The sequence below is a fragment of the Nilaparvata lugens genome, chromosome 3 (assembly GCF_014356525.2).
Source record: "Nilaparvata lugens isolate BPH chromosome 3, ASM1435652v1, whole genome shotgun sequence".
Classification (NCBI taxonomy): Eukaryota; Metazoa; Arthropoda; class Insecta; order Hemiptera; family Delphacidae; genus Nilaparvata; species Nilaparvata lugens.
Genome location: NC_052506.1, coordinates 88,399,788 through 88,471,876, shown reverse-complemented (window position 1 = coordinate 88,471,876; position 72,089 = coordinate 88,399,788). Strand labels below are relative to the sequence as shown.

At 36.8% G+C, this 72,089-nt stretch overlaps 3 protein-coding genes across 4 annotated transcripts in view; 2 read left to right on the top strand and 1 right to left on the bottom strand.

Annotated features, from left to right (window-relative positions):
• Positions 1-289, top strand: part of LOC120350298 — a 4,556-nt gene extending 4,267 nt beyond the window's left edge. The window contains exon 6 of the mRNA XM_039422939.1: positions 17-289. Within this exon, the coding sequence (XP_039278873.1) occupies positions 17-121 (105 nt within the window). The 3' untranslated portion in view covers positions 122-289. The remainder of the gene's footprint in view (positions 1-16) is intronic.
• Positions 290-31,981: 31,692 nt separating this feature from the next.
• On the bottom strand, positions 31,982-57,651 carry LOC111043332. 2 transcript variants are annotated; one of them, XM_022328248.2, is made up of 8 exons: positions 57,466-57,651; positions 53,492-53,877; positions 47,598-47,934; positions 42,459-42,659; positions 41,842-42,053; positions 40,940-41,094; positions 36,974-37,323; positions 31,982-33,462 (listed from the first exon to the last, which is right to left on the bottom strand). In XM_022328248.2, the coding sequence occupies exons 2-8, from the start codon at positions 53,818-53,820 to the stop codon at positions 33,157-33,159; spliced, it is 1,890 nt and encodes a 629-aa protein (XP_022183940.2). In that variant the 5' UTR covers positions 53,821-53,877; positions 57,466-57,651; the 3' UTR covers positions 31,982-33,156. The 2 variants fall into 2 exon arrangements, with proteins under 2 accessions (XP_022183940.2, XP_022183939.2); XM_022328247.2 differs by having other exon boundaries at positions 57,403-57,646.
• Positions 57,652-58,153: 502 nt separating this feature from the next.
• On the top strand, positions 58,154-71,214 carry LOC111043331 (dnaJ homolog shv). The gene is made up of 5 exons (XM_022328246.2): positions 58,154-58,347; positions 59,985-60,372; positions 61,599-61,741; positions 64,649-65,058; positions 68,866-71,214. Exons 1-5 carry the CDS (start codon positions 58,280-58,282, stop codon positions 68,928-68,930), a joined length of 1,074 nt encoding a protein of 357 aa, XP_022183938.2. The 5' UTR covers positions 58,154-58,279; the 3' UTR covers positions 68,931-71,214.
• The last annotated feature ends 875 nt before the right edge of the window (positions 71,215-72,089 follow it).

Below are 72,089 nucleotides of genomic sequence, written 5' to 3'. Positions count from 1 at the left end.
TCTCTGTTGCCCGCAGGAAAAAGAAGTTGAAGAAGGTATGCTTACCCTGGCCACATTTCTGTCGCCATTGTATTTGACTTTGGCCCCAGAATCATTCAAAAATCAGACACGTTGTATTTGACTTTGGCCCCTGAGTCATTCAAAAATCAGACAAAATTTGAACGCTAGGCGTCAGAATGCCGGCTGGGTTTGAAGCCAGGACGGCCTTTCTCGGGGGTGACCACATGTATTGATTTTTGTGTGCATGCGCATAGAGATGTGAACAATATGAACAACAGCTGCACGATGGTGAGTTGAATGATTGAATGTTGAAGTTTACTCAATATTCAATGATAAGCTAATTAAATATACTCATAAAGGTTGCAGCCTTTCCTAATTTTTAACCTACTTTTTTGAAAATGTGGCCATCAACGTGACTTCTTAGACACTGGCGTTTCATTTTAAGCAAGGCATACTACATTTCATTCAAAATACTAGGCTTAAATTAAAAATATATACGGGTATTATATTGGGATTCTTTCAAAGTTGTACTCTGCTTTTACTGAAAGTGTTTCTTCCTTTTCTACTGTGTCCTACTTTTACTGATTCTCTTTCTCTATCTCTGTTGCCCGCAGGAAAAAGAAGTTGAAGAAGGTATGCTTACCCTGGCCACATTTCTGTCGCCGTTGTATTTGACTTTGGCCCCTGAGTCATTCAAAAATCAGACAAAATTTGAACGTGAGGCGTCAGAATGCCGGCTGGGTTAGAAGCCAGGACGGCCTTTCTTGGGGGTGACCGCATGTATAGACTTTTGAGTGCATGCGCATAGAGATGTGAACAATATGAACAACAGCTGCACGATGGTGAGTTGAATGATTGAATGTTGAAGTTTACTCGATATTTAATGATGAGCTAATTGAATATACTCATAAACCTTGCAGCCTTTCCTAATTTTTAACCTACTTTTTTGAAAATGTGGCCATCAACGTGACTTCTTAGACACTGGCGTTTCATTTTAAGCAAGGCATACTACATTTCATTCAAAATACTAGGCTTAAATTAAAAATATATAGGGGTATTATATTGGGATTCTTTCAAAGTTGTACTCTGCTTTTACTCAAAGTATTTCTTCCTTTTCTACTGTGTCCTACTTTTACTGATTCTCTTTCTCTATCTCTGTTGCCCACAGGAAAAAGAAGTTGAGGACGGTATGCTTACCCTGGCCACATTTCTGTCGCCGTTGTATTTGACTTTGGCCCCTGAGTCATTCAAAAATCAAACAAAATTTGAATGCAAGGCGTCAGAATGCCGGCTGGGTTTGAAGCCAGGAAGGCCTTTCTTGGGGGTGACCGCATGTATTGATTTTTGTGTGCATGCGCATAGAGATGTGAACAATATGAACAACAGCTGCACGATGGTGAGTTGAATGATTGAATGTTGAAGTTTACTCAATATTTAATGATGAGCTAATTGAATATACTCATAAACCTTGCAGCCTTTCCTAATTTTTAACCTACTTTTTTGAAAATGTGGCCATCAACGTGACTTCTTAGACACTGGCATTTCATTTTAAGCAAGGCATACTACATTTCATTCAAAATACTAGGCTTAAATTAAAAATATATAGGGGTATTATATTGGGATTCTTTCAAAGTTGTACTCTGCTTTTACTCAAAGTGTTTCTTCCTTTTCAACTGTATCCTACTTTTACTGATTCTCTTTCTCTATCTCTGTTGCCCACAGGAAAAAGATTTTGAGGAAGGTATGCTTACCCTGGCCACATTTCTGTTGCCTTAGTATTTGACTTTGGCCCCTGAGTCATTCAAAAATCAAACAAAATTTGAACGCAAGGCGTCAGAATGCCGGCTGGGTTTGAAGCCAGGATGGCCTTTCTTGGGGGTGACCGCATGTGTTGATTTTTGTGTGCATGCGCATAGAGTTGTGAACAATATGAACAACAGCAGCACGATGGTGAGTTGAATGATTGAATGTTGAAGTTTACTCAATATTTAAGGTTGAGCTAATTAAATATACTCATAAACCTTGCAGCCTTTCCTAATTTTTAACCTACTTTTTTGAAAATGTGGCCATCAACGTGACTTCTTAGACACTGGCATTTCATTTTAAGCAAGGCATACTACATTTCATTCAAAATACTAGGCTTAAATTAAAAATATATAGGGGTATTATATTGGGATTCTTTCAAAGTTGTACTCTGCTTTTACTCAAAGTGTTTCTTCCTTTTCTACTGTGTCCTACTTTTACTGATTCTCTTTCTCTATCTCTGTTGCCCACAGGAAAAAGAAGTTGAGGAAGGTATGCTTACCCTGGCCACATTTCTGTCGCCGTTGTATTTGACTTTGGCCCCTGAGTCATTCAAAAATCAAACAAAATTTGAACACAAGGCGTCAGAATGCAGGCTGGGTTTGAAGCCAGGATGGCCTTTCTTGGGGGTGACCACATGTGTTGATTTTTGTGTGCATGTGCATAGAGATGTGAACAATATGAACAACAGCTGCACGATAGTGAGTTGAATGATTGAATGTTGAAGTTTACTCGATATTTAATGATGAGCTAATTAAATATACTCATAAAGCTTGCAGCCTTTCCTAATTTTTAACCTACTTTTTTGAAAATGTGGCCATCAACATGACTTCTTAGACACTGGCGTTTCATTTTAAGCAAGGCATACTACATTTCATTTAAAATACTAGGCTTAAATTAAAAATATATTGGGGTATCATATTGGGATTCTTTCAAAGTTGTACTCTGCTTTTACTCAAAGTGTTTCTTCCTTTTCTACAGTGTCCTACTTTTACTGTTTCTCTTTCTCTATCTCTGTTGCCCCCAGGAAAAAGATTTTGAGGAAGGAATGCTTACCCTGGCCACATTTCTGTCGCTGTTGTATTTGACTTTGGCCCCTTAGTCATCAAAAATCAGACAAAATTTGAACGTGAGGCGTCAGAATGCCAGCTGGGTTGGAAGCCAGGACGGCCTTTCTAGGGGGTGACCACATATATTGATTTTTGTGTACATGCGCATAGAGATGTGAACAATATGAACAACAGCTGCACGATGGTGAGTTGAATGATTGAATGTTGAAGTTTACTCAATATTTAAGGTTGAGCTAATTAAATATACTCATAAACCTTGCAGCCTTTCCTAATTTTTAACCTACTTTTTTGAAAATGTGGCCATCAACGTGACTTCTTAGACACTGGCGTTTCATTTCAAGCAAGGCATACTACATTTCATTCAAAATACTAGGCTTAAATTAAAAATATAAAGACGTATTATATAGGGATTCTTTCAAAGTTGTACTCTGCTTTTAATCAAAGTGTTTCATCCTTTTCTACTGTGTCCTACTTTTACTGATTCTCTTTCTCTATCACTGTTACCCACAGGAAAAAGAAGTTGAGGAAGGTTGCTTACCCTGGCCACATTTCTGTCGCCGATGTATTTGACTTTGGCCCCTTAGTCATCAAAAATCAGACAAAATTTGAACGTGAGGCGTCAGAATGCCGGCTGGGTTAGAAGCCAGGACGGCCTTTCTTGGGGGTGACCGCATGTATAGACTTTTGAGTGCATGCGCATAGAGATGTGAACAATATGAACAACAGCTGCACGATGGTGAGTTGAATGATTGAATGTTGAAGTTTACTCAATATTTAAGGTTGAGCTAATTAATTATACTCATAAACCTTGCAGCCTTTCCTAATTTTTAACCTACTTTTTTGAAAATGTGGCCATCAACGTGACTTCTTAGACACTGGCATTTCATTTTAAGCAAGGCATACTACATTTCATTCAAAATACTAGGCTTAAATTAAAAATATATAGGGGTATTATATTGGGATTCTTTCAAAGTTGTACTCTGCTTTTACTCAAAGTGTTTCTTCCTTTTCTACTGTGTCCTACTTTTACTGATTCTCTTTCTCTATCTCTGTTGCTCACAGGAAAAAGAAGTTGAGGAAGGTATGCTTACCCTGGCCACATTTCTGTCGCCGTTGTATTTGACTTTGGCCCCTGAGTCATTCAAAATCAGACATGTTGTATTTGACTTTGGCCCCTGAGTCATTCAAAAATCAGACAAAATTTGAACGTGAGGCGTCAGAATGCCGGCTGGGTTAGAAGCCAGGACGGCCTTTCTCGGGGGTGACCGCATGTATTGATTTTTGTGTGCATGCGCATAGAGATGTGAACAATATGAACAACAGCTGCACAATGGTGAGTTGAATGATTGAATGTTGAAGTTTACTCAATATTTAATGATGAGCTAATTAAATATACTCATAAAGCTTGCAGCCTTTCCTTATTTGTAACCTACTTTTTTGAAAATGTGACCATCAACGTGACTTCTTAGACACTGGCGTTTCATTTTAAGCAAGGCATACTACATTTCATTCAAAATACTAGGCTTAAATTAAAAATATATACGGGTATTATATTGGGATTCTTTCAAAGTTGTACTCTGCTTTTACTCAAAGTGTTTCTTCCTTTTCTACTGTGTCCTACTTTTACTGATTCTCTTTTTCTATCTCTGTTGCCCGCAGGAAAAAGAAGTTGAAGAAGGTATGCTTACCCTGGCCACATTTCTGTCGCCATTGTATTTGACTCTGGCCCCTGAGTCATTAAAAAATCAGACACGTTGTATTTGACTTTGGCCCCTGAGTCATTCAAAAATCAGACAAAATTTGAACGTGAGGCGTCAGAATGCCGGCTGGGTTTGAAGCAAGGACGGCCTTTCTCGGGGGTGACCCCACATGTATTGATTTTTGTGTGCATGCGCATAGAGATGTGAACAATATGAATAACAGCTGCACGATGGTGAGTTGAATGATTGAAGTTGACTCAATATTTAATGATGAGCTAATTAAATATACTCATAAAGGTTGCAGCCTTTCCTAATTTTTAACCTACTTTTTTGAAAATGTGGCCATCAACGTGACTTCTTAGACACTGGCGTTTCATTTTAAGCAAGGCATACTACATTTCATTCAAAATACTAGGCTTAAATTAAAAATATATACGGGTATTATATTGGGAATCTTTCAAAGTTGTACTCTGCTTTTACTGAAAGTATTTCTTCCTTTTCTACTGTGTCCTACTTTTACTGATTCTCTTTCTCTATCTCTGTTGCCCGCAGGAAAAAGAAGTTGAAGAAGGTATGCTTACCCTGGCCACATTTCTGTCGCCATTGTATTTGACTCTGGCCCCTGAGTCATTCAAAAATCAGACAAATTTTGAACGCGAGGCATCAGAATGCCGGCTGGGTTTGAAGCCAGGACGGCCTTTCTCGGGGGTGACCACATGTATTGATTTTTGTGTGCATGCGCATAGAGTTGTGAACAATATGAATAACAGCTGCACGATGGTGAGTTGAATGATTGTAGTTTACTCAATATTTAATGATGAGCTAATTAAATATACTCATAAAGGTTGCAGCCTTTCCTAATTTTTAACCTACTTTTTTGAAAATGTTGCCATCAACGTGACTTCTTAGACACTGGCGTTTCATTTTAAGCAAGGCATACTACATTTCATTCAAAATACTAGGCTTAAATTAAAAATATATAGGGGTATTATATTGGGATTCTTTCAAAGTTGTACTCTGCTTTTACTCAAAGTGTTTCTTCCTTTTCTACTGTGTCCTAATTTTACTGATTCTCTTTCTCTATCTCTGTTGCCCACAGGAAAAAGAAGTTGAGGAAGGTATGCTTACGCTGGCCACATTTCTGTCGCCGTTGTATTTGACTTTGGCCCATGAGTCATTCAAAAAACAGACACGTTGTATTTGACTTTGGCCCCTGAGTCATTCAAAAATCAGACAAAATTTGAACGCGAGGTGTCAGAATGCCGGCTGGGGCTGAAGCCAGGATGGCCTTTCTCGGGGGTGATTGCATGCATTGATTTTTGTGTGCATGTGCATAGAGATGTGAACAATTTGAACAAGAAGCTTTGTCATTGAACAAGTTTGAAAGAATATGACAATTTCTACAGTTCAATGATAATGATAAACAAATTCTACAAAATGAAGTTAGACATGATAAACTGTTCAAGATTAGGCCAGTTGTAGACACCCTTATTGAGAAATTTTCTTCATTTCCAGTTGAAGAGAACTTGGCAGTTGATGAGCAAATGTGTGCTTCTAAGGGTCGACATCAACTTCGCCAATATATGCCAGAAAAGCCACATAAGTAGGGATATAAACTTTTTGTGCTCTGTGGCATGTCTGCCTACTCCTACAATTTGAGATACCGGTACACACAGGAAAAGAAAATGATGCTGCTAACAGACTCTCAAGTGAACCAGATTTAGGCGCAAGTAGCAAGACTGTCATTAGATTATGCAGAACTATCTCTGACAACAAAAATCACAAAGTATTCTTCGAAAATATTATTATACTTCTGTAGGGGCTCTGACATTTCTAAAATCAAGAGGAATACTCAGTTTGGGAACAGCTCGTTCTGATCGAATTCCAAACAGCAAGTTGCAAAATCTGAAAACAGCTGAGATAAATCTTTTCCTTGAGGGACCACATATGGATTAAGTAATGTTGATGGATGTGATGTTTCATCCTTGATGTGCATGTCTACATTTGTTGGAACCAATCCGGTTGAGAAAGTAAAGAGGTTCAGAGCCAAGTTAGAAACCAAAAGCAGAGTCAAAGTCAAAATAGAGCCAAGAAAGAAACAGAACTTGTTCCATGCCACAATGCTATTTTGCATAACAATGGGTGTTTGCATTCAAAATAATTTGAGTTACAACCCATTATGTGATACACCATTTTAAAGGCCTCTTCGAAACGAGAAAGATGACATCAATAGAGATGTTCTATGATACTTTTATAAAAAAATGGTGGCTGATTGAAGTTTTGGTTTTTAAATACATAATTGATAAAGTTCAATCAGCCGCCATTTTTGATAAAGTATCATAGAACATCTTTATTGGTGTCATCTTTTTCGTTTCGAAGAGGCCTTTAAAATGATGTATCACACAATGAGTGTTTGCATTTGATATATTTTAGCTACAACCTCTCATTTCTTTGAAAACTAAAACTTCAATCAGCCGCCATTTTGGAGACAAGTATCATAGAACATTTTTATTGATATTATCATTCTTGTTTTAAAAATGCCTTTAAAATGATGCTCCACACAATGGACGTTTTCATTTAAAATATACCAGTTACAACCCCTAAGTCTCCCCTTAAGAGGGGTTGAAATTCAGTTGTACGTCAAAAGATATAGTATTTGACCAATAACTTATCCTGAAAGTTACATTATTATATCTACAATAGTCTCCAACTTATAAAAGGGTTCCCATACATATCACTCACTCTGTATATAAAGTATATTTAGAAGAATTGTGTTCAGATTTGGACATGACAGAATTTGTTTCAGTACAAGCAGACAAAGCAACAGATGTGTCCTGTACTAGCCAGTTTGTAATAGTGTTTCGATTTATCAAATGTGACAAACCAGTGGAAAGTTTTTTGGCTTTTGCAGATGTTCACGATCACAGTGCAGCGGGACTTTTCTAAGTAGTAAAACAAAAGGTAGAACCCTACAAACTCCAAAATAAGCTCATTGCTCAAGCTTATGATGGTGCAAACACTATGCGTGATAGGGCATCAGGCCTCAGACAGACAGAGAAGCTGTCCAGTAGAGAAGTGCAACATCAGCAAAGAGATAAGATACGAGTGAAAGAATCTGTGCAAGAATATAACGGTACTCCACCTCCCCGAGGTGCGGCTGGAAACCAGCTAGTCGGTAAGTCGTGTGCGAGACGCGCGCATCCTGCAGACACGCGGTAGTGACTAGGAGGGTAAGGAGTACCGACAGGGCCAGATAGGGATGGATGAGAGAGTGAGGAATCAGCACATTGCACCATAGTGCTGGGCAAAGCACATCGTTCGTCGTGGAGTGGAAGCGATTACTCCCAGTACAGTAGAGTGATCAATCAGCACATTGCAGGAAGGGTGCTGGACGGAGTCTAACGTCCGTCGAAGCATTGATCTAGACTGAAGATCGTGCCAAGAAATAGCTGTATTAAAAAGGGGTATTGGGTACTTGTTTGACATTGGCAATTATCGATTCTTTGAGTAGTATACTTCACTAGAAGGCGTTTATCATGAGTGATAGAAGTAAAGCATCTGGCTCCGTCCAAAGGAAATCATTAGAGGAGGAGATAGTGAAGAGCTTAGGCAATAAGCCGTGGGCTGAAGAGGTAGAGGGTACAGGTGAACCGTGGGGGGTGTCACCACTGATACGGAGGCAAATAGAGCTCTCATCATGGAGGCTCAACAAAAGATAAGGAAGAAAAAGTCCCCAAGGGAGAGTTGTCAGTTCTGAGAAAGATCAAGAGTATGAGAAAACACAAGCGCTCCAGATCTGAGTAATAGAAGGGTAACCCTGTTAAGACCATGACACCCAGGAAGCAGCGAAAACCAAAGAGAAGTCCTGTCAGAAAAGAGACAAAATCGAAACCTGATCTAACCTCTTCTGATGATGAGGAGGAAGAAGAGGTTTTTGTTGAAAAAGTACCAGAACGTGGTAAAGACAGCAGCAGCATTGCTGCTAGATATCAAGAGACTCTTGGGAAATTATGCCAGAGTTGGTAATAAAATTGCATCCAAAATGGCATCCAAGTACCTCTCAAAGAGAATCAAGGAGATAAAGGTAAATGTGGTAAAGCTAGGAAACACCTTGGATGATATCTTGGAAGTGGCTTGCAAGGAACAGGAGATACCACGCAGAACATTCGCAGAGGCTGTATAAGTACAGCAAAGACAAGAGACTGTTATGAGGGTCAACTGCTTGAAAGGAAAAGAAACTCAGAAGGAGTTAAGAGCCAAATTTGAGGCCTGTCTGAGCCCAAAGAAGCAGCAACTGAGAGTAAAAAGAGTGAGGGAGGCCAAGGCCAGCGGCCTGGTAGTTGCGGTAGAAGACCAAAGGACTGCGGATTTGATTGAGAAATCAATCCGAGAAAAGAAGCCTGGGCTGAGAGTAGAGAAGTAGATTAAAAGGAAGCCACGAATCATCTTCGATGTTCCAGTTGAGGATGGCGAAGATATTGTATTGGAAGACATCAGAGCTCAAAACACAAAGCTCTCAAAAGGAAATGTCAAAGGAACTTCAGAGGAAATGTCAGAGTTCTCTTCAAAACTGGGCATAATTCCCAAGGTAAAAATAGCATTATATTTTTAAAAAATTCTACTTTATTATAATATAATAGCATAATTGAAGAATAGTCAACGTTTCATTTATTATTTACCCAGAAATAACTATACATGTGTGTCCCAACCTGAAATACTACTGGGACATATATGTCCCACTATATATATATATTTTTTTAAGGTCATAAAAATAGTAAACATAGGAAAAAATCTTAAAAAATTATTCCCATCATAACTTGATGTACCGTAGGTAATCGAATGATATACAAAATTAGAGAAAAAAATTGGTATTGAAAGGGTAACATGCGACGCCATTAAGGGTGTGGTTATGGTGGCGGGTGAATATACACACCCGCGAACAATGTCAATGACCAAACTTCGATGGTCTAAAGGTATCTGCATGAAATGCATTTGGCCCGAGTTCTGCAGCTATGCCACGTATAAAAAGATGATACACATTTCCGGTGGAGAAGGACTTGATGAAAACTGGTGTAGAGCTTCCCTTGTTAGGTTAACAACTCTTTCCTTATAGATTCTATTAGATTGAACATAACTTATCATACACAAGATGAACATATGTGTTTTTCAAGTTCTGTTCAATCTAATAGAATCTATAAGGACAGAAAAATAAAATTTTTGTTAACAACTTAGGTGGAAAAATATCACAATGGTAAAAAAAATGGTGTGAGTGTACCACACCAGATTTTTTCGCAATAAGATTAGTGATTGGCTTATTTGTTTCAGGCTGTGCCAGTGGTGTTCTTCTTCATGAAGAGGAGAACAGAGGACAGCTACCGGCGCGTGCGGAGTCACATGCGAGAAAACTTCCTAACTTGGAATTTGAAAACGATCACCACCAACTTCAAAATCCGACTGGTGAATGCCGTTAGGGCAGTATTCCCAGATGCGCGGCATATAGGATGCTGGTTCCACTTTTGTAAAATGAGTGCTGATTAAATTGTTAATATCAGTAGGATACCGAGCTTCATTCAGAACCTAGCAGTTGGGTGTTTTTCACAATACAAGAAGTATTGTGGCCAGAGGTGGATGACATTTCTTCGAGTCGACTGGAGCCTCCAAAGTTCTCCTATGCAAATGACCAGCTTTGAGTTTGGACCTAAATTGAAGTTTTCAGCTGACATTGAGTAATTAGTAGGCCTTCTGTCATCAAAACTGACTTATATAGTTATCTATATATGCTGTATCTCATTGATGACAACAGAAATTCTATAATCAAGTAATTACTTATCATGTCAATTAATGTGTTAACTAATTTTTTTCTCAATAAACTGGAACATTATGTGCTTTTATATGTTTGCATTTTACTATCAATCCCTCAAAATCCTTCAAGTGGTAAGCTGGGTCAAGTCTCCCAGGGTACTTGGTCAAGTCTCCCTATGGTTAGGGACACTTGACCCTTTTGCAGAGTTTTACTAAATAATTTGTAGCAATTATATGGGTAAGTAAAACTAGTTGATATTTATTGATTATATGTATTAGGTACTAAACTAGAGATTTCTGTTATTAAAACTTTTTATTTTGAAAAAAAATTTAATTAAAAACTGAAAATTGGGTCGTCTCCCAACTTCACCCTATAGCTTCCTTATAGGTGCTCAATAAGAAATGTTTTTGGGATATTCAAACTTCAAGGGTTGTTTTGAAGGGATTGAAATTCGGCTCCAAGCATTAACAAGTGGTATTGGTAAATCGAAGCTACCTCGACCGGATGTTACAATAATAATTTTGGTGGCCCCAGCCTCCTCAGGGGGGCAAATCTTAAAAAACAAGTTCTTAGTGGGTGCCTTAAGATTACCATAAATACGTGTTTGATATAATAATATAGTTAACACTGAATGAAGACAGGCTCCATAACCAGGAATACTATGAGATTCCAGGTCCAGTAAGCCATTAATTTCGAGTACCTAGTTCAATCACTTCCATTATGAGAAAATCAAATTTGTAGTTGCATAAAACGCTGAACAATTACATTATTGATGAAACAAAACTAAATGCATGAATATGATCATTGGCACAAAGTACAAACAGTAAGTTATAGGTACCAATAACAGCTATTGATAAGTGCACGATAATTGAAAGGTTTCCACTAATTACCCTTGTCCTAATAATTATCCTAGTTATTTATTGACTTGAACTTTAAATTCATTATTTAGTTTGAAAAATTTTATTTTACTCTAAGAATTTATTTTGTTTTACAAAGTGGTCCAAAAAATGTATCCACTGATTAAAAGTCCTTAACTTGCAAACTAATTGATGGATTTGTCTTATTGAGATTATTACTTTATTCTAGGACGACACTTCGACTCATCGAGGCTAAAGCATTCGGGAGCCTGCAGAGGACGGATCGTGGCAATCGCTAGAGGATCCGAGACAGGAGTGGCCCCGAGAACAACTCGGGCACAATCCGATCAGGGCTATGGAGATTGGTTCCGCAAGAGGTGACACTAATCAATTTCTTAGCGCTGATTGCACATTGTGTAGATAATATTATAGACTTGAGCCTCCGACAAAACGAAATCTATCAACCAAATGTGGACATTCTTGGACCGAATGCAGAAATAGATTGCATGTTGCCGGTGGCCGCGGAGAAAATGGCCAAGAAGGAAATGGTCGTGGCAGAGGAGGTTGTTGCCCCTCTAAGGCCAGCTGTCAGACGCCAAAGGCCAGCTCAGCAGTGGCCAGTTGCTGAACAGCAGCCCCCTCCACGTCTAAACGCGTGTGTATATGTCTCGTTGAGGAATCAACGCACATTTCCATTCTCTGTGCTCATGTATATATGTGCGCTGCATGCGCAAATCAAAATTGGCTGCAAAATATAAACCTGCCCGGCTGCCCTCTATGTAATCAGATGAGCACATTTCCGGTGGAGGATTTGAAACAAAGATATGTTTCTATTCCGTAAATCAAACCTCGATCTACGTTATTCCAGAAATAGGTTTAAAAATATTAGAATGGATCCTAATGTTTGCCGGAGACAATACTTTTACCTAGATAATAAACTAATCAAAAAATTCGAGATTACCTTACGGAGCATATTCATCGAAATTCTGTTAAATTGCTTAAAAAAAGAACTATTGAATGGATAATTACCAGTAACATCGAATATATACTTTTTGGCATGATCCTCATAGGAGGGGACCTTAATGCAAAGTCACCTCTGTGGTTTGGTTCGGTTGTGGATCCGAGAGGAATGGAGGTTGAAACGTTCATAATTGCGAAAGATTTGAAATTCTTAATCAACCTGGACATCACCTATAGAGGAAATGTTGATCTGAGAAGAAATTTTGAAGGAACAAATATTGACCTTACTTTGTTCAAAAACATGAATGAGTTTGACATGAAATGGAATGTCACTGAAGAGGGCAGCAGTGATCATCGATTGATTATCATCAGCATTGAAATGCATGGACAGAGACCACAGAACGGCGTTAGGCCTGAAAAACGGGTTAACACACAAAATGCTGCCTGGACTCGTTTATCAAGAGAGATTGCCCATCAAATGGAGGAGCTACAACTGGATGTTCAGATAGATGTTACTGTGACAAATTTCATGAATTGTCTAACTTTGGAATGTGAGCAAGTGCTGGGAAGGAGTTTCAAAACATAAATCCACAAGATGGTGGAATAATGAACTCACCGATATGAAAAGAGCTGTAAGAAGGAAACATAGACTGTTACAGTCAATTCCTGACCCAGAGAGGAGAGCTTGGTTGAATACAAAGCCATGGAGAGAGAATATTTTTCTAAGATAAGAGAAAGTAAAAGGGCATCATGGAGAGCTATTGTTCAGGAGTAAAATGAGTGCTGATTAAATTGTTAATATCAGTAGGATACTGAGCTTCATTTGGAACCTAGCAGTTAGGTGTTTTTCACAATACAAGAAGTATTGTTGTCAGTTGTACCTTGAAATCTATATGGGATAGAGCGTTCTACCTGATTTCAGATTGTAGAGCACAAAAATACGCCCAGAGGGATTTTGAATTGTTCATCTAAATGGTAGCTAACGGAAGAAATTGTTCACTACATGTTATCCTAAACCATAGACGACAGAATAATTGTGACAAAGTTCATTAATTAAATTGTTGACAATGACAAAGAGTTTTCACTTGACATGACTCCAAAAATTGTAGGTAACATTAATCGTAACTCATTTTTTAGTCGATTTGGCAGTACATGTTGGCTGAAGGCCTCACGGCTTCAATACGGGCTGACTTCGAAGTCAAAAAAGTAGTAAAGATGTTCATGGCTCTTCCACACTTGCCAACACCTGAGAGAAACACCAAGCACCTAAAGCTCCCAAGCAAAACATAGACATGTGTCATCGATTGCCAACTAATAAAGAATACAAATTTCATTTTTTATACTCAATAAAACTTTATTTTTTCAAGTTGTAAACTTTTCCACACTTGCCAACACACCGAGGGCCTCCTCATGATGACGGGTCCCTCCTTATGACATTGCTGATGGCCTGAATGCCATCAGCAATTACATGGACGAGGGAAACCTTGATCCACGATTGCAAAACGCAGTCGCTAGGTGAGGAGGTATGGGTGGGAGTGATTGGAGTGGAAAGCCTGTCAACATTCCAGGCGCCTCGAAGAACAAATAATCATCTAGAAAGTTTCCACTCAAGGATGCTGGCCGCCTTTGGTGTCAACTTGGACATCTGGAGCTTCATAAGTGAGTAACTGCAATAATAAACTACTATTAAATAATATATATTTAAAGTGTATCCACTTTACAAAAAAAGTATCCACTGATTAAAAGTCCATAACTTGCAAACTAATTGATGGATTTGTCTTATTGAGATTATTACTTTATTCTAGGACGACACTTCGACTCATCAAGGCTAAAGTATTCGGGAGCCTGCAGAGGACGGATCGTGGCAATCGCCAGAGGATCCGAGACAGGAGTGGCCCCGAGAACAACTCGGGCACAATCCGATCAGGGCTACGGAGATTGGTTCGGCAAGAGGTGACACTAATCAATTTCTTAGCGCTGCTTGCACATTGTGTAGATAATATTATAGACATGAGTCTCCGACAAAACGACATCAATCAACTAAATGCGGACATTCTTGTACCAAATGCAGAAATAGATTGCATGTTGACGGTGGCCGCGGAAGAAATGGTCGTGGCAGAGGAGGTTATTGCCCCTCTAAGGCCAGCTGTCAGACGCCAAAGGCCAGCTCAGCAGCGGCCAGTTGCTGAACAGCAGCCCCCTCCACGTCTAAACGCGTGTTTATATGTCTCGTTGAGGAATCAACGCACTTTTCCATTCTCTGTGCTCATGTATATATGTGCGCTGCATGAGCAAATCAAAATTGGCTGCAAAATATAAACCTGCCCGGCTGCCCCCTATGTAATCAGATGAGCACATTTCCGGTGGAGGATTTGAAACAAAGATATGTTTCTATTCCGTAAATCAAACCTCGATCTACGTTATTCCAGAAATAGGTTTAAAAATATTAGAATGGATCCTAATGTTTGCCGGAGACAATACTTTTACCTAGATAATAAACTAATCAAAAAATTCGAGATTACCTTACGGAGCATATTCATCGAAATTCTGTTAAATTGCTTAAAAAAAAGAACTATTGAATGGATAATTACCAGTAACATCGAGTATATACTTTTTGGCATGATCCTCGTAGGAGGGGACCTTAATGCAAAGTCACCTCTGTGGTTTGGTTCGGTTGTGGATCCGAGAGGAAGGAGGTTGAAACGTTCATAATTGCGAAGGAACTTGAAATTCTTAAGGCTACACGGAAAGCAAAAAAAAAAAAATTTTTGGTGATTTTTGAATTTTACCGCCATTGGATAGTTCATGTTTTTCTGCATTCATTGATGTGCGATATTGCATGTTTTGATGTTAAATTATATTTGGAATACTGTTTTGAAAAATAGTCTACACGTCTCATTTCTCCAATTTTTGTGATGATGGTGAAGCCTGAATAAAATTTGTTGTAACTTTTGAACGAATTGAACGATTTTTATCAATTTTGCGTTGTTCTTTAGCTCTTTAGGTTGGCTACATTGTTAGCCAGAAGAGATAGCAAAAACATGCTTTGTAAACGTGGAGTATAGGTTATGTTATTGTTATGTTCGTTCGCGCATACAAGTTGGTATTTTTTCCATGAAAGTTGGAGCAATTGTTAAAATATTTATTTAGTGCAACTAAACTGAACTTTCTCTCTAATAATCAATAAATGAACTTGTATTATGCCTCGTTATAGCAATCGAATCACCAAAAAACAAAATCGTAAAGGAATTGGTGGACGTGGTAGAGTGAAGAATGTGGATGTAAATATTAGTGAAACAAGAGACTCAAACCCATCATCAACAAGCTCTGAAAAAAAATTATCCGGTTCTAACTTTGATAAATATGAAGGTAATAACAGTGAAGTTCATGAAATTATCAATTTACATATATTGTCACAAACATTATTCAAACATTCTGAGTGTAAATACTGTAAAAAAGTGGATTAGAAATTAGAAGTACATTTAGTGGAGTAGGTCTTGCTTCACAGCTTGAAATTTATTGTGTGCATTGTACATTCAATGAAAAGTTTTACAGCTCTTCAGAAGTAGAAATAGACAATGATAGTTTTCGTGGAACTCTTTATGATGTGAACATTAGATTTGTGTATGGCCTAAGGTCTATTGGCAAAGGTCAGAGAGCTGGTCAGTTATTGTGTGGTGTCCTAAATCTACCTCAGCCTCCTACTAAATTTGGCAGAAAAGAGGATATCAATCCAAGAATGGCGTTGTAACATGTACAAGTGTGGATAGAGGTAAAGTGATTGATGTTTCTGTGCTCTCCAAATATTGTGTATGTAAAAATAAGGACAATCATGACAAATGAACAACAAGCAGTTGATAGGAGAGATAAATGGAATAGAAATATTACAACATTTTTTTGGCTTCAAAATTTTCTAAAATAACTTAATTTATTCAAAGTGCAGTGATATTAAGTGCAATATTTGACTATAATTTGGTATTTTAATCATTCTGAATTCAAAATTTCCAGCTCATATATATTTTTGGGCAGTACTTTGAACTTTAACTTTCCTCATAGCATAAATTTGTGTTTTATTGGACGAGGTGAACATAACCTTAATTTTGACATTATTTTTCAACAAAATTTGGAATAAGAGACGTTTTGGACGTTGGTCTGTGTTTCTATCCAATTAAGTGAATTGTAATATCTAGAATAAATAAATAAATAAATCATGCACTAAAAACTATGATGGCTTAAGTGGGGGCATGGCAGAAGTTGGAGTGAAAGAAATTTTTCAGAGGTCAGTTGAGAAGTACAATGTTCGATACATAAACTATTTAGGTGATGGTGATAGCAAAAGTTATATTTCAGTGGTAGCAGATAAACCTTATGGCGATACAGTAGTGAATAAGCTGGAATGTGTTGGACATATACAGAAAAGAATGCGGGCACGCCTAAGGAGATTGAAAAATCAAATGAAAGGAGTGAAGCTTTCAGATGGTTTACCATTGAGTGGTAGGAACAGACTGACAGACACTTGCATCGATCAATTACAAACTTATTACGGTTTAGCAATAAGACGTAATACTCACGATTACAAATCTAAGCAGAAAGCTGTGTGGGCTAATTTTTTTCACCGAAAGTCAACTGATGAGAATCCTATGCATGAGATGTGTCCTGATGGTGAAGATTCTTGGTGTTGGTACAAAAAAGCAATTGCAACAAATCAGCATTTCAACCACATGAACAGTCTTCCAGAAGCTGTGATGGATAAAATCAAACCTATTTATAGGGAACTGAGTCAACCCGATCTATTGAAAAAATGTTTACATGGTGGCACCCAAAATGTGAACGAAAGTGTGAATAATGTAATTTGGAATCGCATTACTAAAAATACATTTGTGTCCTATAAAAACTTTGAAGCTTGGTGTATTGGATGCTGTAGCATGCTTCAACAAGGGGAACATTATAAAGTGTGAAGTGCTAAATGAAATTGGTGTTCAATGCGGCGAAAGGATGATTGAAACTATGAAGAAGATTGACAATGAACGGATACGAGATGCAAAAAATTCAATCAGCGAGTATGAACGGGCATCAAGAAGGCAGAAAAGGAAGCAAACTGATGAAGAATTTGGAGAAGAACCTGCATATGACCTAGGAATGTACTGAATTATGAGTGAGTAGTGATCAGTATCAATGTATTTCATTAAAACTGCAAATAATACCAGTTTTTTTAGTTTTTGTTCATTTCTCAGAAATTGATTTTTTTGTGCATAAGGTACATTTTCTCAAAAACCATTCAAACGATTCCTTTGAAACTTGGACACATCATGAACATTGCCAAGATACACAATCATGAGTTTTTTGAATAACCTAAATTGAATAATAAAAATTATTTTTGGCTTAAAAACTAATTTTCAAAATGTTGATCATAAAAAATGTTTTTTCTTAAAAACTGTTGGATATTTTCTGTTCTAAAAACTCATGATTGTGTACAACATACCTATTGAGATTGTGTGAAAATTTGAAGCAAAAATATCCAGTAGTTTTTGAGAAAATGTTCCTTATGTTAACATGGAGTAAGATAGGGATTCCGTGTCATGGACATCTGGACATCTCAGTACCTATAGAGAAAATGTTGATCTGAGAAGAAATTTTGAAAGAACAAATATTGAACTTACTTTGTTCAAAAACATGAATGAGTTTGACATGAAATGGAATGTCACTGAAGAGGGCAGCAGTGATCATCGATTGATTATCATCAGCATTGAAATGCATGGACAGAGACCACAGAACGGCGTTAGGCCTGAAAAACGGGTTAACACACAAAATGCTGCCTGGACTCGTTTATCAAGAGAGATTGCCCATCAAATGGAGGAGCTACAACTGGATGTTCAGATAGATGTTACTGTGACAAATTTCATTAATTGTCTAACTTTGGAATGTGAGCAAGTGCTGGGAAGGAGTTTCAAAACATAAATCCACAAGATGGTGGAATAATGAACTCACCGATATGAAAAGAGCTGTAAGAAGGAAACATAGACTGTTACAGTCAATTCCTGACCCAGAGAGGAGAGCTTGGTTGAATACAAAGCCATGGAGAGAGAATATTTTTCTAAGATAAGAGAAAGTAAAAGGGCATCATGGAAAGCTATTGTTCAGGAGTCAAACGAAGACCCCTGGGGCCTGGCATATAGGATTGTAATGGGAAAGATCAAGACCAATCTACCATTGGAAGCTATGAGATTTGAAAATGGTATTGAGATAGAGCCTAGATTTGTCGTTTCCAGGCTGTTAAATCATCTTATGCCTGATGATGAGATGGAAAACGGAGACTGGAACATCATTCTCCTATGGAACCAGTCTTCGTTTTCCAACTATTATTTAAATTATAGTTATTTGAAAATCTAGGAGATGGCTTGGCTATTGAAGAAGATGAAATAAGAACCAATCGCCAGAGGATCCGAGATAGGAGTGGCCCCGAGAACAACTCGGGCACAATCCGATCAGGGCTACAGAGATTGGTTCGGCAAGAGGTGACACTAATCAATTTCTTAGCGCTGCTTGCACATTGTGTAAATAATATTATAGACATGAGTCTCCGACAAAACGACATCAATCAACCAAATGCGGACATTCTTGGACCGAATGCAGAAATAGATTGCATGTTGCCGGTGGCCGCGGAGAAAATGGCCAACAAGGAAATGGTCGTGGCAGAGAAGGTTGTTGCCCCTCTAAGGCCAGCTGCCAGATGCCAAAGGCCAGCTCAGCAGTGGCCAGTTGCTGAACAGCAGCCCCCTCCACGTCTAAACGCGTGTGTCATATGTCTCGTTGAGGAATCAACGCACATTTCCCTTCCCTGTGCTCATGTATATATGTGCGCTGCATGCGCAAATCAAAACTGGTTGCAAAATATAAACCTGCCCCGCTGCCCTCTGTGTAATCAGATGAGCACATTTTCGGTGGAGAAGGATTTGATGAAAACTGGTGTTGAGCTTCCCTTGTTGGATTGCTAACTTTTACTTTAGCTGATGTTGTATGTAGACTCAAATCAGGCATACGACGTCGATTGCTGTAGACTCAAATCAGACATACGACGTCGATCGCCCTTCTGGCAGTTAAAAATAATATACCGAGCGCCGTTAACCCTGAAGACTTGTTTTGATTGACTGTCCGTCAATTATATATTAAAAATATAATAATTTTCATTAGAAATAATAAAGATATGTTTCTATTCCGTGAATCAAACCTCAATTTACGACCTTCCAGAAAGAGGTTTGAAAATATAAGAATGGATCTTAATGTTTGCCGAAGACAATACTTTTACCTATCTAATAAATTAATAAAATTCCAGATTACCTTATGGAGCATATTCATCGAAATTCCGTTACATTGCTTAAAAAAAGAACTATTTAATTACAAGTAGAATCGAGGACATACTTTTTGAGTGACTCTTATCTTTGTTTCAATATTATGTTCGCCATCTCTCTTTCTATCTCTTTTCATTCTTTCTCTTCTTCTTCTTTCTCTCTTTCTTTCACCCTTATTACACTTATTCATCATCTTCTTTTATTAATATTATATTATATAATTTCTTATTTCATCTTTTGTAAAAAGACTCATATTGAATTTGTATTAGCAACTCTCACCTGCGCACAGGATTTTCCTTGCAGGTGATTGGTTTCTTATATTTTTGCTGAGAGTTTTGTTTGTTGTACATTTATTGTCGTTGAAGAACCAATAAAGAATTTTTTATTTGATTTGATTGATGTTCTGTCCAACTCACACCGCAATATTGCACGCATGTGAAAGTGCCTCTAGGGCACACAATGTAGGCATGAACTGCATGTTGCCACCTCCACAGTTAAAGTGCACAAGGTTTCCGATTCGCACCACGCCTGGAGAGTTATGTGCCTGAACTTGCTTCACGTCGTTAGCATACTACTGAAAATATCAATTCGGTTGCGCCCTAAGAATGGCGCCACATATGGCCCATCCAGCAGAAATGCTGATGACTCACGCTATCAAATACTTGAATTTCGAGTTCTTCAAGAATTTTCAATCCATCAAATTTTACACTCCGCTCAGACCAGGCTACAAAGTAGGTGACCCTGTTGTTGCTGACTTAGAGCAAATACACTACACACCAGAAGGGATTATTTTCTATAAACTTCAGCATACTTCAGAGGAATGGCTCACGTTGAGCAGAAGAAAACGTGCATCACTGCAAACAATTGCTAACATTGATAATTTGTACAAGAAGAGGAAAATAAAAAAGGAGAAGTATTTACATCTACAAGATCTTAAAAGAAACATTAGAGATGGACTTTCATCCATTTTATGACAGCCTACCTTTGGAGGACAATATTTAAATTTAAACTTCATGTTTTTTGATATCATATATATCAAAAATTATATATGTATGTATTATATATGTTAAAATAATAATGCAAAATGAAGAGAATAAATGTGATTGTATTACTTTTAACAAAATGGTTTCTTAATCAGTCCAACGAGAATTGTGTATCTCCACAATTGCCTACCACTTTCAAGACGAAACTTGTGTTTCGAATAATATTTTGATAGAATTATTTTCATGCTAATTTCTCCAACTAAACAGTTTTCTGGAGCACTTTTAATCACTAAATGACAATAATTGGATAATAAACTATTAAACTGATGATCTGAATAAGTTTTTTTGCACCCCAGAAAAATCATCCAATCTGGAGTTACACATTTTTCAGGTTTCTCTGACGATAATTAATTGTTGGTACATGTAAACAGGGCTTTGCAACAAGCCTGTTGCGCCCAGCTGATTCAATAACCGCGAGGCAGGTGATGACGAGGTTCATGAGCTTCATGAGCTGAGTGACACAACCTCTGTAACATCAACCGCCTCTACCATGACAGCCGCCCCCTCATCAACCGCTCACAGCTCTAGTGAAGATGATGACGAAGTGGAGTTGGCAAAGCCCTTAGGTGATAATGTCCAGTGTCATGATGATGTTAAAAATGCCGAATCCACCAGCTATGCCAAAGTCACCCAAAATGATGAGTCGTTTTTAAGAGCCAGAGCGGTTACATACCTGAGGAGTATGAATATAACATGTGCTGAAAAAGTTCGACTGTTTGGGCTAAGTATATGCGCAAGGATATCACTGTTTTGGAACGCAGATCTACTTGTCTATTTCAAAGCATATGATCAAAAAATAGCGACTGATTTTGGAGGTCTGAAGGTCCCATCAGAAGAGTTTAGAGCAGTTATTGACATATAATGTCTAACTATCCTTGAGCAAATAATAGATCATGTGATTAATATCTAAGCAGTGTGTCAAGGAAATTTTTTTGATATGTGTGTGGTCGCAGTGGATGAAGGTTTTCCAAATCGGTTTTTAACTCAAACAATTTTGCGTGGATAAACTGATTCATATAAAACTCAACCATGAGTTGAAAATGAGAATAAGCTTCCTGCCAAAAATGGGTTAGGTATCCACAATGATCAAAATATTCCTCATCCCTCCCACTTCTTGAAAAAATAGATCACAATTTAAAAATACCACCCAACTAGCACATCCACCGAGCCCCCTGCCCTATCATCCGTACCAATTCCTCCACCTTCACTCCCTACCATATTCAGCCTTCACACAAGAGTCAGTTTCTTCAGTCTGACGAAGAGTCAAAACGATCCTAACTACTAGAAGTGTTTTTTCTACTTCGAAGGTATTTTTTTAACCAATGTTAAATTAATAGAGAAAAAGAATTGATGTACAGCACAGTAGGGTGATTCATGTAAGTACGGTGCAGAAACCCAATCTTTCCACTTTGGTGGAAAGATTAACCAGATGTTAATAACTCAAATAACACTTATTCAGTTTTATAATTATTAAAACAATGTTACTGAACCATGTTCTCCAGCACAAAAGTTTTGGTACCATCTCAGAAAGTTTGCGACATGACCCATCAGCTGTTTGTGCTCATTTGGGGCCTGTGATTTGATTTGAAATTGAAATTTATTCACAACACATTTGATCAAAGAAAGACATTGTACCAAACTTGAAGAAAGTCCATTTTTTGCGATGGACCAGCCACACAGTACAAAAACAAGTCAATGTTTCATCTATTTGGTAATCATATTTTTAAGGGGACTGAAGGACGAAAAATTGAAAAATTTGGTCATTTTCGGTTTTTTGTCTAATATTGTAGTTTGAAATTCCCTCTTTCCAATGCCACTTGAATCAGATCGCTACAAGCAATAGGCGATGTTTTATAAATGTTTTAGTGAACAGATGTAGCAAGCTATTTCACTGAAAATATTCAATTTGAACTCCTCCTGTTTGTTCTGAATATTTTTACAGCTGGCATTCGGTAGATTGATCTGATTTTCATAGATTGATTTTTTCTGTTAAATGTCAGCTGTGATAGTGTTTTTAGAGACAATCATAACCTCTAATATTATCATGGTATATGATATTTTATTGCTGTAAACAAATGAAAAGTAATAGTGTTATATCGGTCAGATCTCAATACTTCACACATTATTTGTAGTCACTTTTTCATTGTTTTTTTTATTAGAGAATATCTATAATAATGGGTCGTATGAAAAAAGTTTTCAAAAAACGTAAAGGAGGATTCAATTATCAAGCAAAACCTTCAACTGACAACAGAAACATTTCATCAAGTACCAGTGCCCAACCTAGTGCAGATAATGATGTTCCACTTGTTTCAACTTCTCTAGAGAAACTGCGTACTTCTATAGAAAATTATGACAATCTCTCAAGCACTTGTGAATATATTATTGTAGACTTTAGTGAAGTGTTTTCTCATTTTCAAAGTGTAGCAGTATGCAAAATTTGTCAACATGGCCTGTCATACAAGAAAACCCAAACTATTGGACTTGCTGCAAAAATTACAATATTTTGTCCATCCTGTGAAGCAAACTCTACTAAGTTTTATAATTGTAAGCAGACAATGGTTGAGAAAGATGAAGAAATAAAAACATTTTTTGATTTGAACCTTAGATTGGTGGATAGTTTTCGGTCAATAGGTAAGGGAAGGACCTCAGCTAAAGTTGTTTGTGGGATAATGAATATTCCACCACCTCCAGATAATTATAGGCAACATGAAATTCATCTTTGTAATGTGATGCAAACTTTATCAAATGAGTCAATGAAGAAAGCAGTAGAAGAAGTTGTAGATAAATCAGAAAGTAGGGATATTTGTGTTGCTGTTCATGGATCGTGGCAAAAGAGGGGACACACATCTCTGAATGGTGTAGTAACAGTGACTTCAGTGGATACAGGGAAAGTGCTAGATGTGGCAATCATGTCAAAACACTGTTTGTGCCCAGAAAAATCTCAGAATATCCATCGTGATAACTGCACAGCTAACTATTCTGGAACTAGTGGAGGTATGGAAGTGGCTGGTGCTTTGCAGCTATTTCACCGGTCACAAGAACTCTATAATGTGAGGTACATGAAATACTTGGGTGATGGTGATTCTGCAGCATTCCAATCTGTTGCTAATTCCGTACCTTATGGTGATGATCGTATTCAAAAACTTGAATGTGTAGGTCACGTCCAGAAACGGATGGGTGCTCGGTTGAGGACACTAAAAACAGTTCACAAGGCGCAAAAGAAAAAACTCTCTGATGGGAAACCAATTGGTGGGAAAAATAGACTCACAGATGCTGCAATCCAGAAGTTACAGCTACATTACGGTCTGGCAATTAGAAGGAAGACCTCTAGTGTTGCAGCAATGAGGAAAGCAATATGGGCTGAATTCTATCATGTTCGCTCTAGCAATGATGAACCCCTTCACCAACTGTGTGATGATTCATGGTGCAAGTATAAGGAAGCAGTAGCCACTGAGAAAGAATATGATCATAGTAAGCATTTCCACCTGCAGAAAATAATTATGGATGAAATTAAACCAATTTTCAAAGGTCTTACTGAAAGCTGTTTGCTGGAGAAGTGTTTGTCAGGGAAAACTCAAAATGTGTGTGAGAGCTTGAACAATCTAATATGGGCTATAATTCCAAAAAGAACTTTTGTAACACTAAAAACACTGCAGTATGGTATTTATAATGCCGTCCTCAAGTTCAACGATGGAAACATGTGTAAGATTGCTGCTTTCCAAACAATGAACCTGGATCCTGGGAGGAATACTCTGGAAGCCATGAAGAAATTGGATCAAGCGCGTGTGAAGGATAGTGAAAGGGCCATTCAGGAAATTGAAAAAAAGATAAGGCAGAAGAGAAGTTTGACAAGGAGAAGACAAGAAGATGAGTATGAGCAGCAGGAGAGTCAAGCAGGACCCTCATACAGCAGTGGTCAACATTGAAATGGTGAGTGGAATCAGGCTTCAGTTTCAAAAAATTTTCAAACGCGTTTTTCTCAAAACTACATTTTTCAACATAAAGGTACACTTTTCTCATGAACCAGATGAGATAGACTCTTATTTTTTTTAAATGAAAGGTATATCCTTTTTACATATTTTGAATGTACAACTTTTCTGAATTACAATTACTTTTTGACAAAAAAATTTTTTTACCAAAAAATGACATATTTTTTAAAAAATCATAAAAAATTTATCTGTCTGCCAAATCAAAAGTTACACATTCAAAATATGTAAAAAGGATGCACCTTTCATTAAAAAAAAAATAGGAGTCTATCTCATCTGGTTCATGAGAAAAGTGTACCAATGTTAACATTGTGTTAGATAGGAACCTTCAGTCCCCTTAAAAACTTGATGTGGAAGAAGTAGTGTGGAAAAGGAGCAGCTGATGGTATTGGGGGAAACATCAAAAGATGTTTAGTCGCCAGAGGAGAAGACATTGCCAACTTTCAGCAGTTTGAACTGCTTTGAAAATGAATGCTGGAGATTCAAATGATGAGCATTTTGAACGTTATCAAGCAGCCTATAATGCCATGAAAGTTGATCGGGAAAAGGCCAAAAGTTCAGAGAATGTGGCATACATGACAATGGACTTGCAACAGACAATGCCATTGCCCAAGCTGAGCACATCAAAAGCTTTTTACAGCCCGTCAGGAATAGCATGAACTCTAAGTTCAAGATGCGCAGTAGCCCGAGAGAGAATTTTAGTGGTGGGGGAAGCATTTGACTCAGTCACAACTTGACCTCCGTACGGTGCACATCGCTCCGGTTAAAATTTCGCGTGCCGTTCCATAAACATTTTCCGAGTTTTATATTGCATTAGTTCATTATTTTATTGTAGTTTTTATATTTTCATTAATTTTTATTTTAAACTGTTAGCTAAGATAAAATATGCATGATGGATGATGGTGTTAAGAAGAAAATAGGAGGCAGAAAAGTTATTCACAGCCAAACACGAGAAGTTGTTGCTAATGTTTATCGTTTTATGAAAAAAGAAGCTGAAACAGAAGTGCCCATAAATTTTAAGAAAGTCCATGAGCGAGTTGCAGAGGCAACTGGAATATCTCAAAGTTCCTTGAAACGAATATTAAAGGAAGAGAAACAGTGCAATGATGTAGGGACCTCTTTCAGTACCCCCAACAAAGTGAGACAACGAAAAGACTACAAATGCAGCTTAGACAGTTTCGACCTGGGCATAGTTAGGAGGACTGTAAATGAGTTCCACAAGCAGCATGAAGAAAGACCGATTTTAAGGGGAGTAGGTGGGCACTTTCCAAGATTTTAAAAAGTTAGGGTTTCGGTGGAGGAAGACATCAAATAATAGGAATAGAATAGAATAGAATAGAAATGAACTTTATTCAACAAAACGATTCGAACAGTTCTCAATGTAGAAAACAAAGAAACAAATTGGAATAATAATAAACAGTAAATCAGAAGTAAACAGTTCATTAGGCTTGGCATTTTGCCGTCAGCCGAAGTTGAGCCGAACTTGATAAATATAATACTCAACTCTTGAGACAAAGAAATGGGATATCTAAAGGGATATAAGGTATTTTGGGATTATGCAATTAAGGAGTCTCGAATGGGCAGAGCAAAAAAGGGACGACTTTTATGCTATAAAGAGACCTGTGATGATATTAATATGAAAAATATAAATGATACATTAATTTTAGAGATCATAAGAAATGATAGAAAAACTTACATACTACCGATTTATCTCAGTGGAGGGTCCGAGAATGAATGGAATAGGGAATATAATTGTCTATGGGATTATTTATCTGAATGGGATGATACTAGTAATTTAATTATAATGGGAGATCTAAACGGTAGGGTGGGTGATTTGCAAGTGATCCCACAACATGTTATTTACGAAGATACTAGAATAAATTGTACTAGAGTTACCAAGGACATGACAAGTAATCGTAAAGGGGAGAAGATAATAGAATTATGCGATGAGTTCAACTTAGCTATTATGAATGGCAGGATTGAGGGTGACGCGCATGGAGAATTCACATATATCAGTAACAGAGGTACAACAGTAATTGATTTGTGCTGTGTTTCATTAGAGTGTCTAGATATTGTTGAAAATTTTTGCGTAATCAATGAATGTTTCTCAGATCATATGCCCATTTGCGTAAAGCTGAAACGAACAGAGATTGAACGCGATTCTGTAGACCCCATGCTGCCGAAATTGAAATGGAAACGATTAGACGATTATCAGTTTGCTTCAAAATTATCAGAAAGAGCTAGTCGATTAAGTCATATAGGCCTACCTCAGAATTTAGATAACGCTATGGCTGTACTGAATGAGCTTATCATCAATTCGGCAAGCGATAAATTGATACCTAATCACAATAAGAATATGTTTAGGAAGCAAAGCTGGTTTGATAGAGATTGTGAAAAATGTAGATTAAAAATGTTTTCCCTTTTAAGATTGTTTAGAAAAACCAGCTCTGAAGTAGTAAGACACAATTATTTGAGCGCGACCAAAGAATACAAAGAACTATGTAAGGAAAAGAGAAAATTATTCTTGAGAGAAATAGAGCTCAAATTAAGATCAATAAGGGACTCGAAAAGTTTTGGGAACTGATAAAGAATTTTAGAGGTGTACAGCCATTGAATGTGTCATGTATCACGTCTGAAAATTGGGTGAGACACTTTCAACAACTGTACTCGCTAGCAAGAAGAGACACAACTGATTATGCAGCACCACTAGTAGAGGATTGTCATCTGGATAGAGCTATTGAGATGGACGAGGTACACTCAGTTTTGAACAAACTACGTGATAATAAAGCCCCAGGAGATGACAGGATACCAGGAGAATTTTATAAAAAGTCACCACTTGAATATAGAGAGCTACTATTGCAGTTTTTCAATAATATTTTTTCGAGTGAGACCGTGCCTGCGGCTTTCACAAGTTCGATCATATTCCCTCTGCATAAAAAAGGCGATAATTCAGTTGTTTCTAACTTCCGCGCTATAAGTTTCGTTAACTCAGCTGCTAAAATATTTGTAGGAATATTACTGAAAAGAATAGAGGAATGGATAGAAAGCCGAGGCGTATTGGAGGAGAATCAGGCGGGATTTCGAAGAGGATATTCAACAGTAGATAACGTGTTTACTCTTTACAGTATAATAAGTTATAGGTTGAACATTGAGAAAAGAAAAACCTATTGTTTCTTCATTGACTTCAAATCCGCATTTGATTGTGTGAATAGAGAAGCCCTATTCTACAAGCTTCATAATTTGGGACTCTCAAATAAATGCATACAGTTGATAAAAAGTCTCTACAACAATACAAATGCTGCAGTATGGTGTAAAGGAGGAAAAACAGAAAGTTTCAACATTGAGAACGGATTAAAACAGGGCTGCTTGGCCTCACCTTTGTTGTTTCTGATTTTCGTGCATGACATATGTGAGAGTATCGGTGGAGGCCTATCTATAGATGGTTTCAAAATAAACGCTCTTCTATACGCAGACGATATAGTAATTTTTTCAGATAACCCAGTAATGTTACAGAGAATGATCAATAATTTGAGAAGATATTGTATGCGATGGAATCTAGAATTGAATATGACCAAATCAAAAATAATGGTGTTTAGGAGAGGAGGAAGACTGAGGAGAGATGAGAGGTGGTATTATGGAGAGGAAAGACTGGAGGTGGTGAAGGAATATAAATATCTGGGAGTTACTTTCACACCTGCTCTATCGATGCGTCCACATTTTAAAAACGATACAGGCTATAGTAAAGCGACTTTATTACGTGTGGACTTTGTGATTTTCATCTTTATTTCTTTCATCACTTTTTCTTCAAATAACGTCTCCGAGTTCTAATTCTTTTTTTTTTTGGTGCTTTTTCTTGAGTTTTGAGACTTGTGTTTTTTTTTGTTTCCAAACTTTGTCAACGTCATCATTGACTGCTCTTCTTTAGTATCACTCATCACCACTTCTTATCTTCCTCCCTATCTACGTCTTCGAATTTTCTCAACGACCACTTTTTTTTTATAAAAAAAAAAAAATGCCGTCTTTCCGGGCCTGCTTCACGGATCAGGTGTTACGGGAGATGGAGCGGCTGTCGCTGACCGAGAAGGCAAGGTTCACGCCTTTCCAGGCGCTGCGCACTCGACATGCGAACCGTACCCCCGAAGGACTCCGGGACGTGCTGAGGAACTTAAAGAGAGACACTCTCCTCGGGTTTCCTCTGATTCGGGGGGGAGGTATTGCCCTGGCAGTAGTGAACCGGAAGGAGGCTACTACCACCATCTTGGACCCCGGTCACAAGACTTCGGCAGACGATTATGAGGCCATCCACGCCATCATGGCCAAGTTTTGCCAGGTGAAGAGACTACGCCGCATCACTGGATGGGACGTGCAGTGTTTCCAACACAACCGGGAAGGCCTCACCCGATGGCAATCGGAGCGCATCATCGGCCAACAGCTGCTCCGGCTCCTCCAGCAGCGAACTCCGCCGGTAGATAGCTTGGTAGAGGCTGCCTCCCGGGAGCTGTTTGAGGAGTTCCCTGCTCTGCGGACGAGCCGCGACCGCAACATCGTAGTCACGGTGACCCAGCCCGCTCCCCAACCTCTTTCTAGTCCGGTTCGGGTCGAGACTCCACAGCCATCAACCTCTACCATCGCTGATACCCCCATGGAGGTCCCAGAGGTCCCCACGGAGGATGAAGACGCCTTGCTCGAGGGAGGAGGCGGGGGCTTCTCAATCTCACCCGCATACGGGACCTCTGAGGAGGCCGTCCGCCCCGCGACCCCTCCTTTCGCCGTAACAACGACTGCGACCCCGACTCCCCCTACCACAGTTTGGGTACGAGAGAGGGGACTCACTGAGGCTTGGGGAGCAGCCTCCATGGAACCCCACGAACATCCAGGAAGTTCCAGCTGCTTTCCTGTTACCAGCAGCCAGCCATTGTCACCCCCCCGTCCCGCCGCTTCCGTCCGCCCTGACGAATCCGAGGTCCTCGAACTTTCCTCTGAGGACGAAGAGGAAGACTCCTCGTTACCGCCGGCAGTTCGCCTATCTACCACCGACTGCGGACGAGGCCTTGCCCTCATCACGATTGGAGATCGGCCTACAGTGAGGAAGGTCACCCACCAATCCTTCCGCCCCGGAAGGCGCCCTCGCGCCGGCCGTCCGAGGATCCGAGTGCGCCTCCCTGACGGGCAACGGGCTTGGGTCAAGCCGTAGGTGAGTAGTCACGGAAGTTAGGCAGTGTGAGAACACGGCCATGCAGGGCGAAAGCCCGGCACATGCAGTGCGCAAGCACGGCGAAGCAAGGCAGTGTGAAAACACGGCCATGCAGGGCGAAAGCCCGGCACATGCAGTGCGCAAGCACGGCGAAGCAAGGCAGTGTGAGAACACGGCCATGCAGGGCGAAAGCCCGGCACATGCAGTGCGCAAGCACGGCGAAGCAAGGCAGTGTGAGAACACGGCCATGCAGGGCGAAAGCCCGGCACATGCAGTGCGCAAGCACGGCGAAGCAAGGCAGTGTGAGAACACGGCCATGCAGGGCGAAAGCCCGGCACATGCAGTGCGAAAGCACGGCCCCTCTTTCCTAAAAGAGGGAAACATTTCTCCAAAGCACTCAAAACCCTGTTTCAACCCCCTACCCGAACGAGGGCGGTTGACGGACGCCCCACCAAGACTCCCGTTCCCTGCCGCGGCCCTCCCCAGTCGCCGACTGAGTTTAGCCGGCCCAGAGCGACACTGGGAACTCTGATAGAGAAAGGTGTGGGCAATAATCTACTCAGAAGATTGGCTCAAAACGAAAATTTAAAATAATAGGAATATATTGGTAGAGAGATATGATATTCGAGAGTTGAGATTGAAATATTTGAGGAAGCTAGTGGAATATCAAGAAGCAGAGCGGCCCATAATTTATATGGACGAAACTTATGTACATTCGACTCACTCAAAACCTCTTGCATGGACTGACACAACGAATAATGAAGGTTTGAAAACTCCCATCAGTAAGGGTCAACGTCTTATCATAGTGCACGCTGGTGGAGAAGATGGGTTTGTGAATAATGCCTTATTAACTTTCAGGTCAGGAAAGAAAACAGGAGATTATCATGATGACATGAATTTTGAAAATTATGAAAAATGGGTCACAACACAACTGATCCCAAATTTAAAGCCAAATTCTGTCGTTGTAATAGATAATGCACCCTATCACAGTCAGTGTGTGTTTTTTTCACGTCGAAAAGTCGCGGCAGTGAAAATGCAGCGTTTGATCGAGCAGCGTTATTCGTGAAGCTCTGTGTCAAACTTGGCAAGAACGGCCAGGAAACGTTCCAGTTGCAGGCTTACAAAGAAGACACAATGTCCCGGGCCATGGTTTTTGTGTGGCACAAGCGCTTCAAAGAGGGCCGCGAACACGTCCAAGACGATGCCCGTTCTGGAAGGCCTTCAACTTTGCGGAACGACGACAATCTGGCCAGAGTGACCGACGTCTGAGCATCAGACTCATTGCGGACAGAGTGAATTCAAACTACGTTACCGTGTTTCAAATGGTTTCTGAAGAACTGGCGATGAGGAAGATTTGTGCCAAGCTTGTGCCGAAAGTTCTCACGGACGATCAGAAGCAGCGGCGCATGACAGTTGCGCAGGAAATGCTCGAACGATTGCAAACCGAACCAAACCATTTTGAGAAAGTGGTCACCGGGGATGAGACCTGGGTCTTCGAGTACGACCCGGAGACAAAAAGGCAAAGCTCGGAGTGGCACACCAGGCAATCACCGAAACCGAAAAAAGCCCACATGACCAAATCGCGTGTGAAAGGAATTTTGGTCAAATTGAAACAAATCTTCGCAGACATCAGAATATTTACACTACAGAAGAGTATAGGGATATCATTGTGATATCTACTGTTCCACTAGATACCTAGAGACGATCCATTTAGCCCTAAGCATAATTTATATTAATATAATTACAATTGAAGTATTTTTTCTTACTAAATTTTTTTATGAACTGAAGAATTACCTTCTCAAATGATCTCCAGACTACGATGTGCTAGATTTGAGAATCATTAAGGGCAGTAAAAATATAATAATCGTAAGGCTTTTGTTTGTGGAGGAGGTCCAACCTCGCCTGATCAATGGGCCTCACAATTGTTATGTTTCAGCCGGGACCACCAGTTCAAGGAGTGACCAGGCTGAAAACGGTTGGTCAAAGCCGGGTTTGATTCCGGGGAAATGGATGTTAATAAAAGAAAATAAAAATCGATAGATTGAGAATCTTCTAGTTCAAGATGGAAATGATAGAGTACCTACCTACAGGAGGAACAGTCCCTAAAGTTTCTTTGATGAACTAAGCTCATATGATAACAGCTATGTCCTTAAAAAAAAACAGTCAGAACCGATTAAATTATAATGGCATTCTGAAGACAGGCCATCAATCACTTAGCAAAAGAGGAACCTTGATCTCTGAGCAAATATAATACCATTCTAAGCATTACGGTATACCACAACTTTTATAGAGCTGAGGTCGTTATTTACAAAAAATGAACGATTGATTTTTAGTTTATATAAAACTTTAATGAAAAATCTATAGAGTATGAGTAATAATTATGGTACATATAATGAAAACAGATTATTTTATGATATCTAATTGTGGTAAAACAATTTTTAGTTTTCATTTTTGTATTATAGTGTGAGGGTAAGAGAAAATAACATTTTATCAAGGATATTTCCACCAGTTGATTCAAGACTATCACGAATCACTATCACAAATTTATAAAAAAATATTTTCTGTTCATAGATTATTACTTTTCCAATTTGAATATTGCTGAATTATACTTTAATATCAATGTAATTTAATACAGCATTAAATAATATCGAATAAAGTCAGTTGAAGATGTAAAACTTCACACTGAGTTTCCCACAAATAAACTTTCTTTAATTGGTTAGGGTACCAGCCTATCTAGTTCATTGAACAGGAGAAGGTTAGCTTTCGAGTACAGAAATGATTGACATTATTCAATCAAATAGAATGAAATTCTATGTGACTTTTCATTGTAACACATTTTGGTACTGTAACATATTTTGATACAAAAAATCTGAATTTGAATTAAATTGTATGATGTACTTGTAGAGGAGACAGAATGGGGCTACCTATTGTCTCCATAAATGAATAATAGATGTCCAGTATGTCATATAAATTCATCCAATTTACTAAAATAGTTCTATTTTGAAGATAGTTTAGCTTTTTTTAAACTAGAATCATTAACCATAATACTGCAATTTCATTCTCTTTCTGAATGGGACATAAAATGACTAGTGAGGGAAAATGTTACGTAGAAGTAATAAAGAAATTGTCCTCTGGTCAATTGACCAGTGCAAATTCCAATTTATGAATGATGCGGAGATTGGAATTTACATGTTTTTTCTCAAAAGATCCTCATGCTTCATTCGCCAATAGAAACATGATAATAATGATCTCCTATAAATTTTTAAAAAATCATGTGGCACTATGAAGAATAGTTTCTTCAACTTTTTAGCCCCTTTCTAGGGTGGTTACTTTGTACATGAATATGCTTTATGTGGTAGAGTGAATGGAATTTTACTATACTTCCTGTGAGTTAGTCAGCGGTAGAGGCATCATCCAAGTCTTGTAGTGATGATCCATACTGCGTGGCGAATTGCAGCGTCAGCTTATCCAGCTCACCAAAGAAGAGAGTGTCGTTGATGATCTTCTCCGCAACCAACCGCTGATGTTTGGTCATGATCCTCAGCTTGCTGGCCACATTTTTGCCGAACTTCTCACAGGCATCGACTTCGGCGGCAGGTTGTTCAGTGCATGGCTTCTTGTTGTTCTGCGGTGACGGCGAACCATCGTCGTTCAATAATAAACGTCTTTTCAGACCACTCAGTCCGCCACGTGTTTTCTGAAACAACAAAACATAATTTGATCATCAAGTCCTGAATGAAAAAAAATGATATTTCAAAGATGGAACACTTAAAAATTTTGAAGTCACGGGAAAGTAGTATTCCACATTTGAGTAGGATTTCCGGTTTTACATCCTTCAATTATTTTTTCATAATGTGCCCTGCATTGTATGGCCTCTGCAGGGATTATTTCAGCTCGCTTATTTTTAATGGAAGAATATGTGCATAGCCACCTCTAATAAAAGGCCCTGGCCTACGATATTGCAACATCGCAGTGTAGGCCTAGAATCGAATACATGATTGGTGAAAAAGATCAGCTGGTATTTTTTTTATCTTTTTCACCAATCATGTATTCGATTCTGGGCCTACACTGCGACTTTGCAATATTGTAGGCCACGACCTTGTATTAGAGGTGGCTATGATATGTGTCAACCATGTCTATAATCAATTTGATTACGAATAATTTGAAAAATTTGATTAAAAATTAATAATTTGAAAATGAACGTTATTTGTTTGGGATCTTTATTCCCAACTATGTTTGAAATTGAATCTTACCAGAGTACATAAAAGCATTGCCATAAATTAATACCGCATTATAATTAAATTCAATTATTGTTCAAACACACAATAAAAATAAAAAATCTGGTGTGGCGCACTTATACAACTTTCCTTGCCGTTATGAGAATTGATCACCTGATGCTAGTGTTCACGCGCATCTCAAGTCTACTTATAAACAACGATCTGAGCCAGCTGGTGACAGGACAATAACGCTGGAGACATACGAGGTCTGCTATCTCTTCATAGTGAATCATTTAATAGAATCAACAGTTGCCAACAGTTTGCAATTGGATTATCACATTAATTGTAGAGATTTTCAAGCTCAATCTTTTCCACTTGAGATTTTTTGTTTGAATTGTATCAGAAGCCTGATAATTGGGAATCCAAAATCAAACTTTGCATAGATGGAGCGAAGCTCCTGAAATTTTTACAGATATGGGACTATGGGACAGATGTGGCAGTTGATAGAGCTTATTAATGACTATTCTAGGTATGAATTTGATCAAAATCGTTGGAGCCTTTTTCGAGAAAATCGCGAAAAATCCTGTTTTTGACAACATTTTCGTTATTTTAGCCGCCATTTTGAATTGCATTTGCAAAAATACAGTAAATGACGAATACAAAATTACAAGCTTCATCGTGGGGTGTGCTGAATAGAATTAAATGAGTAAAATTATCCATCCAACTATGGTTTCCCATCTAATGTCGCTTCCACATTCTTGCCAAGTGCATACAAATGAAAACGAGCGCGAGAGTGTGGATGACTACTACGTCACCGCTCGCCTTCACTTTGACCATACAGCGAACTGCTTGGCAAGCAACTTGGCGAGAGAGTGGCGCTGGCATAATAGGAAGGTAGTTACTTACAAAAATAAGAGGTTAAGAATGGAAGGGGAGAAGAAAATAAGTAGAAAAGTATGTGGGCAGTCTGCTCTACATGCTATTTTACAACTTACAAAAGCCATTATTTCCAGCAAATAAAATTATTCAACAGGCTGCTGCTAGAAATTAGAGCGCTTCCAGTTGGTCGTTTCAAGATGCTAGTTAGCAAGTGGATTACATCTAAGTCCTTCTATACGGTGCAAGAGTTTTATGAATGTGATATTGTTATCAATGTCTAGCAGAGTAGAGTTTGTATGTATCTGGTTCATAAAATAAGCTATATTGTGATAATGTTACACTTATGGTACAATGTTGAGTGTTTTAGTCAGTTTTGTCTGTTGCTTTTTTGTATGACTGTATTCGGTTGGTTCAGTTATTGGTTGTATTGTCACTTTTCAACTTTTATTGTATTGTTATTTCCGCCAGTGTTATGATTTTGTTACTATTATTGTATTGTTTGTATTGTGACTTTTGCCTATTACTGCATTGTATATGTTTATTGGCAATAAAAGATATAAATCTTAACTGATTGAGGCTCTGATGAATGAAAATTGATTCTTTCAAAGTTGATTGTATAGTTTGTTAGTTGAATGACATTGGATTAAATTTTACTGACTAGAAATTATCCTATTTGTGGGCGTGACAAACGATATACTGGAACTTAACAAAAGGTTTTCAGCAAAGAATTAATTTCTTGCAGTAAACCAGTAGAAATGAGCAAAAATATTATTTATTAATGAAAAGTTATTTGCCGATGATTCATGTTTAAATTTCCACCCATTCACAGAAGACAACGCACGAATTTCTTGTCAAATCAGCCATGAATCTGTATTTCTGGATTGGAAACAGTTTGGTCTGTCAAAGCCTGATGTTTCCAAACCAGTATGTATGCACATAGAAGATAAGAGTAAAAGTATCCTCCTTTCAACGTTATTTGATTTTTCATAAAATGTTTCGACCATTAATGTAATTTTTGTCATACTTGCTCAATTGCAGCTGTTGCAACTGCAACTGTAGCTGCATGCATTAAATCAAGCCGGTAAACAGCTGTTTGCAGAACAAGAAAACATGTGATTTTCATTACAGCATACTATACTGTAAAGAGATCATAATATTATATTATGTTCTCTTTACAGTCGAGTATGTTGGGACTCTACTGAGTCCTAATAACATCTGAGTAATTAATATACTAACTCAAATAATTTAAGAACTCATTTAAGGAGTATCAAGTTATAAGAACTCATCTGAAATCTTACAATTTAGGCCTTTATTATTTTATTTGAGCTCGAAGGGTCTGTCTGTTATTAACTAGGCGCTACGGGCTAGGTAATGTTTATAGAATGCAGTAGCTCGAGCAGCAGCAGGTAATGGTTTCTGTTTCTCAGCAATATTATTCTTTCTCAGATAAGTATGAAAAAATATTGTACGTAACTTGTACGGTAACGTATTTACCGCATTCGTATGATAATTCTGCCCTCAACTACGTTTCGGGCTGAAACAATCATACTTAAGCGGTAAATTATCGTTACCGGACTTGTTGCGTAAAGTAATATTTCAAGTGAGAAAACATCATGAAATTAATAGCCGAAACATGTAAAAAGCATCCACATAGTATTCACTTTCTTGGTAAGGGCTACTCGTATCTACATAACAATTAAAAATCAAAGTACCCTGTTTTCAACTTAATTTTATTGCTCACAACATGTTCCGACTATTAATGTGATTTAAAGTGAGATTAAGAATTTTTCGAGTATTAAAGTGAGATTACATTATGATATTCATAGTCGAAACATGTTATGAGCAATAAAATAACGTTGAAAACCGGGTACATTGATGTTATATTTGTAGAAAAGAGTAGTCTTTACCAATGAAGTGAATACTGTATTATGGTATGCTTTCAAGTTAATAAAAGACTATTCTAAATTAACTAAATGAATTTACCACCTGGAAAATATTCTTTCAACGAAATTTCTATATTACTTAAGTTCTAATATTGCAGAACAGTGTAATGAATATAAAATGAATTCATGAAATCATAAATTTCTTTAGTGAATAACCATATAAACTTACCGTACGACCTGTTGCAGTCACTTCATTCTTATTCTCCTTCTTAGTCGTCACAATTTCTTGATCACTATTATCAGGACAATAATCATCATCATTATCATTATCATTGCAGCCGTCGTCTTCATCATCGCTGCCGGTCTCGGCCACTGGCTGCAGATGCATTGTGCACTTAGAGGACACGTCCGACAGAAACTGCGATACTGAGATGACGCTCGATTTCAGTTTCAACACAGACGTCCGGATTTTCGAGTCAAGCAGCAGCCACTTTATCCTCCGATATTGCCGCACCATTGGGTCTGTGTTCAGCTGCATGAAATCACTCACAGACTGTCGCGCGATACTCACCAGATTCCCTGAAAGACAAACAACATTGAATTCGGTTATAAATAACTCCAATCAACTCTGAAAAATGAGCAAGTTGAAGTTCAAACTCATTAATTTATCGTGTCATTGTCGAAAGGCTTCAAACACAATTTTTGAGTCAAGGTTCTTGTGTCTTTTTTATTCATTTATACCTGTCATTAATAATTATAAAATAACATCAGTTACACAAACGTAATGCAAACAATATGCATTAATAATTTATAACTATGCAAAATTCAACATTCCTATCATTGACATTCGTATTATATTTCTGTAACAGCAAAAATAACAACAAAGAAAGAAGAAAATACAAAGCTCTCAAACACTTAGGCTAGGCGCACACCAGTTAGTCAAGACAAGACAAGACATGATCAGACTCGTTTAGTCACAATACTTCACTTAGCTGCTCATGAAGACATGTCTAATTGCAATGACTAATCAGTGTGAGTTGCGTCATAAGCAACTATGTCAAGTATTGTGTCTGATCATGTGTCTTGTCTTACTGGTATGCGGCTAGCCTGATACAGTCAACAATTCTCAAAAGAAAAAGTAGCTCTATCTTACTATAGCTTGCCAACTATATGGATATTGATTTCTGTTTCAATCATCTGTGCTGAATAGTGAGTTGTGTTTTTTCTGGCTCTAAATTTTGTTAAATTACTCAAAAAAGTTTCAATTAGGCCTAATGGTGATTTGAGTGTGATATTTTTGTTTTTTATTCTGTTTTCAACCGTCAAAATTTAAAAATCTTTGTTTTCGTTGTTTTTGAGTGAAAATGAACTAAATTTTAGTAAAGTAAAATCATAACCCTATTTTGGACTTTTAAAATGTTATTTAAATTTTGGAGAGAAATAGTACAAGGAGTATCCTTAGTTTTTCTCTCCCAATCAGTGTTTCTTTGTAAAAAATATAAATAAATAAATAAAATATTCATTAATAAGCCAGTCCTTGGTCCTCTTTTTGAATAGGCCAAGTGACTGCGCTTCTTTCAACTGGGTTGGCAATGAATTGTAAACCTTCCTACTCATGTGCTCAGTAATCAGCTTATAAAATCGTGTTCGGTGATGCTCAACTCTTACAACATTACTCGAACTAGTGAAGTGATTGTGAATGTGGGAGCCTGTGGTCCAACTGTCATGTGACTTGTAAGCAAAGATAGCCAAGTGATAAATATAGAGTAGGAACTGTCATGATTCTTGATATTTTAAAGATAGATCGACAAGAAAATCTAGCTTTCTAAACATGATTCTTCGATGTTGTTTGTGAGAGAGTAGTTATCCTGACAGATTAGATGAGCACTGTGCTCTTGGTTATCCCTCTGAAAGGTTGACTGCGTGAGACGCGCTCTGCTGACAGAATTAAAAGCTTAACAATAATTTCTCGGTGGTTCGAGAACAGATATTCATCTGTTATGATCCCCTCCCCATTACCAGACAGCAAGTAAGCGGTTTTGTATTAACCTAGCATTAATTTTAATGAGAATGTAAAAGATACTCAAAGTAATTATAATACAGTTTCAATCTTCACAGTAGATGTAACAAGAATACAACATCTAACATATCTTGTAATATTATACCATAGAGAAACAATAACATAAGTAGATATCCCATGGTATAGGGCGATAATGTCGCAACTTTTACTGTTATCTCAAACCGATAGTTCATGTAATTCTTTCGCGTGAAGTTGTGTGACACTGGTAGTCTCTCATATTGCTCCGTTCATACACTCTCACCCCAACAAAACAGTAAAATTCGACAATAATCAACAGTAATCGGTTTGAGATAACAGTAAAAGTTGCGACATAAACGCCCTATACCATGGGATATCTACTTATGCTATTGTTTCTCTATGATTATACATACTAATTAAAAGAGAAAGTACACCTTGTGGATGAAAAACATTAATCAAACCTGCACTTTTATAATATGAAAATACTTCAAAAGCTGTTCTTTCTCCTTCAGTAATATATAGCTTGATATCAAATACATGGAAACACAACTTCCGGAATATCTCCTAATAGAATGGAAGGTTTCATCAATGTTTTTAATGTATCAAGTTTATATTTCTCTCTATTAATATGGCTATATTGATCCTATAGGCTTATGAACCAAATTACGATAAACCAAAATATGAGTTGACAATGTTAAGTCACATTCCCACTACACTGATGTCACGGTCCTCAGTTCATTGTTCATTTCAAACCGAAACTTGTTCGGATAAAAGGAAGTGAAAGCATGAATTATACACCGAAAATATTATTACACCAAAAATATTTCCACGATTGAAAGAAATATTTGAATTTATTTATTTAAAGTTAGCACATTAATTTTGATAATTAATGTTAAGCACATAATTTATTCAATTAATCCAGGCAGGGTGCCATAGCCTGCTTTAGAATACGTGGAAGAACGGCTTCCGAAATATCTCCAAATAGAATTTAAGGTTTCATTAATGATTTTCATGTATCAAGTGTATTTTTCTCTCAATATAGCTAGTATAGTATACGCTCATTATAGCGTATATACAAGGTGCGGCAGGAACGATTAAGCAGTTTGTTTCCATTGTCACATCAGCTGTGATAAAGTTACAAATTTCCACATGGTCTGTTTTTGTTTCTTAGTTAACCCCATTTCAGTAGCCAACATGATTTGGACCGGTGCTCATCGTGGTTTTGCCGTTCGCGCTTATTATGAGAACAATAAATCTGTGATCGCTACACAACGAGCTTTTCGACGACAGTTCAACATTCCACGCAACAACGCCGTTCCGAATGCAAACACAATTCGGTCATGGATTCGGCAGATGGAGGAAACTGGTAGTACAGTGAATTCCCAACGTTATGTTTGCAACTTTCTGCAACCCAAATTAGAAGAGATGGTTGAAGAACACGGGCTGGCGGATTTGTGGTTCCAACAAGATGGAGCTACTGCTCACACAGCTCGAATTTCACTAGACGTTTTGAGAGAGATGTTTCCGGGACGCCTAGTCTCTTTGAGAGGTGATGTTGGGTGGCCTGCGCGGTCACCAGATCTGAGCATTTGCGACTTTTTTCTTTGGGGATATCTGAAGGAAAGGGTTTTCAAAGGCCGCCCTCACACTCTAGCAATGTTGAAACAGCGGATTATTGACGAAGTGAATGCCATTCCCCGCGATATGTGTGCAAGAGCTGCTGAAAACTTCAGAGATCGCCTTCAACAATGTATTGATGCTAACGGTCGCCATCTTCAGGACATAATTTTCAAAAACTAAGTAATATAAAATGGTATATTGAACCGCTTCAGAAAATAAAAACATGTTTCCATTATATATCCTGAGTCACTTTTTATTACTCCTAAAAAATGCTTAATCGTAGCTGCCGCACCCTGTATAATACGAGTATTGTCCCTGTCGGATTATGTGTTGGCACATAAATTAATGCTGGCACATTGTTTCAAGTTTAGCTTCAACTTTCAGGATCAAGAACGATCGATCGACTCGTAACGAAGTTGAGAGTGAGAGCAGGTAACAAGTCCAACTGAGCCACTCAGCGTTAAGTAGGCGAGGATGCAATTTTCACAGCGAAGATAAATGCGTGACTGCGTAATATCAAGTGATTGTTGCACTTACTTTGGAAAGTCCAAATGTTGGGACTAGACTGTTTGCCAAGAGGAAGGAGAAGTCGCCTATGCAATTGCTCATGGCAGTCTCCGGTCCTCTCCTGTTGTCCGTGCACCGAAAACTGATCGACGCCCACTTCACCAATCCAGTGCGTCCTCACATACCTACAGTTCAATTAAAAATAATTTGCTAGTTACACACTGCAATTGAAATATAAAATATACAGAGAATAGCATGGACATTAGCAATAGAATATCAAGTTAATACGCCCACAGCATGATATCGGATGGACACTTTGAACTGACGGTCCCGACTGAAGTATGATAGTCTGAGGCCCAAAAAGAGCATGGTATCGGATGGGCACGTTGAACTGTCGGTCCAGGCTGAAGCATGACATTCGTAAGGCCCAAAAATGATATATATTCAGGCGAGGTGGGGACTGCCCACCAACAAGAGCCATACGAATTCACTTCACGATATATATACAACACATTATACATCTCTCATTCGAATATTATGGTCAACAAATAGTTTTATTTCAGTCCTCATGAATTGTATGAGTGTATTTCATAGACATTCTATGAAGGTAACTGAAAACAGAAATAATGTGTCCTTGTGCTTCTCAACTTAATACAACTTGTGAATTTGTCGTTGCTCATAAAATGTTTTGTTTATTGGCAATAGAATTCTATTCATTTTATTTATTAATTCAACGGACATCCGAGAAACAGGAATAAAACTCTCGTCCCTAAAAATTATTATATGATTGATAATTATTAAACGAAAATCAAAAGTTAATAATTAGCATCTGATAATTATTATTATATAATAATAAGTATTCATTCTATGAATGATATGATCAAATTCAAATTCGTTCAAGAATGGCTGAAGAGACAAAAGAGACAAAATACCTGAAGAATTTTTTTATTTTGGCGTTTTCATTGGATGGAATTTTTTCGAGGTCTTGGGTATGAAAGAATTTCTCCACGCATTTTAATCCGTCTTCGACCTTCTCAGGTGGCAAATGGGCAAGTGCTACTGTCATATAAGCCACCTTATTGAAACCCATGTTGGCTTTGAATAATTGTAGCAACCCAAGTTTCTGCATCTTCTGCAATATACTCTGAAATAATGTAGAAGAACATAAGATATTGAACATAAGATTATTGAACATAACATATACTCTGAAATAATGTAGAAGAACATAAGATATTGAATTAACATGTCATATTTCATTGGTGTAATTTTTTATAGATTAAAATCAATCAACTCACCAAAAATTAAATTTTCAATATTGAAATAACATGAGGACTGATTTGTTATTCACTTGTTACAAGAGAGTGGCAATACAACTGGACTGAATGTTAAAACTTGGAGATTTACCATTAGCATTATGTAACCATATTAGTATTATGGAAGGAAATATATGAAGAAATCTGGTACGCTAACATCTTTTATTATGAGATAAATAAATCAGCATAAACAGTTTGATAAAAATAATGAAAAAGTAGGCTAAAACAATGCATACCTGTCCATAATGATAGAAACTTCCAATAAATTTGGTCAACGGAAATGATTTTGAAACAGCATCTTTCAATACAGGATTGAATGCATCACCAATGAAATGCTTCGGCGACAGATCAGGCAAATTCTCTTTCAAATGTGCGAAAATCTGGTCATACAAGGAACCGCTTCCCTTTGTCATTAGGCAAAAAACAACTGGAAACGCCTGCAAAACATTTAGAACAAACATTTCAAAATCGTAAAGCAATATTTCTGTTTCATGGACTTAACTATACAGGATATACTTAATGTACAGGAGCTTAGAAATGTATATTTTGCATAATTATGTACAGTCAATGTTGCAGTGGGGAATAATTGCGTGGGGGGGGGGGGGAAGAATGCTATAAAACTGTTCTTAAGCCTTTAAACGTTTCTCAAAATTCTATCTTGAGGGTCGCATTGCAGAGAGGTCCCAGATGTCACACTAAAGAATTATATGAGGACTTTGAAGTGTTCAACGTAAGGCAGCTATTTGTAAGGTCTGCCTTAATTTACATGCACTCTCACCATAACCAAATTTTTAACAATACAATAAGATCATAGATACCCCACCAGAGCATCACATAAAAACAATATACAGACTCCAAGATTAAATAAAACATAGTCAACAACTAATATTCACTACCTGTCACACATGATACTTAGAAACATACCGGACTATCTCAAAGCATTTAAAAATTACAGATCACGCTGCCAGTATAAGCGACTTGTTGTCACGCCAGTATAAGCGACATTATTAATAAATTATAAAAATAGGTATTATTACAAGCAGATTGTCTAATTTTCTTGCAATTGATCTATCTTTTCTTCCTTCTCAAATTTAAATTGATTTTTTTATATAATTAATCCTAAAAATATATTAAATATAATTTATTTTTATTTCATTTACCGTATGTATCTTATACTTATAGCCCAATATTTTTTATTGTAACACAGCTAATCTTAAGAACTGCTCCCACACACGGACGTAATATTCTATGTGGGTTCTAATATTCATTTTATAATTGTAATTGTGTTGTTAAAATTGTATGATACGTGAATAAAATAAAATTGAAAATTGTTGGAAAGTGGTTGATTATAAGTGACCAAGAGGAGTCTGAACGCATGCTTCTCTCTGTATATAGGTAGAGAATGTGAAACTTGGTAATCTTGTCTGTGGTCCTTCGGAATCCAAGTCCCATAGTGTTTTTTTGTAGTCAGTGTTGTTTACTGTTATAATATTAAATGTTTTTGATTAGAATCGTCCATCGTCATCACCATCATTCATTTTAGGTTTTGAAAAATTCTTTATAACTTAGTATTTAATTGCATTGCTATAGTGTATCTATCTTTTTAGTTTTACTAATTTTTTAGTCATATTAATATTATAACTGGCTGTTTCTGCAGTCAATTATTTGTTTTCTTTCTATAATATCAACATTTATTCATATCATAGTTTTTAATCTGTATTTTTCTCAAATTTAGTTCAATATAATATTAATTTTCGTAACTTAGTTCATAACTTACATATCCATAACTTTTCACACTTTTCATAACTTTTAAATTCAGCGAATTACGCCATGCCCTCACAAACACAGGCTTAAGCCTACATGTGAGACTCTCACAACATAAGGGGATATATAAATGTATTGTAACTGTACTGTATTATTTGTAAATTGTGAGAATAAATTGATTTGATTTCAAAGAGCACTAAATACAGTTCACCGCGAGCCTCAAGATCTACTACTACTACTCATTGACTCTACGGCCCTTGAAGAGCCTTGGCCTCCTCCACAAGCCTTTTCCATGCATCTCTGTCCTGTGCTCGCTGCCTCCACCTTCTCACGCCCAAGGATTGAAGGTCTGCCTCCACGTCGTCCAACCATCTCTTGCGTGGTCGGCCACGCTTTCTTTGTCCCCCTGGTTGCTGATACAGAGACATACGCGCTGTACGGGTTTCTGGCATACGTTCAACATGGCCCAACCAACGAATACGTGCTCTTCTAATTTCAGTAACAATGCTCGGTTGCCCATACAGATTATAGAGCTCATCATTTTTTCTGAGTCGCCACCTATCAGCCTCTAACACTGGCCCATAAATTCTTCTCAGGATTTTTCTCTCCCATCGATTCAACAGCATCTTATCACAACTTGTCAACACCCATGTTTCACAAGCATACATCACCACTGGTCGCAGAACTGTCCTATAAATTTCAATTTTACTGCTCCAGCTTAACAGCCTTGATCTAAGGATTGTCTGTAGGCTGAAGTATGCCCTATTTCCAGCTTTCAATCTCTCTTTGATTTCCATTTGATTTTCATTTTTGTTAGTGATCAGGGATCCAAGATAATTAAAACATTCTACTTTTTTAAAACGATGTCCTTCCAGTGCGAGCTCTTCAGGTATCCTTCTCTGGTCTCTAGCCATCCTCATGTACACAGTCTTACTTCCATTGACTGCCAAACCTGCTTTTTTTTACTCTTCCTCCAATTTTCTAAAACTTTCAATCAGATCCTCCTCCCTTCGGGCTAAGATGTCTACATCATCTGCGTATGCTAGCCACTGTGCCATTCTAGTAAGCAGTGTACCTCCAGCATTTAAACCTATATTTCTGACTGCTCTTTCCAAGACAAGGTTAAACAGAGTGCCTGACAGAGTATCTCCCTGTCTCAGACCCCTCTCAATGCCGAACTCTCGAGAACTTTGACCAGCGATACTAACTTTGCTTTTGGTTCCTGTCAATGTCATGCTCACAAGGTGCACCAACTTATGTGGAATCTCCAGTATGCAGAGTGTTTCTAGCATATACGTCCTGTCTACACTATCATATGCTTGCTTGTAGTCTATGAATAACTGGTGGACAGGAATATTGAATTCATAGCATTTCTGCAGTATTGTTCTGATAGTGAATATGTGAGCCTCAAGATCACAGTGGTCCTTTATGACAAGATGAGGCAGCATAGTGTAATTTCTTCGAATACGTGATATTCAGTTAAAGCAGTGTTGTAGCAGAGCGATAAGGGTCTATAGTGAGATTCATGTCATAACGTCAGCACATGATTAACATTGGTTTGCTATCCTTGTATTTCATTGGACAAAGCAAAAGCACTATCCTTTTCTAACTGTACACCGTTTGTACACTAGGCGGGAATAAGTATGAACGACCCTGATATTCAATCTCTGTTATTACAATTTATTAATGCATTATGAAAAAGATGTATCTATTGAAAAGACGCAAAAGTTAATATATAATATGATATATAGGGATAAGTTGAATCTTAGCTATCTTGAAGGTGGTGGAAAAAGAGATTATGTCGTTCTATTATCATTTCCACTGACTTGATAACAAAAATCTCACTATAGTTCAAGTGAGTAGCCAATGTGTCACAGCATATATTACTTAGTTCACAATGAATGACTTTGAAAGGAACACCTCTTAAAACACCTCATCTCATTCTGGAGCAATTTGAATGTAAATTTAACGTCTGCTGTGCTTGAAAGAGATATAACAAATTCCAGATCTCGGTATACTAAGGGCCGGTTTCCGAGCTCGGGATTTAGCTGAAAAGTTCTAGACTTTAACTGGCTTTAAACTCTGGAGTCAGAAAATTGGCTTTCCGAGTCAGAGCGTTAATGTAGTCAAGGATTCAAGCAGACCCTGGAGTTTAGAAATCACGTTGGACCCTGGAGTTTGCAATTTCGATTTCTGAGTGAAAGGTTTAACTCTAGTCCAGGACTTGAATTAGATTCTCACCTCTTTCCGAGACAAGGATTTATAAAAAATCGTTAAGTCCAGAACTTGAAACAGCGTGATTTTAAACCCTCAACTGAGGTAGGTTTTAAAATTAAGTTCTGGACTTAAACTGAGCAAACACATCTCATTATTGTTTTGGAGTAAATTAATAGCCAAATAGTCTAAATGTCTTGGAATACGTAAATTATTTATCTAAATTGATAATTTATAGTTTGCAAGTTAAAATAAGGTTCCACCATCAGAATTATGAGTAAAAAACTAACCTAATTCTACGACTGTGACATAACCTAAAATGAATGTTATTAATCAATCTTATATTCAACATATTAATAATACAACAATAATAAATTATTCCAGTTTTTCTCAAACCAAATATCAATAGCCTACTGAAATTTATATTCCAGAATCACTCGCAAGGATCAATGATCAAAACGAATAACGTTTTAAATTCGTTAAAATAAAACTTGAAAAATTATACAATTTTCAATTGTATAATCAAAACGATTTGTTTTTTTAGCATAACATAAAATGAAATGTTTATTCATTCATGTTTCAAAATGTTAGATTTTGCTTTGAATAGGCCTACAAATAAATCGAGACGTATTTTCAAAAAGTTTGGAGAGCATGCTCATTTGAATAAGTCCGCTTCAATTAGCTGTCTCCTATTGCCAAAATAACAACAATATAATATTGTGAATTTCCCTCATGTCTCCTGGACTCAAATAAGTCGAGAACTTAATAGACCCCGGAGTTTAGGAGATAAACCCGTGACTCAGAAAGTCGATTTAGACCCGAGCGCTTATTTTAGTCCTGGACTCTGTAAGTCCAGAGCTTATAGATCCCGAGCTCAGAAACCGGCCCTGAATGACTGTATCATAAATTTGAAAATTACAGCGATATTCCCAAGTGAGGATTCAATTAAGCTATATTTTGATTTGACTGAGCAATGACTTTATTTATTCTGAAGCAACGTCTATAAATACTGATACCATTTCATAATTCATTTGAGAATAGATTATAAGTACGGTTTTCAGTATAAAGATAGATGCATAGCTTGGTGAAAAATACAAAAACAATTGGACTTTTATCGTGTCAACCGATTTCCAAGTTTCTCTATGAATATAATTGAGCTCTAACGAAAGAAATGTATACTATGTAAAACTGTGAGTAGCAAAATGAATTTCAAATGAAAATGTTGAAATGAAGATGTTCTTTGATATTTTGCACAGAGGAAACCCCTGAAATGTAGCGCTGCCAGCAAAATTAACAAATGAAGCCATGTGATCTGACCAATTTCACAAACTAATTTCTTTGTAACGTGTAAAAATTGATGAAGTTGACTGTTAGTTTTTGGTTAGAATGGTACTTACGAATCCTTCATGAACGGCCATCAAACTCAACAGCCGTTCGAATTTAGGAGCCTTAGGTACACACGTGAACGAAGCATCAAGATATAGGTCAGTGGCTTCTGTGAACGGGGTCGACAACGGCTTAACCATGAAGATGACAGCAATATCTTCTCCGTCTTCTACCACTCCGCTCAGATAGGTTTGTTCATAGACATCGTTGAACCGTTCTGAATCGTCAAGTGCCAAGACAAAGGCGTCCACTGATTCAGGTTCCGGAGGGTTTCCTTCCTTATTTCTGGCCCTGAACATATTACTCTCTATCCCTTCCCATGAAAGGAAAGAAGCCACTTCTTCGTCACTGAAAAAAATAAATAAATTTGTTACATAAATTACAAATGATTAATCTTACTATAGTGAGGTCCACGTTGTAATGGCAGTGAAGAAAGATAGGAGAAAAACGTTGCCAAGTCTCTCCATTTTGCCACTGACTGTACACAGCTGTTACTCAATTCATCCCATTAAATTTAATCTAATAATAATTATCATTTCCTTGATAAAATAATCAATTTAATGTCAAATTGATCAAGAAAATATATTTTTCCTACAGATACCTTGAAAAGTGACCATTTCTGCACTGATTGCAGGCCGCAAAGAATCACTTTTCCGCACTAGTGCGCAAAGTATTACTTTGCGTACTCCAGATTTGCAGCATGACAACGCAAAATAGTTAGTAGGTTATATGGAGCACCAGTGCAGGAAAATCAAAATTAAGTTGGTAACACTGACTGTGGTATAGTGACGTCCACGTTATAATGGCAGTGGAGAACGGCGTTGCCGCCTTGCCATTATGTGCCTTGATTATAGTCATTTCAATGCTTACATAAGATAAACCCCCTTCAAGAGTCAGATAAATTTTCAATTGAATTACTAATCATTATAATTTAATTATTATTATTCAATTTTAAATAAATCAAGGGTTTTATTAATAATAAAATTGCACAGAAAAACATTTGATGGATTTCAGGGAATTTTACCCATAATTACCCACTTTTCATATTCAATGGTAACTGTAGGAAAAATTTAATGTGAAATACATGCGCAAAGTTCGTGCATGTTTCGCGCAAAGTTCGTGCAATTATTCCGCACTCGCCTACGGCTTGTGCGTAAACGTTTCTTTCGGTGCAGCAAACTGCCACTTTGCGCACTAGTTGCACAAATAACTATTTTCATAATTTGATTCAAAAATTTGCTTTCATGACAGATCAGATTTTTATTCAAACCTGAAATGGCGGCTAATTTAAAAAGCTGTGATACAACAATCTGAATTTCAAAGCAGCATAAATTGAGTTATTTGGTAGGTATTCTATTCCAATTTCTTTTAAAAATAATAGAAAAATAGAAATCCTATTTAAAAATGAGTAATTTCAATGGATTAATTCTGAAATAACTTTTCAATATTATTTATACCGGTACGAGTAGGTCTAACCAGTGGAATCTGGAGAGCTGGACGAAAATGATGTCACTGTGTTTCTGGGAGGTGCGAATGATATTGCCTGCAACGAAAGGAAGGAATTTCACGTATCTCTTCGACAGAAACTGCGAGACCTACAGAATCGACGAGCGGCAAACGTAATTGTTTTCTCGGTACCACACAGACACGATCTACCCAGCTGGTCTGCCGTTAATAAAGAAATTCAAAAGGCGAATAAAGAGAACTTTAATGTATGTAAATATTTTAAGAATGTGACATTTGTGAACATTACAAACATAGGTAGAAGGTTTCACACCTCTCATGGCCTTCACTTGAGCTCGTTAGGGAAAAAATATGTGTGTGGCAGAATTGTTGATGTAGTACATAAGCTTGCTTCTAAGCAGGGTAAAATGTGTGAATCGTGTCCGGTGCAATACCAGTTTGATTCTTTTTTAGAGGTGGACCCAACAACTACCAATCAAACCCTGATAGATTGATAGACCCAATGCTTAGTTTAGAACTTGATAAAAATAATGTAGCTGGATCTTTCAAAATGAATATTCAAGCTGGAGGTAGCGTTCTGTCTCATGGTGATGTTGGTGTACAGAAAAAAAGTAATAATACTCGAAATACTGCAGAATTTAAAGTGGGATATCTCAATATTCAGGGTATCAGAGGGAAACATGTAGTTTTGAACGAGTTTGCTAATGATAATATGTTTGATGATAATATGTTTGAATGAACACTGGTGCCAGGAAGACGAAATTCATTTCCATAAAAATTAGATGATTTCCAACTTCTGAATAGCTTCCACAGGAAACAACATATTCATGGTGGTGTGGCAATTTATATTAATAAAACATTGGTGGATAAATGTAGCAGATTAGATTTAGTTTCTTTTTGTAGTGAGCTCCACTTTGAGGCAGCAGCTGTCTATTTAAGAGAATTAAAAATTGTTGTAATAACTCTTTATCGATCACCCAACGGTGATCAACAAATATTTTTAGAAAAACTAGAAGATATGTTCCATTTTTTCCTAAATCCTAGATGGAAAAATCACAGTATAATTGTAGGTGGAGATACTAATGCGGCTTTTGATGTTACGAGAGACACACGCACTTCTAAAGAATTAAAAAATCTGTTAAGACAATTCAATTATAATTTTACAAACTGTAAGGCAACTAGAAAGGATGCCTGTCTTGACAATATATTTACAAATGTAGATAGGAATATAATTTGCTCGGATGTAACTTCTTTTGCTTTTTCGGATCATGACTCAGTTTGGTTGAAAATGAATAGAGCTAGCTCAATGTTACCAAGCAGTGAGTGTGGAGAGCCCAAGTTTGTCATCACAAGACCAATGACAAAAAATAAATTTCTCAATTTTAAAAATGCTCTCAAAAGTTATGACTGGAAAAGGTTGCTCAATAATAATAAACATTGCTCAGCTGATGTAGTCTTTGATAAATTTTTCAATGTTGTATTGAATCTATTCGAATCTAATATTCCTATGCATAAGTCCAAAGTCAATTCTCGTGTGCGTAATGTTAAAAATAATAATGCATGGTATACTACTCAACTTGCAGCTATGAAAAATGAATTAGAATTGCATTCCTATATGTATAGAATTTATGGAACAGATGAGTTGAAATCTAGGTTCTTGACATCCAGAAGAAATTATAAGTTCGCTGTAAATAATGCTAAGAAAGAGCATAACTTGTTAAATATTCAATCTTCAAACAATAAATGTAAGGCAGCATGGAATGTAATAAATTCTGTTGCCAACAGTAAACATAAGGAGTCCATAAGAATATCTCCAGATGAATTTAATAATTTCTGTATACAATCTGTTAGTGAAATATGTGATAGTATTATAAGGCCTAGTGAGACGGCAATAGAGCTTTTAACTCGGTATGGTAACAATCAAACTCGACAGGAAAATCTCATCTTCAAAGAGGTTAGCCAAGAAACAATTTTGAATATAGTTAAAAATTTGAAATCTTCAGACAGTTTGGATATCTATGGTCTCTCTAGTAATATGCTTAAAAATATTATTGATTGTTTAGCGTTTCCTCTTACTTATTGCATAAACAGGTGTTTGATTGAAGGTGTATTTCCAAGAGTACTAAAATTGTCGAGAGTAGTTCCTATCTATAAAAAGGGAGACAAAAATAGTGCATCTAGTTACCGTCCAATATCCCTCACTCCGATTTTATCGAAAGTCTTAGAATCTATTATCCATAGCCAAGTCTGTAATTACTTAAAAGAACATAATATACTCTCAGATGCACAGTTTGGATTCAGAAAGGGTAAATCAACTATCCATGCAATTGATGACATAATGAAGCAGGTGCTTAGGGCTTTTGAAGAGAGAAATTATGCTCAGGCTACCCTATGTGACCTCAGTCGAGCATTCGATTGCGTGGATCATGATGTGCTTCTGAGTAAGCTGGTTTATTATGGGATTATTGAAAGAAAGGTTGGGAACATTTTCGAGTCATTCCTTAGCGACCGCAGACAAATAGTATGCATTGGCAAAGAAAAATCTCAGACAAATGAAATAAAGCGTGGCGTGCCACAGGGGTCAGTTTTGGGGCCTTTATTGTTTATTTTAATGATAAATGATTTGCCACTCTGTGTGAATACCCATTCCATACTGTATGCGGACGATGCAACATTTTTCAATGTTTGCACAAACTTTAATGACCTTCAAGCTGTTGCTGAGAACACCTTATCACAAGTTTCAATTTGGTTCAGAGCTAATGGTTTTTTGCTAAACGAGAGTAAGACCCAAGAAAATCTTTTTAGTTTGAGAAAATCACCTGTGGAGAACAATTTGGATACTGGTAGTGTAAAATTTTTGGGTATTTTTGTTGATGGCAAATTGACATGGGAGCCACATATCAGATATGTCAGTGTTAAACTGTCCAGAGTTGTCTACTTATTGAGAAACTTGATGAACTACGTCCCCAAGTCATATGTGAGGTCTGCATATTTTGCGTTCTTCCAGAGTATTATTTCATATGGGCTTCTATTCTGGGGAAATAGCGCACACGTGCAGGATCTTCTATTAATTCAGAAAAAAGTTATCAGGATTATTACAAACTCTGACAGATTGGCTCACTGCAAACCATTATTTGTTGAAACAAGAATATTGACCATAATAAACCTTTACATATTTACTGTTCTCATATACACAAAAAACAACCTGTCTAAACATCATCTAAGAAGTAATATACACTCTCATAATACTAGGAGAAATAGACATATCGATGCACCTTTCTGTAGACTGGGTAAGTCACAGAATAGTTATGTTTTAATTGGAGTGAAAATGTTTAATAAATTGCCACATGATCTAATAGATGCACCATTCCAAGTGTTCAGGAATAAGGTATATAGTTGGTTGATTAAAAACCCATTTTATTCAGTAAATTAATTTATACACGTACTGTGACGAGATATTTCGGCAGGTAGGTATACCATCTTTGAAACCAAATAGTTCATCTTCAGTACCCGCAACACAGAACAGCAAGCTTAGATAAAGGGTCACATTATAGCGGACTAAGAGCTTGTAACTGTCTTCCTACTGAAATAAAATGTATTGAAAGCTCAGAAAGGTTTAAAAATGCAATAAAAGCTAAATTGATCGATGCATCTCCGTACAGTTTAGAGGAAAGCTTCAACTGTTGGCGCGTGTAGGCATTTTTTTGCAATCATATTTATAACTCCTTTGTATGTTCTAATTTCATTTTTTCCTCTTTATTATTACTTTTTCGAGTACTATACTCAATATTTTTGACGTGTCATATACTGCTAAGCTTTGTTTGATTCTGTAGTGTTATATGACGAAAATTAAACTAAGCTAAACTAAACTTCCTGGTTGACAACCTGTGACAAACAGCGGGCCTGATGAAAGATATCGTTGTCACAGTAAGTGAATAAATTCATCTATTGAAGAAATTGACTTCTAGTCGTTCTTTTTAATAACAAAAAAGTGATTTAATAATAAGCTGTTCGTGATGGAAAACAACATTGAAGAATATATGGAGATAAAGCCATGTATATACCGTAGACTACCAAACACACATCAAAGGTGTTTCTTGAGCAACACGCACTCAACCCACTCTGTAAAAACGTCATTAATTACATATCTCTAAGAATCTTGAGTGTAATAACTGAAAATTTAAAACAAATTCTTAGTAGATTGCTTGACCATTAATAATATGAAACCTGATATGGTAGTAAGTACAATTTCAAAACGTCATTAATTGCATATCTCAAAAGATTTTAAGAGGAGTTACTGAAAATTGAAAACAAATTCTTAGATTGTTCGACCATTAATAATATGAAACCTGGTTATGGTAGTAAGTACAATTTCAAATTCTAAAGGAATGTAATTGGACAGAAGTAAAAAAATTAATCAAGCTATAGTAGATGAGCTCACCTCTTCGCCATTTCTTCATTGAAGATTTGTCTGAGATTTGTATCTTCGTCTCGACACCTCTGCATGATTCTTTTCTTCAACTCGATCACTTCCAACAAACGTTTATTGGGCTGACAATTATGAGGTGCCTTATGGACGATGCACTTATCATTGTCGACACTGTTTGGGTTCAAAAGATCAGCCGTTCCTGGACAAGAAGAGTTGTGACAAAATAGCGCCCATTTAGCGTAGGATCGATTCTGCTTGACTCTGTAGAAGAAGCCGTTTCCATCTGAGTACAGTTGTCCCTCTCGTTGGCTCATGCCGCCTACCACTGGTTTCTTATCCATTTCTAGCCTCTCATGGGCGTGAAGGATCGCCTCCTTCCGTTTAAATTGACACCAGTTCTGAAAAATACATAAATTTGTTAACTAAGATGTTTCTGTACTATTCACATGCACTCAACTGTTTAACCACAATCGTATGTGTTGTTCTAGCTGATGAATAGATTCTCTAAATGCATACAAGGTCAAAAAATACATGATTAAAAAGGGTCCATACGTGAAAGCAATCTATAGTCCGACAGATATTACTTTTAACATGAAGGGGAAACCGATTTCTCCTTCCACAGTTTTAGCATGGACAGAGTTGTGGAGAGGAGTAAGCTTACTGCGCACAATTGGATGCTAACACAAAATGAATGCTGTTAGGTAGTGGGAGTGATTAGTGAAGGAAAGAGCATCGGGCCTCACTGTCTTCGAGAAAGAGTCGTGTAAAAAGTAACATTTTTCGGACTTTAGTTGTAGTTTTCTTCAGTTGTGTGATGTGTGACTATAATAGCGTTACTCTTGCATTCACTCTACCTATATATTATAGTCATCTATTGAAAACTCAATGTAACCTCTGTATATTATAACATACTTGAGGGTACTAACCAACGAAGTCTGTCCGGTCGGGTAGAAAAAGAATAGCATTGGTTATGAGAGTGTTTACTCATTGATAAAATGCACAGTACAATAAGTAACTTAGGGATTACGTTGAGGGTTATAATTTATCTCTAGAAACCGATTTCGAGGGTGAATGGAAACTATCTGAAACGGTAGGTCTGGTCACAATCTAGGTCTATAGACTATAGCTTCGTGGTGAATCGCAGCAGGCTGCAGTGGACCTACTCTTCTACGACAGGTTCAAACTATCCCACTCAGTAGAAGTCTGTATCCATGCTCTGGGACGGGTGAAAACTACAATATTCAACCAAATTACATGGATACTAATTTTTATTGGATTTAAAAATTCTAAGCAAAAAAAATATTGACTCCGGCTGGGATTGAACCGACAACCTTTTATTTCGTATTTTAGCATGCAGTAGATTTTCAAGTAAATCTGGTCACAATCTAGGTCTGTAGACTATAGCTTCGTGGTGAATCGCAGCAGGCTGCAGTGGACCTACTTACTCTTCTACGTCAGGTTCAAACTATCCCACTCAGTAGAAGTCTGTACCTATCCATGCTCTGGGACGGGTGAAAACTACAATATTCAACCAAATTACATGGATACTAATTTTTATTGGATTTAAAAATTCTAAGCAAAAAAAATATTGACTCCGGCTGGGATTGAACCGACAACCTGCAGCGATTCACCACGAAGCTATAGTCTATAGACCTAGATTGTGACCAATTTTCAAGTAAATCGGGACTTGGAAGGTGAGACTATGATCACATTAGATGCACATTTGCAAAAGTAAATGGGTGGCGTACGCGTGCAGACAGTTTAAACAAAATTTGGAAAGAGACATGGAAACACGTTGTGACTTGTATGTTGCTGCTCACACTCAACGCCAACAAGTGCAAGCTTGCTATAACCTATAGCTTGGTGGCTTACGTTGCTTGCATCTGCTAGTGGCGATCAGTGTGAGCAGCGACAAATAAGTCATATTCAGTTTTTATAGCTATTTCCAAATTTTGTTTCTATTTCAAAATAAAATTACTTGCGCAAATGTGCATCCAATGTTTATCATAGCCTAAGAAACGTTATGTTGAGAGTTCTCTACATAATTTATACTTACACTATACTTGACTTCTAAAAGTGCTAGACTAAAAAATAATAATTCTTATTATTAGAACTGTGCTCGCAGAATAGTAAGGTTATAGGTTAGAGTTGGCGGGCTGAAATGCTACATTAAATAACAAGATAGTGAGCACATAAAAGTTAGGTTAGGTTTTTCATTTAAAATTAGAAGTTTCTAAATTAAAGAATGCGCTAATTGTTGTTTCATCTACATGAAAACAAATTCCAGAGGAACAACAGATAAAGGCCATTCCACACAGCACGTGGCGTGCGTGGCTGGACGCACGCTAGCTACTTTTCAAAACATCGCTTCCCAGCTAATCAAATGAAGCAATTCACATAGCAGCCACGGCCACGCGGCAACGTTTGCTATACTAGCCACGCGTGGCTACCGTTCTCTCTCTGAGAGATCTTTTCAAACGTGTCCGGCCACGTTTTTGTCCGAGCATGCGCAGAATGTGTACTAGACGTATACTATCGTATAGAACGTATACTATCATTGTCAGCCTCAAGGTCGCGCATTAAATGATGGAATTCGCGATAGGTCTTCCTTTTTTTATTGATTGGATGTACCCACTGGTCCCGTGCTGTCACCGAATACAATAAAATCTGCTCATTATCATTACTACTGCTGCTGTTGGAGTCATCAAACCAAGGTAAGCCACAAGAAAATCCAGATTCACACCACGAGACCGTCGGAGTTGACATCTTCCTGCATACTGACGGGAAACGTGGCCGGTATAGCATCGCAACAGTCGTGGCGGTGTGAATTGGCATGTGGCTAGCGTGGCGTGCGTCCAGCCACGCACGCCACGTGCTGTGTGGAATGGCCTTAAGTTTGTTATCAATTTTTACCCCCTTTACTCTAATTGTTATCAAATTTTTGACCAAATTAATTTCTATGTTTCAAGTCAATCGGCCTTTGTCTGTTGTTTGTATCTGCAGTTATGGACCGATTTGGATAAATTTTGGTATACAATAAGTACTTTAGAACAAGGCGCAGAAACGTAGGCTATATATTTAAAATTTTTAAATTCATCCCCGTTTCAAGATGGCGGCCCTTTTTTCGGAAATTTTACCTTGAAATTCAATCTAGCTTTACTTTATCGGATCAGGTTCAAATTGGGCTCATTCTTCTCAGCGCTTCAAATCGGTATTATTTCATGTATCACATGTTCAAAATTTTTGGAATTAGAATTTTTTGTTCAAGTCCCAATCCAAGTTTTGGAATTTTTATCTTTTCAAACTCTTCATTAAAAATGAAAAACTCGACCAAAGCTTTGTCAATATAACAGGATTTAAGTTAACCTTTGAATATAACCTAACACTGGGATGTAGCCTACCATACTGAATAAGTTCTCTCTTATTAAACAAATTAGGCTCTTGGCATATTTTACACATATGTAAAATCAAATTGCATTTTTCTGAAGTATTTGCCTTATTGGCATTGACCGTCAGTGTGCTCAGTCAGTGAAGAAAATTGTTGCTCTGGGGTGTTGTACACACCAGTGTATGCAATTTTTCAAGTTCAGCATACTATTTACCTGTTAACCTGTTGTTGAATTTTTGTTGATTTGACTTCTCTCTAAAAATTTACTTCATTTTAGGTTGTTCAAATTGTGAGTTTTTGAATAGCACATAAAATAATAGACTTGTCTTTTCACTTCAATTTACTTGGCAACAAGGCGTCATTTGGTAGCGAAGCTGTGCAGATAAAAGACAAAGTATTATTCCTGTCTAAGTTTAATAACTTTAAAATGAAACTTTTTGCTCATCTCCAATTTTTAATGGAAAAACAATTAAATAAACTTAATTATAGCCTATAAGTTTTCTTGTTTTCAATGTAAAAAAGCTACATTACTCACCAATCACCGGAAGACGAACTAACGGTTGCAAATGCAAACGTTTTAGTTTAAAGATTCACTTACCAAAAATTATAATAAATTACTGAATTAAAACAGTATTAGAATGCAACCAAAACGGTTGAAAGCAACACGCTTCTGTAGTTGAAAATTTTCAAACTTTCAGATCAAAAAATGCAAAGATGGCACACCGTTATTGCAATTAATGCACCATTCGCTATGCAAGAGAAAGTGAATAAGCGTTGAGCGATCTAAGGAATGAACGTTGTTGCAATGGAGCGAATATCGAGAATGTCTCATGACGTCATTACAAACATCATGGCAGACACAAAATTTATTTAGACTACAAACTTAAACAGTGAATATTCTGTATAATATTGTAAATAACTGAGATATATAAAATACAATATGATAAATTATATGAATGGATTCAAAATAAAATGTAAGCTCAATACAGACATTTTATTATTGTATCAATATTTCTGACTGAAGCTAACGTTGTTCTATGACGTCATAAGCAGTATTTTGGTTTGTTGGATTCTTCGTCTATCTCATGATTAGACATGTTGAGTTCACCAAAGACTTGCGAATTTTAAATTTGTTTTTTGTTGATGAATCAAAAATAAAATTTGGTTTTTACTCACTAATAAATCATTATACAATTTTTTATCAATACCTAAATTGTATTTTTCAAAGCGGACAAGAGTATTGATGCTATTGGCAGTGAACTTTCTAACCAATAACAGAATACCACATTGCTCAGATGCTCACTGTTGTGGATTTGTGGCAAATTCTTATGTAGTCGTCTGCTACAATTTAAATTTATATTCGGTTCATAATTAGTTACATTAGATTTGATGTGTTCTGTAAGCATTGAACTATGAAGTTTTTAAACTATTATTTCTTGTTATTATCTTTCACTTCACTTTTAGATTTTGTAGTTTCCCGGTAAGTGCTTGAAATTCTTAATTGATCTTGTTTGTAGGTTAAGTTTACTATTGTAGCTGTATCCTACCTATTTTATGAATTCCTTTGTATATTTATTTTTATTTATTTGTTCAGAACTTAGAAAAAATTGACCTATATGAAGCATGAACAAACTATCAAGATTGCTTTGAATTAAATAAAACAATCCTTCAATGAAGATATCCGGTTTATGAATTTGAAAACATCGCATTTATGTTAAATATGTATAATCAATAAGAAATTACATTTTTATAGTCGAATATGAACATTAAACATCACAGGTTTGATTTTCAATTTATTATACGTCAGTATATAAGTTTTAAACTAAATATAAGAATAAGCATGCAGAACTGCTCAAGTTCTATGTGCTAACTTAATATGCCTTAACCATGCACAAAGTTCCTAGAAACTACACGCCCGTTAAAAAGAAAAATATTTAGAGAAATAGATGCCAATTTCCTCTTGGTTTTGCCTTCGGTAAACACTTAGCTACAAAAATGATATCAGGAATGGATAGTACCTTTATTTGCTTGTATACTTGAAGGATTACAATGTGATACAGGATAGATTCAATTATTCCGTCTGCTACCAGTTTATATATTAGATTGATAACTTTGTTTAGTAAAAACATAAAAAATCAAATATTTACACTTATTTCAAGATGACTGACAAAGCTTACAATCTTCTCCCCATTTAAAGAATTGAGAGCGAGTAGTATCAATTTCTATCGATAAACTTTCTTGAAGACTTTTTCAATTCAGCTCCCGCACCTGCAGTGGAAGTTGTCTATTGAAAATTTTCAATGCGCGCATTGGGCAGCAAGTGTGCAGCTTAGTAAATCTGAATTTGACAAGATCAATTTTGTCTTGCTTGGAGTGTGTGTAGTTGGCCTTTCAGAAAAACAAAGAAACTCAGCACATATTGAGTGAATAGTAAGTGTTCCCAGCTTCCTGAACAGCGGCTGACAATGCTTTGAGTATGGTTATGATGCGAAACACTTCCCAATATATTAGGAGAATCCTCTGACATCCACTTGCGTGACCCCAAAGTGTAATCCCATAGTTGATGTGGCTATAAAAATGCGTACAGATTTACGCGCCGCGAACATGAGCGATTCACTTTTAATCAGCTGATGCCAAGCTTTTTATATCTGTATCTTACCGTTTCTGTAAATATACAGATATAGTCAGCTGATTGAAAGTGAATTGCTCATGTTCGCGGCGCGTTTATCTGTACGCACCTTTAGACAGACCACCGTGGTATGCAGTAACCAGGTAATTCTTTGGAACATGATTTATAAATTTCCGTTACTTTGATTTATCAATTTTTCATGCTACTTTGGAGAGACCGGTACATATTATATTTATGTGTTGGTCCCATGTCAGTGATAAATCCAAGGAGCTTATCCTCAGGTACGCCAAAAGGAGGCATACCATGCATCAGGGTGCACAGAACATGTTGCATCTCCTCTCCATTCATACACAGTTTCTTTGATTTCATTGTCCATTAGATTTAACAGGTGACCTAGAACCCGGGTCTTGATTCTGTGTTTCTTTTGATTATTACAGAACACAAAATTACAGGTTGTATTAACCCTGTGTTTCTATCGATTGTTACAGAACACCCGAAACTAGGTTCTATAAAATTTTGGAAGTGGATCCTGATGCCTCACAAGAGGACATAAAGAAGGCTTACCGTCGGCTGGCGAGGAAGCTGCACCCGGACAAGAACCGAGACAACCCGGAGGCGACGGCGGAGTTTGCCGAACTGCACAAGGCCTACGAAGTGCTCAACGATCCGGAGAAGCGGAAGCGCTACAACTCGTGCGGCGAGGCGTGCGTCAAGGACGACAAGGCGGGGGGCGGCGGCGGTGATCCGCTCTCCAGCTTCTTCGGATTTCACTTTGGCGATGAGGACGGCGGACAACGGGAGACGCCTCGTGGCGGCACCATCACAATGGACGTCTACGTCACTCTCGAAGAGTTGTACAATGGCAACTTTATTGAAGTGAGTGCAAATAGTACGACTTACGACTAGAAATCTATATTTATTAGGATTGTAGAACGTAAATTACATTGAAGAGCTCAACGGAATTGCACTCTATAACTAGAATTCAGTGGCGTTTGGAGGAATTCAGTGGCGTTTGGAGGGTGTCATCGCCCGTCATAACCGCCCGTCATCAACAGTGGACCGAGGCTTGGCAATCTGTTTCAGTGAGAAACAAAGACATAGTTGATGATCCGACTAGGAGGGTGAATGGTTTTGAGCTGCCTTGGCAGTTGTAGGTAAGACTGAACAGATTCAGAACAGGGCTGGAGAGATGACAAAAAACATGCATCGATGGGGTCTATCAGACACCCTCTTTGTGAATGTGGTCAGGAGCAAAACATGAACCACATCTTCGCCGAGAGTGCATTGTCAAGATTCCAGGGAGTGCTACAGTAGCAGATGACGAGGCCATACTCTGGCTCAAAAATTTAAAAATACATGAATGAATTATTGTTAATTTTGTTTTTATCTTTCTCTTTCATTTGTTTCTGCCACTATCTATCCATACGACACACAATACCCCCTTCAATCGAAGCTTCAATTTCAGATTAATTACCCGATTAACTCGTCAAATACTGATCCTATATCCAAGCTCATCTACATTAAATTTATTGTGTTATGAGAATGTAAAAGCTTATTGGAAGCACAGATTTTCTTGTTAAAATCACACAACTTTTCTTGTTCAAGTGCAATGAAATAAATTTCCAAGTTATGTTAAACTCATTCTTGGAAGTTGAGATTTGAAAAGGTTCTAAAATTATTTTTATGTGCTTTGTTAAAATATTCAGGCTCACTCTAATTAGTGTGCTAAATAGGGGTTGCTTCCATTAAGCTGCGTTTACACCAAAGCTATTAACAATATATTAAGGATTAAGTTATTAACAATTTGTTAATAACATTGGTGTAAACCCAACTTTAGCAGCTTCGAAAGTCATCATTTTATATTTCTGCCCTATTTTCAATAAATATTTTTCCAATTGTTTGGTATGAGTGTTTTACCTGTGAAACATTTCATGTAAATAAATATTGAATTTGAATACAAAAATAATGGTTACGAGAATAATGGTACTGAAGTATATTTTTTGATAATGTAGTATTTCCATTGTATTGTTCATAAATCAATCAGTTGACTCATCCATCCACGGCCATGTAACAGATCAAAACTCATGTTTTTTTTTTTGCAGATAACTAGAAATAAATTGATAATGAAGCCGACATCTGGGACGAGAAAATGCAACTGCAGACAAGAGATGACAACCAGACAGCTCGGGCCCGGCCGATTCCAAATGATTCAGCAGACCGTCTGCGATGAATGTCCCAATGTTATGTAAGTTTGAATCATTTGAAAAAATCACCTAATTTCTCTTATTTTCCAAAAAATTATAATATTTAATACTATAGCTGTTGAATGTTTAGCGAATCGAACTCATGAGAGCATTTCTGGTGCAAATCCTCCTGCCTTCGTATCCACTATCCACAAAGTTCCACGTACTACCTTTGATGTACGTGGCTTGGTGCTTACTTTGTTTCTTATCAATGCTGATTGCGTTATAATGCTTATCTGATTGTGTAATCATCATGCATGAGCTGGTAAAATTGATTGTAGTATGATATCAATTCCTGTGTAATACGCATGCTTTCAGTTGATGTAACTGTTTCTTTTCTCTGATGTCATATTATTACCGATTTCAATATGAATTTTTAAGTTAGTAATTAAACTCATTTTCTAAAATTCCCTTGGAAATAGTGATTTCTTCATTATTCATCATAATACACAGTAATATTTTTGAATGGTTTTTTGTGTTCTGAATTTTAAATTGAGTGTGTAATTGAAAAATGTTGAGTGACACATAACCTAGCTACATTTGGACTGTTGTATAAATTAGAATTGGAACCGTTTTGGGCTTATAAGCCTGTGGTACTTTTCTGTAAGTTGTGTAATTCTCATTGATTAAATAGATAAATATATATGATCGGGGAGAAAACAACAGGTATATCACAAAACTTTCCCACTCCCTATTTCTCATGAATACAAGTTTCATCTATTTAATAATAAATACCGAAGTTTCATTTAAGCACAAATAATATACAATGATTGGGAGAGGCTGAGCCCAAAAGAGTCCCTCTCCTGAATTTCTATTTATAAAAGTTCCCAAAAAATAGGGTTATGTTTTCACTTGAATATTAGTGCAATTTTCACCCCAAAAGCATTTAAACTGAGTAGGATGGTGTAATTTTGACTCAAATTCCCCGAAACATTTAAATTTTCACAAGTTCTCAGTGATATTTTTTTATTTCCTATTCGGATCTTCATCCTTCCAAATTCAAAATTTCTAGTTTCTTCATTTTTGACATGGAATCGGTCTTGAATTCTTGGAAGTGGAAATTTAAGCTATCTTTTGGAAAGTTCACTTTTTATTAAATTTGGGAGTAGAGCAGTTTTGGGCTGGGCCTGTTGCTCTCGCCCAGTCATATCTTTATTGTGATTTTTAATTGTATTGATAAATAAATGATGAATATTAACTAATTGAGTATTTTGATAGGTCTACATAGTTGTTTAATTATTTTAGATATTGCTTCTAACCTCGTTTTACTTTTTTATATAAACACAACATTTTAAAGTTAGTAATAAAACTTATTTTCTAAAATTCCCTTTGAAATATTGATTTTCTCATTATTATCTTTATCTTTATTTAACTATTATCATTCATCATAATATGCAGTAATATGATCGGGAGAAAACAACAACACTTCAAGTTTTGACACTCGAAAATGGCATGAGTGTTCGAAAATAGTTTATACAAAAAAGTGAACTTAGAAAGAGAGTACTAGTTATTCTTATAATAATTGAATTTTTGATAGTTCAATATATTTTAATATAAGCTAATAATTCAACATTTGTTGGCTATAGAACTAAATAAAGAAGAATATTAACTTGATAAATCACCATAAACTTCAGAATTTCTAGTTGATAGATTATTTTTCAATAAATTCAATTGTCTGATTTTTGGTTGCTCGAATATATCCAACAAAACGAATATAACTTGATAGATCACCATAAACTACAGAATTTCTAGTTAATTGATTATTTTTCAATAAATTTAATTGTCTGATTTTTGGTCGCTCGAATATAACTATTAAAACGAATATAACTTTTTTGGTTGCTCGAATATAACTATTGAAACGAATAAAACTTGATAAATTACTATAAACCACAGAATTTTTTAGTTAATAGATTATTTTTCAATAAATTTAATTGTCTGATTTTTGGTTGCTTGAATATAACTAACAAAACGAATATAAGTTGATAAATCAGCATTTTTTTTTTTTTTTGGTGTTCTGCCCTAGGGCAGGTCTAAACATGATTCCTCCTTCTCCATTCCTCTCTGTCCTGTGCAATTCTCTTCATCTTGGAGTACTTTCCCTCCTCCCTGATATCATCCACCAACTTCACTCTTTTTCGTCCCAGCACCCTCCCTCCTTGCACAGTCCCTTCCATTGTCTCCACAAGTAGTCCGCCATGCCTCAGCAAGTGTCCCAGCCAGTTCCGCTTTCGTCTCCTTATCACTGCCATAATATTCCTTTCCTCTCCTACTCTACGCAGTACCTCCTCATTCCTCACTTTATCCATCCAGCTGATCCTCTCCATCCTCCTCCACACCCACATTTCAAAGCCCTCCAATCTCTTCTCTTCCTGCTTTCTGAGAGTCCAGGTTTCCGCTCCAAAGAGAGCCACGCTCCACACAAAACACTTGGCCATCTTCTTCCGCAGTTCTTTTTGCATTTTGCTACTCACCAATCTTCTTATATTGCTGAATGCCTCCTTTGCTCTTGCAATTCTCACTTTTACTTCTAAATCACATCGCATATCCTCTTTAATCTTACACCCAAGGTACCTGAATGATGACACCTGTTCAATGTGATGCAATCCTATGTTGATTGTTGCTTTCTTTGGAGTCTTGCTGATCAGCATAAACTACAGAATTTCTAGTTAATAGAACTAGAAATTAACTAACTAATTAATTAATTAATTACTTAATTATTAATTAACTATTTCTAGTTAATTTCTAGTTAATTTAATTGTCTGATTTTTGGTTGCTCAAATATAACTAACAAAACGAATATAACTTGATAAATCACAATAAACTACAGAATTCCTAGTTAATATTTTATTTTCCAATAAATTTATTTGTCTTTGATTAAATTTATTTGATTTTTGGTTAATGTTACACAGGCGGCAAGAAGAGGAACGAACTCTTGAGTTGGAGGTAGAACAGGGCATGGCCGACGGACACAAGATCAAGTTCAACGGAGAGGGCGAATCGCACATAGACGGCGACCCTGGTGACTTGATCATGCAATTAAAGACTCTCCCACACCCGGTGTTCGAGCGAAGAGGCGACGATCTCTACACGAACGTCACCATATCGTTGCAAGATGCCTTAACTGGTTTCAGTTTAGAAATTGAACATTTAGATGGTAAAAAAGTGAAAGTATCGAGGGACAAAGTGACGTGGCCGGGAGCTCGCATTCGGAAAAAAAACGAAGGCATGCCTGTCTACAATAGCAATAAGCATGGAACTCTGTACATCACATTCGATGTGGAATTCCCAAAAGCTGATCTCTCAGAAGAAGACAAGGAAGGTGAGTGTTATAAGTTCATCACATTTTGGATTTAATAGTTCTGTATGAAAATTTCAATAAGGTTGGAGATTTGTTGTGCTGATGGAAACGTTGAATTTATACTTGAAAAGTCAACTCGCAGTTGTCGATAACAGTTTTTGACTCAGGCTAGAGCCACACGAGCCCACATAGTGCGTCCGTTGCAACTTCCTTTTTGCGGCCGTCGCCAATGACACCACACGAGCGTTGAGCGACAACGTCAGTTGGCTTTACGCAATTGAACCAGATGAAGCAATAACGTTTGCATGTCTTGACGTACGTTGTAGCATTTCTGAGCAGTTCAAAAATCACCGGCCGTTTCGACTTCCGTTACTTGGTACGCACGTACCTCGTGTGTTGTCACCAATTCACTCCTCTGTATTTCTACAATGGACGGCAAAAAGTAAGTTGCAACGGACGCACTTTGTGCGCTCGTGTGGCCCTAGCCTTACTGACTCTCGAGAATGTTAATCTACTAATCTACTCAACTGGTTATAAATATAGTACGCGTCCCGTAGCTTTGCTTCCGTGACTTCGAAACTACATATAGGCAAGGTATGGTTTGCGGGGTGATATTCCTACTTTAAAAAAATACGCTTCAGAGTACCTAGATCCCTAGATAGAGGAAGCTCCCCACAGATGTTCAATGTTTTTGAACGGGTAGTATTGCAGTCTAGTTGCTCTCCTCCGATAGGCAAAGCTACAGGAGCAAAGCAATGTATGGTTCGCAGGGTTATGTTTAAAAAAATATACGCTCCAGAGTACCTAGATCCCTAGTTGGAGAAAGCTCCCTACAGATGTTCGATGTTTTTGAACGGGTAGTATTGTAGTCTATTTGCTCTCCGCCGATAGGCAAAGCTGCAGGAGCAAAGCAAGGTATGATTAGCGGGGCTATGCTTAAAAGAACATACGCTCCAGAGTACCTAGATCCCTAGATGAAGGAATCTCCCTACAGATGTTCGATGTTTTTGAACGGGTAGTATTGTAATCTAGTTGCTCTCCGCCGACAGGCAAAGCTACAGGAGCAAAGCAAGGTATGGTTCGCGGGGTTATGTTTAAAAAAACATACGCTCCAGAGTACCTAGATCCCTAGATGGAGGAAGCTCCCTACAGATGCTCGATGTTTTTGAACGGGTAGTATTGTAATCTAGTTGCTCTCCGCCGACAAGCAAAGCTACCGGACCCGGACTGTCAATTGCTCTTATTTTTAATTGAAGTCTCTAATTCAATATACATAATATATAAAAATATATCTTATTGTTGTTTTAAACTCTATAACTCAGTCATTTATTTCGATAGGACTACTTGAAAGTTTCATTGAACAGAATTACTAGTTCCCTTATTTGTCTTATTTTAGATACGATTAGTTTCTGCTAAATAAGCCATTTTCAAGTTTGAAGCATACTATAAATTAGTTGACCGAAGCGAAGCTGAGGTCTTAGTTCGACTCGATCGGCTTTTGCATGTTTGTTTGTTTGTACCGCAGTTTCAGTCGCAGTTATTGTCCGATTTGGATGAAATTTGGTATGCAAGCTCTTTGAAACAAGGCGCAGAAACGTATGTGTCACGATTTTTGATAAGACCTCCGGTTTTTTGTAATTAAAAAAACCGCAGACCAACCTCCAACCTGAAAGTAATTATGATACAGCAATTCATGTTCCTACTTTTTCGCCTTCAGTGTTACCAGCCCATAGTGACCGAGAGCGCTGGAGCGTTGTATCTCACACTGTGGGACCCAGGTTCAAATCTCATTCCGACCAGATTTTTTTTGCAGCTGAGAGACATTGTTTCCTGGGACACCGGACTTATAAAATAATGTCTTCAGCACTTTCAATGGAGAAAATAATAGATGACATGGATAAATCTTCACAATATACTGTACTTCCTTAATGACCCTTCTAATTAGTTTGAAAGTTGTATGCTATCCATGAGCGAGGTCTACTGTTCGCAGAACTAATATAGTGAGGTCCACGTTATAATGGAAGTGTGTGATTTGCAATGGTGTTGCTATCCTTGTCTATCATTCAACAAAGCAGAAGGCGCTATCTCTTTCACGCTTTGCAATGTTGCCACATCGTTTATCAACAATGTAGAAATTCAGCTAATTGACAAAATATTTAATCTCAATCATGAAAATGTATTATTACATCTTTGAAAATTTATTAACTTGACAAATAAAATATGATAAACCATTTTCAACAATAATGAACATTAAAATTCATCAGATATAGCAGTATCAGCTGTTTGGGTGGCAAGGCTGAAATCTGGCAACCCTTTTCTCCTATCTTCCTACACTGTCATTATTTCGTGGACCTCACTATAGTATAAATTTTTTGTTGGCAATACACTTCCAGTAAGAATTCAAAGATTCAGTGTTGTATTCAATTGAATTCTATTCTCAATTCTTCTCCATCCTTGCCTTTTTCCCATTACTATATTTGGGGTCGGCTCTCCCTGATCTAAGTCTCCAGTTCGAACGATCCTGTCTCGTCTGATTTGTCAGGTCCAACTGCTTGAATTCTATTCTCAATATCAAGAGAAATTCTTTTGTCAAAATGAGATTGTGTACAGTATTGTAGTGAATAAAATACAAAACAAATGATAAATCGTCAGGAAAGGCGATATTTGGGAAAGGAACAGTTTTGGGCTTTAAGCCTGTTGTTCCTTTCCTAATCATTCATAGTTGAGAATGAAATTGTAGCCTATGTATCAATGAATAAATAAATAAATAACTTATTGAGAATACCACATTCAGTGCGTATGATGCAACTTCAGATTGCCGATAAATGATGAGGGTTGGCGTCAGAAAGGGCTAATCATCCGGCAGTAAAATTGGGAGACCAAACTAAAAAAATATTTTTTCAACGCCATTTGAACGAGAAAAGTTTTTGGCAAAGATAAAGGCTCATATTTATTTATTTATTTATCTATTTATTTATTTATTTATTTATTTATTTATTCGTGGACAGAATCACAAATCATATAAATATATGATTAGGAAGGAACAACAGGCTTGGCCCAAATCTATTCCATTCCTAAATTTTGATAAATTAATAAAATGTCCAAAAAATAGGTTATGTTTCTACTGTAAAACGTTCAAGTTCAATTTTCGCCCGAAAGTATATATAAGCTAAACATTTTGAATTTAGAGAAATTAAAACACCAAACTATATTTAAATATATATTAGGATACATCGCAGCCTGACACTAGTAGTCCGTTATATCTGTACATTACCTACTAAAATTCCTGGCGATTTAGCAACGATGCGGAGGTGCAAATGGATGTAGTTATAAAAAATAAAAATCCAAGTTCCCTTTTTTAAATTTGTTTATTTACGACATGTTTAGATGTTTATTATTTATTAATATTCAAGAGTAGCCCTAACGTAAAAGATAATGGATGTAGTTATCAGTTTTGTCTGATTATTCATTTATTTATTTATACATTGATACATAGGTTACAGTATAATTCTCAACTATGAATGATTGGGAAAGGAACAACAGGCTTGAAGCCCAAAACTGTTCCTTTCACAAATTTAGATAGAAATTGTCCAAAAATACAGACGAGTATAACAGACCAATTTCAACCAGATGAAAAACCTTTGAAACGAGAATCTTACCATAGCAATCTTGTTCTCCAAAAAAGTATATCACGAAATGATCATTCTGTCGTAACTTAGATACTCCTTATTTATTTGATTCAGAATATGGTATGGTATTTGATTTTATTGTATGTGAAGTTTTCATTCATTGATCCAACTCACATTGTAAATTTCTCATTTTTTGCAGGTATCAAGAGGATATTAAAACAACAGCCAGTCAATAATGTATATAATGGACTCCGTGGTTTCTAGTTGAATTGATTGAATGTGTGGATGAATTAAATGAACTTGATTCGTGTTGATGAGTGGTGCACTATGTTGGTGTGATTGTCAGGTTTGATTTCTATTGCCATCATATTATTTATTGCTCATTTGTTTTCAAATTTTTGTAATGACGTCACAAAGTGATGAGCTGTTAGGGAATTGTAGAGGATATTTACTGTATGTTAGCCTATTTACAGTACATACTGTATAATGCGCATTTCTTGTTTTCTACTCATATTGAACATGACTTGTAATACTCGACCTCGATTTTCTATTCTTCAATTGTTTAAATAAATAACAAATAATTGATTCATACTTAGGCTAGGCGCACACCAGTTAGTCAAGACAAGACAAGACACGTTTTGTCACAATACTTCACATAGTTGCTTATGAAGACATGTCTAATTGCAATGACTAATCAGTGTAAGTTGCGTCATAAGCAACAATGTGAAGTATTGTGACTAAACGTGTCTGATCATGTCTTGTCTTGTCTTGACTAAGTGATGTGCGCCTAGCCTTAGAAGTGTTTTAGCATAGAGAAAAGATAGCATAAGGAGATATCCCATGATATAGGGCTTATCTTCCAAATTTCACTGTTAACTCAAGCCGATAGTCCTATTAGTTCTTTTTCGTGAATCTTTGTGACGCTGGAAGTCTCTCATACTGTTTCGTTCTTACACTCTCTATGCTATCTTTTCTCTATGGGTTTTAGGCCCATATGCAGAAACTCGGTTTAAACGGAGAAACGTCAGCTCTTCGTTTAAACCCGTTATGAAACACATTATGATAAATGCAACTATATCTACAAGTAAACGTGGTTTAGCGTTAAACGTGGTGTTATCAAATTGCCCTAAATTAGTTATTCCCATGAAAGTCATAAAACTGAATCCAGGTGATCAAGTTGATTCGAAATAAAATTAAATTAAACGAGTATATCCAACTGGTATTAATATTCAATTATATACTCATTATTGCTTCTATTTCTTATTTCTCATCGTAATCCATCAGTAGTTGATATTCTCAATTATAATTTTCATTAAATTATCTTTTGTCCTGGATCAGTAATTTTTTTTAAGGATATAATATTTTGAGATATTCTATAACTGGAATTGCAACCTCTTCTACTTGAATAGATTTATTTAAGGCTCAAATATATATTAGCTATAGTGTAATATTGTTTGAAATAGTACAAGAAATCCTACGGAAGATAAGCTAGTTTCAGAACTCCTTTTCAAAAACGAAGATTCTTTAACCTTTTGAATTGATTCACCCTTCAATCGATGTTAAATTCTTTCATTGTTCATATTCATTGTAGTTGAATTATTCGTAAATTAGCTTGATTTATATAACAATAATAATACCTTACAAGTCCACAACTCCTTACAGTTAATATGCAATATTATACAGGATAAAAATACATCAAGTTTTGAAAATGTTTATGAATTAGCTGGAGATGTACTCTAAAACCAAATTGAACTTATATTAAAGAATAATAACTTGATAAATATTAAGTTTATTAATATTTCTTTATGCTTCTTTATAAAACATTAAATGGAATTTAATTTTATAAATTCAAAACAAATATTATCAAGAATCTAGATTCGCAGTACTTTTCCATTTTATTCTGAAGGCAATAATCTCATGTGGTATTGATGGCAGTTTGAGAAGCACTCTGTACAGTAGCGTATGGTAATTTAGTATTGTTCTTATTGTTTATTCAATTAGAGGTTTGATTCAAATGTATTTATTTATGCTTGATGAAGTTCTATTCAAATTAGGTTGGAATTTCATCGAAACTACTATTCAGTTTTCTATTTTTCATTTCCTCTTATCTTAATTTAGGTGTGATATTAATTTTAAATTATTATTTAGATTGCAAGTATATAAGTTGTTGATTAAGTAGACTTCTCTATTCATTGGTCTTGAAATTCGCCTTTTCACTTTCAGAGAACTTTTATTTTGCTTAAAACTGAATCAATCTGTTATATTCATCTTCTTATCAAAATCAAGTCATTAGATATCATTGACGATCATCGTTGATATATAAAATATCGTTGACGATTGTATTGAAATGTAATTGCAAAGAAGTTTTACTTTGAACCATTTCAATTATCCTAGGACTCCTAGGTATTTGTCCAGATAAGTCAGTATAATTCTAATAGTTTTCTGATCATTTTCAAAATCACGAATGTAAGATGTACGTTTAATAAATAGATCATTGTCAAAATCACGAATGTAAGATGTACGTTTAATAAATAGACATTTTCTACCATCTCTTTACAATTTAATGACTTCTTCACCCAAGTTGAAACGTTCCACTAGATTTCAGGTACTAATTGAATCGCTTTTTATTCTCAATAATATACATAAAATTAATAACTTACACTTATAAGTGCATAACTAAATTACACTCTAATTCTGTTTCAACGTACTATATTATTTGACACAGGTCAACTAGGCTTCTGGGACACGACGTTTGAACAACTGAAACCTTAACCAAGCCCATAACATGTTTAAGATGTACCAACTAAATTTTTTAAAGTCACAATACGCGAGGGTTGAAGATGAACTGTAATTGGAAATTTTCAGTGTTAGAAATAATAATAATAGAAGAAATACGTTTCAAAGTTTTCCTAGTCGTAACATATGCTTCAAATGCTTTGTATCAGTTCTTGTAGCGTCAGCATAATTTAAAAATTGAGTAATTTTCCATAATGAAAACACAAACTGTAATTGTCAACCACTTTTTATTATTATAAAATATAATATACTCAGAACTGTATTCCTGGCTTTATAGATGAACAAACAACTGAAGATGTGGCTGGTAAAGCCACGAAACCAGGTTCTGTGTTTATTATAATATTTTATAATAATCCTATACTATTAAACGAGCAACTTCTGTTTATATGTTCAGATGTTTATATGTTTGTATATCACCGGATCTCGAAAACGGCTCTAACGATTCTCACAATATTCAGAACATAGTAGGTTTATAATATAAAGATTCGATTGCACTAGGTCTCATCCCTGGGAAAACTCGCTGAAGGACATTAAAAGGATAATTATTATTCATCCTTGGAGAAACAGCTGATAATAATTATTTCGTCGTCTGTTGGTGATGGAAGTGAGTGAGCGAGTTCATGTGCG

Coding starts and splice junctions, on each gene's coding strand:
- LOC111043332 (XM_022328248.2), bottom strand. CDS start 53,820: ATGGATAAGAAACCAGTGGTAGGCGGCATGAGCCAACGAGAGGGACAA. Junction 47,935..53,491: donor AATGAAGAAATGGCGAAGAG/GTGAGCTCATCT, acceptor TATTTTTTTCAG/TGACGAAGAAGTGGCTTCTT. Junction 33,463..36,973: donor TGACTGCAACAGGTCGTACG/GTAAGTTTATAT, acceptor TTGTTGTTTCAG/AAAACACGTGGCGGACTGAG.
- LOC111043331 (XM_022328246.2), top strand. CDS start 58,280: ATGAAGTTTTTAAACTATTATTTCTTGTTATTATCTTTCACTTCACTT. Junction 60,373..61,598: donor ACAATGGCAACTTTATTGAA/GTGAGTGCAAAT, acceptor TTTTTTTTGCAG/ATAACTAGAAATAAATTGAT. Junction 65,059..68,865: donor CTCAGAAGAAGACAAGGAAG/GTGAGTGTTATA, acceptor CATTTTTTGCAG/GTATCAAGAGGATATTAAAA.